This window comes from Zingiber officinale, chromosome 1A (genome assembly GCF_018446385.1).
Source record: "Zingiber officinale cultivar Zhangliang chromosome 1A, Zo_v1.1, whole genome shotgun sequence".
NCBI classification, from domain to species: Eukaryota; Viridiplantae; Streptophyta; class Magnoliopsida; order Zingiberales; family Zingiberaceae; genus Zingiber; species Zingiber officinale.
Window position 1 is genome coordinate 130,701,433 of NC_055987.1, and position 72,089 is coordinate 130,773,521.

Here is a 72,089-nt window from a genome sequence, read left to right on the forward strand (position 1 = left end):
GTGGCCAGACATTTCAATGGATACCACCGAAGGCATATTAATATAGGAAGTAGCATTATATTAGTGGCAGAACAACTTACAGATTATGCTCACTTTCCCATTATCCACCACATATGAATTTAATTGAATTTGGTATAAGTATCCTACACGAGCATGGATCTAGGTGTCCAATATGATTGTTCAATGGGAGCATTGTTCAACTCAATGTCCAAAGTGGAGCATGGGAACAAAGGAGTAGACAACAAATCCAAACCCGAACAAAGCATTAGAACATGTTATAAGAAGGAATTAAAACACAACCCTACATGCTTAATCTAATTACTTCCTTCCTTTGTAACTCACGGCAGCAAACCCTTATCCATCAGAATCCACAGAAATGCAGAAATCCTTAGGCATGTTACAACCGAAATGCAAAAGAAATTCGTTCACAGCAGAATCCTTTATCAATGATTTACACGGCAACTAAGCAAAAAGGAACCCAAATAGCAACTACATGGCACAAAAACAACCTCACGGCAGCAAACATGAATTCCCAATCTTCACAGAAAATTCAAAAACAAGAAGGAATACGAATCCGGAGCTATCCTACTGCAGGTGAGTAGCAACTTACCTTAGGCTTTTCTTGGACTTACAGCCGAGGAAGACCTTTAGGGTTTCGGAGAAACCGCAAGACTCCGTAATTTCTTCTCGTCACCGTGCTCTCCTTGACGGGGTGCTCGCGACGGTGGAAAAACCCCTTGGAAAGACCCCTTGGTCGGCCGCCGGAGAGAAGACCTAGCCTCGGCTTCGTCTTCGCCCGAGAAGGAATCGCCGTCGCTCGCGATCGGGAGAGGAAAGGAGAGGGGAAAGGGTTTTCGGTTTGGGAATTTACCACCTCAACTTATCCCTCTTTATAATCTCCATATTCTGTTAATTGGTTAAATAATTTTCCTACCTTTTCTAAACAGAATCGATCACCTGGTTAGTCGGGTTTTGACCAATTATAAGGTCACGACTTCGATTCCTCAGCTGCGCACTTTTTGTTTCGATTTATTTTCTGTTACCAACTATTCTTTAAATACTATTTGTTCCATATATATTTAAAAAAACTTGCTTAGCTCAGTTGGTTGGCTGACTTTGGTTAGGGTTTAGTTCGGTCCAAGATCTTGGGTTCAAAACCCGATCTTAACACTTTTTTTTTATTATTATTTTTTTAAACTTCTTCCTCTTGGTAAAAATACCAAACGAACTCCAAAAATTACGTAAAAATACTCTAAAAATTCCTAAAAATCTCTAGAATATTTTAAAGGTATTTCTAAATATTTTTAAGAACTTTTAGAACTCCTAATGAGGAAAATTGGGTCATTACACAAAAGTGGAAAATAGATTTTCTAATGAACTAACTTCGAGGTCTTTAAATATATAAAATGAGTCGACTATAGATGTCCACTCGGATGTTTTAGGAAATGCATTTAAAGTGTACCTTAATGAATCTTGGTTCATTACCTTTGCTCCGAGATTCGTGAGCCCGGTGATGAATTCTTTGATCCTCGAGTGCAGATGTGCAACTATTTTGCCTTCTTTCATCCGGAGGTTCGTTAGTTCGTTCCAAAGCAGATCCCGTCTTGCGAGCTTTGCTTCGAACGTTCCTTCGTGTAGGTCCAGGAACTTCTCCCAAAGTTCCTTTGTTGATTCATAATCTCCGATCTGATTGACTTCCTTGGGTGGAAGTATGCTTAGCAGGTGGAACTCGACTCGTCCATTTGCTACGAAGTCGGCTTGATCCTTTTTGGTCCACTGGTACTCTTCTTTTTCGACTCCTTGTTGGTCTTTAGGGGTTACAAAATCATATTTAATAATTAAAAGTAATTCAAAGTTTGTTTTGAAAAATACCTTCATGTATTTTTTCCATGTAGCGAAATCCCCCTCGAACTTCAGCGGGTAGATTGTCGATCCGGCCATCATCTAGGTGCTTCAATCAGTGGTTAGTCCTTCTGAGGTATTTTGACTTTGATATAACTTTTTAGAGTAGTGAGGCCGGTAAGAGGGGGTGAATTGCCTATAAGAAAAAATAACTCCTTCTCGTTCTTTTAATTTGATTAGTGGCATAATAAAAATAACAATAATAAAAGAAATAACAACTTAAAGAGAGTAGGTAAAAGGCCAGAGTTTTACTTGGTTATAACCTAGGTGGTTGTTAATCCAAGGCGTTTGAAAAACACTAGTTGATCTCCTTCGTTGAAGGCGGAGAAGCCTTTTACACACACTGATAGCTTAAAAATGGCTTGAAAAGTTAATACAGAAGTTATTGAATATTTCCTAGATCCAGGGGTCTTTTTATAACCCTTAGAAAATTCTATCCGAGGCTGTAAGGCGCATCTAAGATGGTCCAAGGTGCCTTCCATCAGATAAGTTTTATCCGTGTGAAGATAAAACTTTATTTTCACTAGCGGTTCCTGTTCTCCCAATTTAAGGCACCTCTAATGGGTTGAAGGTGCCTTCCTCTAAAGAGGCACAAGGGTGCCTCCAACCCTATTAGAGGCGCCTCCCACATAAAGGCGCGGGAGTGTCTCCAACTGTTGGATCGTAGAGCTCGCTAGAGGGGTGGGGTGAATAGCGATCGAAAATTCGTAGTGAATTAGAGTAAGCAACGGAAAAATAAGAACAAAACAATGCTAACACGAACTGATTTTACTTGGTTTGGAGCCTTCGTCGACTCCTACTCCAAGGCCCGCAGTCGTCGAGTGCTTTCGTTGGACAATCACTAATAGTTCGCAAAATTAGATTACAAGTACAAGAACTTTAGAGAGAAAATACTGACAAAAATATAAAAAACTTGAACCGCAGGTTGTCGGAGAAGCTTTGTAGAGTCGTAGCGTCGCAGAAGCACAACACAATAGAGCAGTCGTTGGAAGTGTTAGAGTGTATACTGAAAGCCTAAGCTTTTGTAAACATTTATTTTGAATAAAGAATCACATTTGGTCAAATCGTTTACATTTGTTGTAGTTATTCAATTAATTTATATTGTAGATAACATAGTATGTGGTGTCACATACGGAAGATGATGTTATCAGTACCTTATAAATTATAAACAGTAGCTGACGATCAAAATGGAAAGGAACAAACCATTGGAAGGTCGTAGTGTAATTAGGAATTAGTTTATCTTAACTATATAATTACACTAGTACACTTAGAGTGTATTGAGTAGGACCATTTGAGGTTGTTTCTTTTATACTGACTTTATAAAGAAACAAATACCTCAGTTATTATGGAAGTGTGTGCTCTTAATCCTAATATAATAACAAGCACATATATTTGATATTTATTTCTTTAATTTATCAATGGGTGAGATTTAGTTCGATGAATCAATAAGCCCGATAAGTTGGGAAATGATATCATTTATAGTGTGTGTTGTTGATTATAGAAGGAAACTGTGTCCTAGTAATCTAGGTTGATAATGCCCCCAAGATGAGCTCATAAAGATTGTCATGTTAAACCCTGCAGGTGGACTTAGTCCGACATGACGATAAGGTTGAGTGGTACTATTCTTGGATTAAGATATTAATTAAATGAGTTGTCAGTAACTCACTTAATTAGTGGACATTCGATATCTTAAACATAGGGAGACTAACACACTCATAATAAGAAGGAGCCCAAAAATGTAATTTGGGATTGGTGCGGTAGTTCAATAATAGTTCTCTAGTGGAATGAATTATTATTGATAAAATTAAGTTGTGTGTTCGGGGCGAACACGGGATGCTTAATTTTATCGGGAGGTCAAAACCAATTCCTCCTCTCGGTCCCTATCGTAGCCTCTTATTTATAGAGTACTATATCCACCTATACCCACCTTCATACCCATGATAAGGGGGTCGGCCAAGCTAGCTTGTGGTTCAAGCTAGGGTCGGCCAAGCCTTGGTTCATGGGTGGCCGGCCCTAGCTTGAACCCAAGCTTAGGTGGTCGGCCCCCATTAAATTTAAAAGAATTTTAATTTTAAATTTTTCTTATGTGGAAGATATAATTTATTGAAGAGAATTAAAATTAAAATATCTCTTTTACAAAAGATTAAGAAAAGAGATTAGATCTCTTTCCTTATTTGTAGATAGGAAAGATATTTTATTTTTTCCCTTTGAAAATTATTCACATGTTGAAAAATTAAAATTATAGAAATTTATTTTATCAACCATGAAGGGATTTTAAAGGGAAATTTTATTTTTTTAAATTTCTAAGACAAATAAGGAATTTTAATTGTTGATTGAAATTGTCTTGTTTGATCTTGTTGATGTGGCCGACCATGATAAATTGATTAGGAAATTTTATTTAATTTTTCTTAATTAATTATTGTCAAGGAAAATTAAGGAAATTTTATTGTAATTAAATTTCCTTATTTACCAAAGCTAAGGAATATAAAAGAGGGGGTTGGGGTGCCTTCATGAGATACAACCTCTATTATTCTCTCCCTCTTTTCTTTGGTGTTGTGGCCGGCCATCCTCTCTCCATCTCTTCCTCTTTGTAGTGGCCGAAACCCTCTCTTGCTTGGAGCTCTTGTGGTGGCCGGATACTACTTGGAGAAGAAGAAGAAGAAGGAGAGAAAGCTTTCATCCCTTGGAGTGTGGTTGGTGTTTTTCTTCATCCTTGGTGAAGCTTTTGATTTGGCCGAACCTAGCAAGGAGGAGAAGAAGGTGTTTTGGTGGTCCTCATCTTGGAAGATCGTTGCCCACACAACGTCCGAGGTTAGAAGAGGAATACGGTAGAAGATCAAGAGGTCTTTCTAGAAGGTATAACTAGTATTTTTTCCTTTCCGCATCATACTAGTTATTTTTGGAAATAATACCAAATACAAGAAGCATACGATTTTAGTGTTTCGAATTTGTTTTCGATGTAATGTTCTTTTGTTTTTCTTTTCCTTGTGATTTGATTGTTCTTTTCGGTTGACCTAAAGTTATTTTAGGAAATTAAATATTAGTTTTCCTTAAAAGGTTTTGTCTAGTCGGTGGTGGTTGCTCCCAAATCCAAGAAGGTCATGTGCCTCGCCACGTCAGTACTGGAAACCAATTTTGGAAATTAATATTTAATGGAATTAATAACCTAGATGATTTGGATCGAACGTGTTAAGTTCCGTAGGAGATCCAAGTCAAAACCTAAAAGAACAAATAGATTAAATTTAGATCAAACGTGTTAAGTTCCACAGGCGATCCAAGTTTAATTTAAAAGAACACATGGTAGCTAGGAAAAAGGTTCAGACCTTTATAAGAAATTTTTTTACAGTGAAACCATTAGGTTTTCCGAGTAGCAACCAACAGGAAGACGTTGTTGTTCTTTGTTCCAGGGTGAGACCTCCTTATATAGGACGCTCTGGGCACCCGGATCCCTTCCGAAGGCCTGGACCGTGACGTAGGTCCGGCCAATCAGCGCTCTCCTCGTTGTGACAAAATAGAGTTTTTGCCTTCCGGCCACCCGGACCACCATCTTACAGAAAGTCCTTTCCCTGCAAGAAAATATTCGTCCGATGCAAAATAAAAGTTGTACTACCCTGCAAAACAAAAGTTAGCACAAATATAATAAAAGAGTAGTAATTAGATTCCGTCTCACCGAGACCGGAATCTAGTCACGATCTCAACTTAAATTTCAGAAATGGTTCTAAGTTGAATCGACGCCTACTGTTCCCTCAAACGAGGAACACGTCCTCACCAAGTCACTCCCCTCCAGTGACTTACCTTAACTTACCTGTCAGACGTCCGGTCAGCCCGTCTATCCGTCTAGATTTCGTGCCAGCTATCAGGTCAGCTCGTCGACCAGCTGGACTTCGTGTCAGACATTAGGTCAGCTCGTCGACCAGTCTGGACTTTGTGCCAGACATCAGGTCAGCCCGTCGACCAGTTTGGACTTCGTGCCAGCTATCAGGTCGGTCCGTCGACCTAGCTGAGCTTCGTGCCAGCTATCAGATCAACCCGTCGACCTAGCTGGACTTCTCCTACACACTTATTCAAAGTATTAGATCACACCTAGACTAACTTAACCTACTTTATCATTTATCAAATCCTGAGTTAGACCGTTAGTGCTCACCGCACCAACAATCTTCCCCCTTTTTGATGCAATGACAACCTGGGCTAAGTTAGTGAAAATTATGCAAAACATAAGTAAGTATAAGACATGGTTTTTAAGTTAGCCTTGTTTTATGTTTGGTATTTTGTTGCTAACTTAAACCACCTAACCCTCCCCTTTTGACATTCATCAAAAAACATGACAAGCATAGATAATTTTCAGGTTGACAACAGAAAATAAGTTAACTTTGAAAATAAAATTTAACAACAGAGAACTCTGATAAAATTTTCAGGTTGACCTTGGGGAGTTAACATAGAAAAATAAGTTAAAAGGAAATTGTGAAAAAGTTGTTTAAAAAATATGATCTTTGATATCAAAAATGATTTTCAACATCCTTTAACTTTTTCAAAATAGCTAAGGATGCGTTTGGTACGCGCGTTTTTTCATTTTCATTTTCATTTTCTGAAAAACGCGCGTTTTCTAGAAAACAGAAAATGACTTTTTGTCATTCTCTATTTTTCTAGAAAACTCTGTCTACTTTTTTAGAAAATAGGTACGAAAAACGCAAATCAAACACCATTTTTCAGAAAACGTGCGTTTTTCAAAAAATGAAAATGAAAAACGCGCGTACCAAACGTACCCTAAGTTTTTTAAAAATAGCTAACTTTTTATCAGAGATATTAAAGTAAAAAAATTTTATACCAATTTTCAAACATAAGTTTATAAAAGGTAATTTTCAAAAATAAGTTTACAAAAGGCATTTTAAAAAAAAAATAGTTTTTGAAATCCATTTTAAAAATAAGTTTTTGAAGGTTATTTTTTTTAAAAAATAAGTTTTTTAACGTTATAAAATAAAATTTTAAAAGCCATTTTTCAAAAATTAAATTTGTAAAATTAAAGCAATTTTCAAAATAATTTTGCTAAAGTATTTTTAAGGAAATGAAAAATACTTTTCAAAAGTAATTTTGCAAAAATATTTTTAAAGAAGAAAAAATAATACGTATGAAAATTAATCCTCCCCCTGAACCTGACATTAACAAAACTTCAACTGTCTAACCATAAGTTACTTACTGACTATCAAAAGATAGCAACATTCACTTGGTTAGTCAGGTTAAGTTGATTGTATTCAGTTAGTGTTTGAGTAAGCTGAAATACTTAACCTAATTAATATTTGTTTGATTTTTAATGCTCAGACTTATGATGATGTATTGATATAAGTATATTTTAAGTCCAGGCAATCTGCCTATACATCTCACCCCTTTCTAAGTTCAGAAATGCACAAACAAGTTAGTCCTAGTGTGTTGGTGAGATGCTCAAACCTTAGATCTATAGGAGCATGCTTTCTAAGGGATTGATTTATTCTAAGGCTAAAGCTGATTTTTAAAAATTCTAAAAATGGGGAATTTTGAGAAATTTAAAAAAAATTTACCCTAGAATTTTAAAGATAATTTTTGAAAATAATTTTGCAAATTAAAAATCCTAGTCTATTCATGACATGACAATATATAAAGTTAAAGTCAAAAACTCAAAATGTACTATAGTCAATATACTAAAGTCATGGCGAAAAGACAATAACGCCTAGTCTACTGGGATGAAGAAGGAGGTGGTCCGGAGCCCAAGGAGCATAACAACGCCATCAACTCAGAGTGACGTGTCCGGTTATCCTCTTGAGAGCTGGATAGGTCACGTCGAAGGTCGGAGATCTCATGCCGCACATCCTGTCGTAAGTCGGAGACCTCCTGTTGCATATCCCGTCGTAAGTCGGAGACTTCCTGCCGCATACCTCGGTGAAAATCGAAGACCTCCTGACGGAGACTCGTCATAGATAACTCGAGTCTGGCAACTCGATCGCCTAGAGTGTGAGGAGTGGGACGTGGTGCTCGGGCTAGAGGTGATGTTGGAGCAGGAGCGGCCTCGCCGAATAGTGTGATCATAAACTCATCCTGCTCTGCCTCCTCCTCCTGGGCATCTGGCTCTACATCTGGGTCAGGCTGGTGTCGTGCCCCCTCCGCCAGGACAAGACACCCTCATTATCGGTATGGATACCACCTAAAGATAAATTCCTAGATCCTATAACGTCGAACTCAGTCAGAACTCGGGCATCACCTCTGGTGACGTCAATATGTAAGGAAGCAATATATGCCGTCAAAATGTGACAGTACAACATATGAACCCGCCCGCTGGTGGTGACTCCGGCTGAGTAGATAATGGTATGAAAGATATGTAGGCTAATATCTATGTCTAATCTATGGAAAAAGGTATAAAGGAGAAAAGAGTGAAATGGACGCATCATTGCGACGTGAACGGCAAAATACAGGAGACTAAAACCCCATAGAGGACATAGTCTTAGACTCGAAGGGAAACTGACCTAAACATGGTAACAGTGGATACTCGCTCCCCCCAAAAAAAAAAAAAATGAATAAATCGTATCAAGAGTAATGTGCGAGTAAGGATCACCAAATGGTAGATCCCTAGGTGGATATCACTGAAAGTGCATGTAGATGGTTGTAGACCTAAAAAGGTCTGGATGATGGTAGGGGATAGCATGATATCAGTACCAGCTACCCTAGTAGTATATGTAAGGTTATCTACCTTTACTAAGTTGTTGTACAGTTCAACACATAAACATATGTTTACTGAACTGATACAGTAAACAAGGCTCCGCAAGCTGTAGTAGTCAATGACCTATACAGTTGGGGTGCAAGAGTGCAAGAAAAACTGTCTATCTAAACACCTAGTCCAGATAGGCATATAAACGGTTGAGTCAAACCTAATCCTAAGTTCTTTAATTGAGAACCTAGGGTCAGTACTAGCAGTAGAGGGTCCAACACCAGTATTAAGACTAAGAAATAAATGTTATGTTTCTCTTGATATTGAGTATGCCTTTGAGATCTTGGGTAGACTAAGAAATATGAATCAAGGGTATGACAAGTAAGTGTTTATCACTGGGAACATCAGAAATTCATTTGGATGACGACTTGACTAGGACTAGGGATTGAAATTTGAAAAACTTAAGTCACTTATTGCACTGTGCACAATAACGTATGATTAGGTCATTCTTAGGTTACTCTACAATTTTTGCTCATCAGTGAAACTGGTAAACAGAGTTGGACTGATTCACTAAAGATTATCACGTATTATGTGAGCACATGGATCTAGATTGCGACAATTTCCTTGAGGATAAGTAAATGTTTAAGTCTGGGGATATGATATGCGTATAATATATCTATTTTTATGCATGTTTTAACTCACATTCACTTACCTTTTTTGCTTATGTTCGATGCATTTTCACCCTTATTTATTGTATTTTCAGCATAATTACACTCTTTGTTAGAGATCTTCTTTTGTTTGATTTTTTGTTAATAAATGTTAATTTTTGGAGCGAAAACAGTGTGAAACGTGCTTCAGAGAGACGAATAAAAAGAGCAGAGTTTCAACCGTGAGGTTTCAAATGGTCGTGTCCCTTCTTCCGTGAGCAAGTAGCACACGACCGTGTCAAAAGGAATGACCGTACCATTAATCTAGAGAAGAGGAAGACACAAGTCGTGTGATTTCACACGGTCGTACCATTTTCCAGAGCTCGGTTAAGCATTAGCCATGACAAAAGGCAGTCGTGCCCAACAAACCAGAGCCGAGTGAAGTCATGGTCGTGCCAAAAGGCACGGTCATGTCACCCAAGCCAAGTGGATTCAAGCTCTGGTCGTGCCAAAGAGGCACAGCCATGACACGGGTCGTGCTCATGCCCTACTCTATTTAAGGGGAGTTCTTCCCCTTCCTCAAGGGAGGAAGGCTCTTCCTGTTGGAATGTATACTAAAAGCCTAACTTTTTGTAAACATTTACTTAGAAATAAGAATCACATTGGTTAAAAGTCTACATTTATTTGCTAAGTGTAGTTGTTCAATTAATTTATATTGTAGATAACATGGTGTGTGGTGTCACACACAGAAGATCATGTTATCAGTTCTTTATAAATTATAAACAGTTGCTCACGACTAAGATGGAAAGGAACAAACCGTTGGAATAGTCGTAGTATAATTAGGTATTAGTTTATCTTGACTAATAAATTACACTAGTACACTATGAGTGTATTGAGTAGGACCTTTTAAGGTAAGTTCTTTTTATACTGACTTAATAAAAGAACAAGTCCTTAGTTATTATGGAAGTGTGTCCTCTTAATCCTAATATAATAACAAACACATATATTTAGTATTTATTTCTTTGACTTATCAAAGGGTGAGATTTAGCTCGATAAATCAATAAGCCCGATAAGTTGAGAAATGATAATACTTATAGTGTGTGTTGTTGATTATAGAAGGAAACTGTGTCCTAGTAATTTAGGTTGAGAATGCCCCCAAGAGGAGCTCATAAGGATTGTCATGTTAAACCCTACAGGTGGACTTAGTCCGACATGACGATAAGGTTGAGTGGTACTACTCTTGGACTAAGATATTAATTAAGTGAGTTGTCAGTAACTCATTTAATTAGTGGACATTCGACATCTTAAACACAGGGAGACTAACACACTCATAATAAGAAGGAGCCCAAAATGTAATTTAGGATTGGTGCGGTAGTTCAATAATAATTCTTTAGTGGTATGAATTATTATTGATAAAATTAAGTTGAGTGTTCGGGGCGAACACGGGAAGCTTATTTCATCGGGAGACCAAAATCAATTCTTCCTCTCGGTCCCTATCGTAGCCTCTTGTATATAGAGAATTATACCCACCTATACCCACCTTTCTACCCACTCTTTGGTGGCCAGCCAAGCTAGGTTGGAGCTCAAGCTAGGGCCGGCCAAGACCAAAAGGTTGAGCCTTGGAAGGGATCGGACAATGCTTAGAGTCAAAGCATGGTGTGGTCGGCCCTAAGTAAATTAAAAAGATTTTATTTTTAAAATTTTCTTATGTGGATTCCATGGTTTTAAAAGAGAGTTAAAAATTTAAATCTTTCTTTTTATAACTTTCTACAAAAGATTAAGAAAAGAATTGATATTTTTCCTTATTTGTAGATTGAAAGGAAGATTTTAATTTTGATAAAACTTTCCTTTTTTTGTAACCATGTTCATGATTTAAAAAGAGAGTTTTAAAATTAAATATTTTCTTTTATAAATTTCTACAAAAGATTAAGAAAAGATTTGATATCTTTCCTTATTTGTAGATTGAAAGGAGATTTTAATTTCAGAGAAAATTTTCCATTTTGGAAATTATCCATATGTTTAAAAGAAAGATTTTAATTTATAAAAATTTCCTTTTATAACCCACCATGAAGGGAAAAATTATTGGAGAAATTTTTTTATAAATTTTCGGAAACAAATTAGAAAGTTTTAATTCTTGTGTTATTAAAACTTTTCTTGTTTGGAGCTTGTAGGTAGCCGGCCATGTTAATAAAGAAAAGGAAATTGATTTTTAATTAATTAAATATTCCTTTTTCATGGCAAAGAAAATAAGGAAGCTTTTATTTAAATTTTCCTTATTTGCCAAGACCAAGATTATAAAAGAGAGGGTATGGGTGCCTTCATGGGTAATACTCTATTCTATTTCCTCCCTCTCTTCCTTGGTTGTGGTCGGCCTTAGAGCTTCTTCTTCTCCTCTTCTCTTCTTCTTTAGTGGCCGGTTTTATCTCTCTCTTGGAGCTCTTGTTGGTGGCCGATTCTAGCTAGGAGAAGAAGTAGAGAAAGGAGGTTTTGTTTCTTGCATCCCTTGGAGCTTGGTGGTGATGGCCGAATCTCTACATCCTTAGAGGAGTCTTGGTTTGGCCGAAACTTGCAAGGAGGAAGAAGAAGGGCTTGGGTGGTTCTCATCTCGGTAAATCGTTGCCCACACAACGTCCGGGATAAGAAGAGGAATACGGTAGAAGATCAAGAGGTCATTGTATACAAAGAAGAGGTATAACTAGTAATTATTTTCCGCATCATGCTAGTTCTTCTTTGTATGAATTCCAAACACAAGAGGCATATGATTCTAGAGTTTCGGATTTGTTTCGAAGTTGTGTTTCTTTTGTTTTGTTTTTCGGATTTGTGATTCGATTGTTCTTTTCGGTTAAACTTAATGTTATTTTAGGAAATTAAATATTGAATTTCTATTAAAGGATTTGTCGAGGCAGTGGTGGATGATCTCATACCCAAGAAGGCCTAGTGCCTCACCATGTTTGACCTGGGAGCCGATTTTAGAAATAAATATTTAATCAACTTTATAACATAGGTGGATTTGGATCAATAGTGTTAAGTTCCGCTTGCGATCAAAATCTAAACCATTAAGAACAGATAAGTTAAATTTGGAATCAATAATGTTAAGTTCTGTTTGCGATTCCTAATTTAATTTCTAAAGAACACAATAGGTTGTTTAGGAAAAGTTCGACACTTGTACAAAAATTTTGTACAGTGAAATCGGTACGATCTTCCTAGGATCAACCAACAATTGGTATCAGAGCTAGGGTTTTCCTCTGTGTGTTTGGTTTTCAGATAGAATTATACACATGTCATACATAATTTAGGTAGGATAATAGTAGGTTGTGCTAACTTTGTGGTTGCAGGCTCCAACTATTATGGTATATAGATATTGTGTGTGATTGGACCCTTGGACATGTCAAGGGAATTTTATTGTGTGTGCATGATTGTAATATTAAATACAGCAGAAGCTATATTAGTTATTAGGATTTCACAATTTTGTTTTGATCTAGATTACATGTACATTCCTTTATGGAATATAGGATCGATATATGTAAAATTCTATTTTTTCTATCGCGGATCGTATCCTTACGAGGCGTGGTGCTATTGAAGGACCAGAGGCGCAGCGGAAAAGGAAGCTCGATGGACCCGACAGCATGAATCCTAGGGTTGGCAGCACGCGAAGGACAGTGATGGAAAAAGCCATAATAGTTGGAAAATTAATTTCCATATTTATTGCTTTTATTTACTGTGATGTGGGTGTGCATATGATGTGTGCTTGCATAGTTAAAATTCCTCACCTTAAATAACTAAGTGGGAGAGGAATTTTTAAATAAATTCCACGGTCTCCATTACTAGTTTGTAAGTGATGCAACAAGCTTGGTTATTGGCTCTGAGTGTCTCCCTCCACAACGGATGAGTTTGTTGCGGATCACTAGATCAAACTTCTTTTATGAATGGTTATTGGAAATTATTTAAGAGCGTGTGATCTTCTCCAACTGAAGGGGCATAATCCTATTTAATGGACTAAGTATCAAGTAATGATATACACTTAGACGCATTCAATAGTATCCTCCCCAACAGAGTCACTGCCATTGTTTTGCGTAACCAAAGGAATATCAACTATTAATTTGTCATAAAGCTAGGTAAAACCCCCCTCTTACAAATGTTTGAATTTGTATACGTCCACACTAACGTGTCATACAAAATTCACGGTGTTTGAGGTAATTTTATTTGTCATAAAGTTAGGTTGACAAAATAAAAAGGTAATACCTGCTCTTACAAACAAATGAATTTGTATACGTCCACACTAAAGTGACATACAAAATTCAAGGTGTTTGAGGTAACTTAAGGTTGACAAGATAATTAATGGGTAAGACCCTCCTCTTACAAATGTTTGAATTCCACACTAACGTCGCATGCATAATTCCCGGTGTTTGAGGTGTTGGTGAATTTAAATAATATTGTTTGAGGAATCAGTGTTATTTTAAATTCAAAGTTTTGACCAAAGACAGACCAACTATTAATTTTATTCGTCATAAATTAAGGTTGACGAGATAATAAAATTAATGGATAAAATCTCCTCTTTGATTTTGTATACGCCCACACTATCGTGGCATACAAAATTCACGGGGATTTTAAGGTGTTGGTCTTGACCAAATATTTTTGTGATTCTTAGGATTTCATATGTTTGTCAATCCCCTAACTGTTATACTATAGAATAGACTTAGTAGTCCCAATTAAGATTGGAAACAAAACTTAGACTCGAAGATGAACTGTCCTCTCAGAACCAAGAACAATATAGGTGTAATTTTATTCATTAGTTGTTGAAACATGTTTAGTGGTGTTATCTACCGGTACCTGTTGTGTAGATATGAGAGCCACTGATCATGTCTGCAATTCATTACAGGGGTTCCAGGAAATCCGACAATTATATGAAGAGAAAATGACCATGGGCACTGCTGCGAAAGTAGCAGCTGTTGCAGTGGGAGATGTTTATCCTCCGATAGGAATAAAATATGGATTTTGAGAAATTATCTTTACGTACCAAGTTTAGAAAGAACTAGTTTTCAGTTTCTAAACTATTTAAAGAACTTGATATTCTGTCACTTTTGATAACAAAGTTGTTATTAAGAAAAAGAGGGAAGATATCTATTCTAGTATGTTGGTTGGCAATTTATAAATCCAATAACTCCCACAATACAACAAATGGAAATTAATAACATATCTTCTAACTCTAATAAGAGAAAGCAACCTTCGGAAATGAACCAATCATATCTTTGGCATCTGAGGCTAGGTTATATTAACTTGAGTAGGATTCAAAGGATAATAGCCGATGAACTTTTGGGTTCATTAGTAGTGGAAATCTTTCTAACCTGCGAGTCTTACTTGGAAGGAAAAATAACCAAGAAGCTTTTTAAGTAAGGGGTAAAGAGCCAAAAATGTGTTGGAATTGATTCATTTTGATTTGTGTGGATCTATGGCTATCCAGACAAGAGGTGGTTTTGAATATTTCGTCTCTTTTATAGACGACTATTCGAGATACGGATATATTTACTTGATGCGCCGCAAGTCTAAGTGCTTTGATAAGTTCAAAGAGTACAAGACTGATGCGGAGAAACGTCAAAGTAAAAGTATCAAGACACTACGGTGAAATCGTAGTGGCGAGTACCTCTTAGGAGAGTTTAGGAGTTATTTATCAAAAGAAGGGATTCAATCCCAACTAACTGCACCTGGTACACCCCAACAGAATGGTGTAGTAGAAAAAAGGTATAAGACTCTTATGGAAATGATTAGATCGATGATGAGTTACCAAAATTGTTTTGAGGATATACTCTGGAAACAGAAGTGAACATAGTACCTTCTAAGTCAGAACTCTCTACTTACATAGAATTGCAGAATAGGCGTAAGCCTAATTTAGAGCATATTCGGATTCTGGGTAGTCCAGCACATGTGCTGAAGGGAGACACTGATAAGATGGACAGGAGTTCACTTGTTTGTGGGTTATCCTAGAGAAACGAAAGAAGGTTTATAGTCTTAAAAATCAGAAGGTCATGGTTAGCACCAATGCTCGATTTTTAAAAGAGGACTATGTAATGAACCACAAGCCCATAAGTAAATTTGTTCTTAAGGAAATAATAAAGAAAACGTCTAATCTAGTACCAACTGTACAAGATGAGATATCACAAGAAATTGCAACACGTACCACATATGATACACAATTACATACAGTACCTTATCATAGTGGGAGGGTTGTTAGGCAACCGGAAAGATTCATGTTTTAGAAGAGTCTTTGGACTTAATCCCTGGTAAACATGAACCTGATACCTGAACATATGATGAAGCACTCCAAAATAAAGATGCAACATCTTGGCAAAGAGCAATGAATATAGAATTAAAATATATGTATTCTGGTAAAGTCTGGGAGCTTATTGAATCACCAAATGGTGTAAAAGCCATTAGGTCTACAATAGAAAAAGAGGGACAGACGGGAAGGTGGAAACCTTCAAAGCAAGGCTTGTTAAAAAAAGGGAAACCTTTTCACCGGTAGCCATGCTTAAAGTCTATCCGGATTCTTTTATCTATTGCTACTCATATGGATTATGAGATTTGGCAAATGGATGCCAAGACAGTTTTTCTTAATGGAAGTCTTGAAGAAAACATCCATATAACGCAACCAGAGGAGTTTATTGCAAAGGGCTAAGAGCATCTAGTATGTAAGCTCAATCGACCTATGGACTGAAGAAAAAGCTTTAAGATCTTGGAACATCCGGTTTAATGAAGTAATCCAGATCTATGGATTTATTCAGTGTTCGGATGGGGTTTTGTGTATACAAGAAGTGTGATGGAAACGTGATGGTATTTCTTGTACTATACGTAGATGACATTTTTGATAGTTGGAAGCAATATCAAAGTGTTGTCGGAAGTAAGGGTATAGTTGTCCAAGCAATTCGATATGAAGAACTTGAGAGTATGCGCACATATTCTAGGGATCAAGGGATCACAAAAAAAGAATGTTGTGTTTATCCCAAGCTTCATACAATCCTAGCTCGTTTTAGCATGCAAGACTCCAAGAAAGGTTTTCTACCTTTTAAACATGGAGTAACTTTATCTAAAAGAGATGTCTCCAAAGACATCAAAGTAGATAGAGGACATTAAGGTAGTTCCTTATGCTATCGGAAGCCTAATGTATGCTATGGACAAGACCAAATATCTGCTTTGCCGTGGGCATGGCTAGCAAATATCAAAAGTAACCCTGCACTGGGACACTGGACTGCTGTAAAGCATATATTAAAGTACCTGAGAAGGACTAGAAATTATATACTTGTTTATCAAGCAAATGGTTTGATCCCTGTGGATTACACGGATTCTGACTTCTAATCAGATAGGGATAATAGTAAGTCAACCTCAGGGTTTTATGTTTACTTTAGGAAGTAAAACCATAACTATAGAGGAGTGTTAAGCATAGGTGCTTTGTCAGACTCCACTATAGAAGCTGAGTATGTGGCAGCCTTTGAGGTAGCCATAGAAGTTATATGACTTAGAAACTTCATGATGGACTTAGACATGATTTCTGGTTTGCCCAAAAATTTATTACAATTCAATGTAATAATAGTGGTGCAGTAGCAAACTCGAAGAAACCATAAGACCATAAGGCAAGTAAACACAATAGAGCGTAAGTACCACCCAATACGAGACATCGTATAACGAGGAGAAGTTGTTGCCGCCTAGATTATATCAGGTGATAACCTAGGAGATCCTTTCACTAAGGCCCTTAAGGCAAGAGCTTTTGATGAGCATGTAGAAGGGTTTGGAATCAGATGTTTGGCAGAGTATATGGCAGCATAGTTTTTTAGTATAAGTGGGAGATTGTTGGAATGTATACTAAAAGCCTAGCTTTTTGTAAACATTTACTTAGAAATAAGAATCACATTGGTCAAAAGTCTACATTTATTTGCTAAGTGTAGTTATTCAATTAATTTATATTGTAGATAACATGGTGTGTGGTGTCACACACAGAAGATCATGTTATCAGTTCTTTATAAATTATAAACAGTTGCTCACGACTAAGATGGAAAGGAACAAACCGTTGGAATAGTCGTAATGTAATTAGGTATTAGTTTATCTTGACTAATAAATTACACTAGTACATTATGAGTGTATTGAGTAGGATCATTTAAGGTAAGTTCTTTTTATACTGACTTAATAAAAAACAAGCCCTTAGTTATTATGGAAGTGTGTGCTCTTAATCCTAATATAATAACAAACACATATATTTAGTATTTATTTCTTTGACTTATCAAAGGGTGAGATTTAGCTTGATAAATCAATAAGCCTGATAAGTTGGGAAATGATATTACTTATAGTGTGTGTTGTTGATTATAGAAGGAAACTATGTCCTAGTAATCTAGGTTGAGAATGTCCCCAAGAGGAGCTCATAAGGATTGTCATGTTAAACCCTACAGGTGGACTTAGTCCGACATGACGATAAGGTTGAGTGGTACTACTCTTGGACTAAGATATTAATTAAGTGAGTTGTCAGTAACTCATTTAATTAGTGGGCATTCGACATCTTAAACACAGGGAGACTAACACACTCATAATAAGAAGGAGCCCAAAATGTAATTTAGGATTAGTGCGGTAGTTCAATAATAATTCTTTAGTGGTATGAATTATTATTGATGAAATTAAGTTGAGTGTTCGGGGCGAACACGGGAAGCTTATTTCATCGGGAGACCAAAATCAATTCCTCCTCTCGGTCCCTATCGTAGCCTCTTGTATATAGAGAATTATACCCACCTATACCCACCTTTCTACCCACTCTTTGGTGGCCGGCCAAGCTAGCTTGGAGCTCAAGCTAGGGCCGACCAAGACCAAAAGGTTGAGCCTTGGAAGGGATCGGCCAATGCTTAGAGTCCAAGCATGGTGTGGTCAGCCCTAAGTAAATTAAAAGGATTTTTATTTTTAAATTTTTCTTATGTGGATTCTATGGTTTTAAAAGAGAGTTAAAAATTTAAATCTTTCCTTTTATAACTTTCTACAAAAGATTAAGAAAAGACTTATATTTTTCCTTATTTGTAGATTGAAAGGAAGATTTTAATTTTGATAAAATTTTCCTTTTTTGTAACCATGTTCATGATTTAAAAAGAGAATTTTAAAATTAAATATTTCCTTTTATAAATTTCTACAAAAGATTAAGAAAAGATTTGATATCTTTCCTTATTTGTAGATTGAAAGGAGATTTTAATTTTAGAGAAAACTTTCCTCTTTGGAAATCATCCACATGTTTAAAAGAAAGATTTTAATTTATAAAAATTTCCTTTTATAACCCACCATGAAGGGAAAAATTATTGGAGAATTTTTTTTATAAATTTTCGGAAACAAATTAGGAAGTTTTAATTCTTGTGTTATTAAAACTTTCCTTGTTTGGAGCTTGTAGGTGGCCGACCATGTTAATAAAGAAAAGGAAATTGATTTTTAATTAATTAAATTTTCCTTTTTCATGGCAAAGAAAATAAGGAAGCTTTTATTTAAATTTTCCTTATTTGCCAAGACCAAGGATTATAAAAGAGAGAGTAGGGGTGCCTTCATGGGTAATACTCTATTCTATTTCCTCCCTCTCTTCCTTGGTTGTGGCCGGCCCTAGAGCTTCTTCTTCTCTTCTTCTTTAGTGGCCGGTTTCATCCCTCTCTTGGAGCTCTTGTTGGTGGCCGGTTCTAGCTAGGAGAAGAAGGATAGAAAGGAGGTTTTGTTTAATGCATCCCTTGGAGCTTAGTGGTGGTGGCCGAATCTCTACATCCTTGGAGGAGTCTTGGTTTGGCCGAAACTTGCAAGGAGGAAGAAGAAGGGCTTGGGTGGTTCTCATCTCGGTAGATCGTTACCCACACAACGTCCGGGATAAGAAGAGGAATACAGTAGAAGATCAAGAGGTTGTTGCATACAAAGAAAGATATAACTAGTAATTATTTTCCGCATCATGCTAGTTTTTCTTTGTATGAATTCCAAACACAAAAGGCATATGATTCTAGAGTTTCGGATTTGTTTCGAAGTTGTGTTTCTTTTGTTTTGTTTTTCAGATTTGTGATTCGATTGTTCTTTTCAGTTAAACCTAATGTTATTTTAGGAAATTAAATATTGAATTTCTATTAAAGGCTTTGTCGAGGCAGTGGTAGATGATCCCATACCCAAGAAGGCCTAGTGCCTCGCCATGTTTAACCTGAGAGCCGATTTTAGAAATAAATATTTAATCAACTTTATTACATAGGTGGATTTGGATCAATAGTGTTAAGTTTCGCTTGCGATCAAAATCTAAACCATTAAGAACAGATAAATTATATTTGGAATCAATAATGTTAAATTCCGTTTGCGATTCCTAATTTAATTTCTAAAGAACACAATAGGTTGTTTAGGAAAGGTTCGACACTTGTACAAAATTTTTATACAGTGGAACCGGTACGATCTTCCTAGGACCAACCAATACTTCCCTTTGGGAGATCCAACTTGGTCTAAATCTACTCCCTCTCCACACTCTGTTTGACGATCCATAGCCATTTTTATCATCTTCCTCAACTCCAGAAGTAAAGGATTGGATCCAAAGATTACTCGACGCATCAGATAAGCTTCTTATCCCTTCTTCTCTTAGATTGAGTTTTGATGCTTATAATTTAATTGTCTTTGAAATCTTTCCTCCTTATTATGGAGTAGATCTTATTGTTCTAGGATTAAGAGAGTAATTGTAATGTGAGATTGATGTATACTCTTGGATTTCCTAATTTCCTTTCCATATGACATTGCTTATGCCTTGTAATCATTCAATCTAATGTGTGTGCGATGTGTTTATGCTTAATTCTCATATTTGATTGAATGATTGTATGTATTCATTCACCCCGTAGAGGGGATACACTAGATCATATGACTACGGTGTAGGACCGTTGGGCCGGCTAGAAGGGTTGGTAAATAACCTGTTAATTAAAAGCAAACAACCCTTCCTCGAACGATTAAGCTAACACTTGTAAAATGAATTAAACAGATAAATAAAAACATAAAAGAAAAGACGAGGCACCAGATGTTTACTTGGTTACAACCGATGTGGTTGTTAATCCAAGGAAGATTAAGCTCAAAAACTCCTTCAGGCGGAGAAGCCTCTTACAGAAAACAGAAGCTTAACTACAACTAAAGCATACAAGTGTTTGGAAATAGAATGATCGTGATTGTTGAAAAGCTTCTGGACCAAGGCTATATTTATAGCCTTGGTCGAGGTGCCTGGAAGGGTTCCGGGTGCCCTGGGGGGATAAAATTTATCCCCCAACGGTTGGATTGAGTCAAAGCTCGATCCTGTGAAAAAGTCACTTCCGGGTGCCCCGGACAGCTCCGGGCGCCCCGGACAGCTCCGGGCGCCCCGGACAGCTCCGGGCGCCCCGGATAGTTCCGGGCGCCCTGGAGCCAAAAGTCAACCCAGTTGACTTTTGGTCCGTGCTCTCTTCTCCGGTTCAGCTCGCCTCTGGTCCGGGTCTTTCTGCTCGGGCTCCGCTTTCTTGGGTGATCTCTGACATCCGGAATAGGGCTCACCCGAACCCATCTTTCGGTCTTCTCGAGCGTGCTTCCCTCTGGCTTCTCGTCCCTCGGAATTGCCGCGTGTCCCTTCTCGTCCACCAGCGTACTCATCCGCAGACTTCGTCCCTCGGTCGCACCCCGTGCCGACCTTCGCGCTAGTTGCGTCTCTTGCTCCCCGAGCAATCTTCCGCTCCGGCTTTCGTACCTCGGAACCACCGCGCGCACTTCCTTCTCGTCCGCCGGTGTACTCTTCCGCAGCACCTCGTCCCTTGGACGCACTGCGTGTCATCCTTCTCGCTAGCTGCGTCTTCCGCTCGAGTACCTGTGCTCCTAAGCTCCTGCACACTTAAACACAAGGTTAAAACAACGCATGACCTAACTTGAGTTGTTGATCACACCAAAATAACCTTGGGGTTCCAACAATCTCCCCCTTTTTGGTGTGATCAACCCAAGTTAAGCTAGGGTCAACAATAGATATGAAATTAAACAGTTTATTGCAATAACATGCAACATGATAGAAAAAATTAAATTTCAAACATTCCAAATTTTAATTTTCAATTTTCTACCTCCCCCTAGACTTATACTTTCCTTCTCCCCTTTTGATCACAATAAAAATGGGGAACAACCAAAATCTAAGGGTTGCCATTAAAAAAATTTGAAATATATTTCAATAATTTTCAGGGAAATATTTCTAAGTCAACTTTTTTTTTTTAAAAAAAAAAATTCAAGTATTCGTCATCAATAATTAAAAACTTTCTAAGCCGAAAAATTTATGCAAGAAAATTTTAAGAGAATTGATAATATTAAAAGAAATTTTCTATGCATTTATTTATTTATATATTTTAATGCTTTTATCAGAAAATTTTAAATTTCTATTTTAATTTATCATAATTTCTTAAATCAATCTTTTTTAGATTTAACGCCACAAAGATTATACATGTAGAAATTTGTATCATGTTAATTTCTATTATTTTTTGAATTTCAATTTCACAGAAATATTCAGATGACATAGATTTTAACTTGATAAAATTTTTCGACAATATAAAAAATTCTTTCGGCAATGTGCAAAATTCGTTTGAAGGAATATTTTGTAATTTGCAAGAATTTTTTAACAATAAGAGTTTGCAGGAATCTATTAATAATAGATTTCTTAATCTGAAAATTTTGTTTGATGAATCAATTTCTAATTCACAAAACTTTTTCAGTAAAGTAATTTGTAATTCGAAATTTTTAGATACGGAAAAAGTTTTCGATAATATTTCTAAGTTACATAATTCTTTCAAAAAAATATTTTGTAATTTGCAACAATTATTCGACCGAAGATTTTCTAATCCGAAAAGTTCTTTCGATAATTCAAATTTTGGTTTGCAAAAATCTTCAGGTAATTTGATTAATTGAACTAGTTGTTCAGAGGGTAGAGGCCATACCTTACTTACCTCGTCAGTCGTTGGTTCTCCCCCTGTTGAATTAATTTCTTCCGAAGATTCTCCCCCTTCATCGATCTTGGGATGTATTTCGACTGTTGGGGCTGTCTTGGTAATTTCTTCCGTCTCGGATTCTTCTGATGACGGCTCGATGTCTATTGAGGAGATGACTTCAACCGGTTCTTCATAGAGCATTAAGAACTTTTCCCAAAGTTCTTTCGCGCTTTTGTACTCTCCGACTCTGTCGAAATCTTTAGTTGGTATTGCGCTTAGAATGTGAAACTCTGCCCGAGCATTCGCCATGGACTCTTCACGTTGCTTCTCGTTCCAGAGGCGTATGCCGATTTTCTCTCCGTTCGTGTCTTTCGGTGCTTCATAACCTGTTTTCATTATTAGAGAAATACCAATATCAGAGTTAAGAAATACCTTCATTTGTTGCTTCCATGAAGAAAGCTCCCCCTCGAATGTTGGTGGGTAGTCGTTAGATCCGGCCATTGTTGCTTCAGACGGCGGTTAGTCCTTCTGAGGCGTCTCTGCTCTGATACCACTTGTAGGACCGTTGGGCCGGCTAGAAGGGTTGGTAAATAACCTGTCAATTAAAAACAAACAACCCTTCCTCGAACGATTAAGCTAACACTTGTAAAATGAATTAAACAGATAAATAAAAGCATAAAAGAAAAGACGAGGCACCAGATGTTTACTTGGTTACAACCGATGTGGTTGTTAATCCAAGGAAGATTAAGCTCAAAAACTCCTTCAGGCGGAGAAGCCTCTTACAGCGTTTAGGCACAGAAAACAGAAGCTTAACTACAACTAAAGCATACAAGTGTTTGGAAATAGAATGATCGTGATTGTTGAAAAGCTTCTGGACCAAGGCTATATTTATAGCCTTGGTCGAGGTGCCTGGAAGGGTTCCGGGCGCCCTGGGGGGATAAAATTTATCCCCCAACGGTTGGATTGAGTCAAAGCTCGATCCTGTGAAAAAGTCACTTCCGGGCGCCCCGGACAGTTCCGGGCGCCCCGGACAGCTCCGGGCGCCCCGGATAGTTCCGGGCGCCCTGGAGCTAAAAGTCAACCCAGTTGACTTTTTGGTCCGTGCTCTCTTCTCCGGTTCAGCTCGCCTCTGGTTCGGGTCTTTCTGCTCGGGCTCCGCTTGCTTGGGTGATCTCTGACATCAGGAATAGAGCTCACCCGAACCCATCTTCCGGTCTTCTCGAGCGTGCTTCCCTCCGGCTTCTCGTCCCTCGGAATTGCCGCGTGTCCCTTCTCGTCCACCAGCGTACTCATCCGCAGACTTCGTCCCTCGGTCGCACCTCGTGCCGACCTTCGCGCTAGCTGCATCTCTTGCTCCCCGAGCAATCTTCCGCTCCGGCTTTCGTACCTCGGAACCACCGCGCACACTTCCTTCTCGTCCGCCGGTGTACTCTTCCGCAGCACCTCGTCCCTCGGACGCACTGCGTGCCATCCTTCTCGCTAGCTGCGTCTTCCGCTCGAGTACCTGTGCTCCTAAGCTCCTGCACACTTAGACACAAGGTTAAAACAACGCAGGACCTAACTTGACTTGTTGATCACACCAAAATAACCTTGGGGTTCCAACATAAGGGTCCCTAGTGATAAGGGTAACCATTTAACTGACATCTAGAGCATCACCTTGAAATTAAAGAGGGAGGAATTCTCTATAAGGAAGTGTAGAATTAGGCTTATAGGGTTATTTCTATATTCATGTTAACTTTTGATTTGTGTATTCTTGTGGATGTATAATCGGAGGTCCCTAGTGACAAGGGTAACCCTTGAATTGGACTTCATAGGAATCACTTCCATTATGTAGCATTGAATGTTAATAGAGATGACACTCGACATGACCACCATGGAAGAGTGTCAGGTATGAATCAACCTTCCTATATGTGCATAGGGATAGAGAATAGGTAATTGGTGATCCTTAGTTCATTTATTAGCATCACAATGAAACCAAACCCCAAGAACATTCCCCCAAACCAAGTTCCTCAACCAACACTCAACTCTCTCTCTCTTTCTCTTAATCTTACTTCTCTCCACTTAAGTGTGTGATTCTCAACCATCAATCATTTAGATAATTCACTATGACTAATCTCTAGTGCTTATATCCAGTCCTCATGGGATCGATATCTTTTATTGATGTGCATAGATTATATAGATTTTTTGGCATACTTTAACGTACATTTACTTGTATTTCATGAGTATAATCTATGTTTATTGCACTATATTTTATTATAATATTATATTTTCACTCTTTTTGTTTGGAGATCTACTTTTACTTATTTTCATAGATAGGATACATTTCAGAGCAAAAATAGCGTAAAAATCCTTGAAAGGTGAAGTAGGAGGGAGGCGCATGCTCACTTAAAAAATATATAAAGAAAAAGGTTTTCAAAAAACTTTCAAATTAGAGATTTAATCAAGGAATACAGTTTAGCCATGTTCCTTGATACGTACATCATCCTACGGAAGAAATTTAATGGAAAATGGAGCTTAAATGGAGTTTAGAGCCTCCAAAAGGTTCGAGTCATGCCTATGAGACACGATCATGTGACAATCAAGTTTTTCCCAAGTTCTGGTCGTGCCTCTTAGATACGACCGTGTCTGAAAAAATGCACGGACATGTGGAAATTTTTACATTATAAACTAAAATTAAAATAGCTATAACTTTTTACTTGATTGTAGTTACGAGCTATTCCAGATATCAAAATATAGATAATTTCAAGATCTACAATTTTTAATGAAGACTTAAACCTAAGAAAACCACGTCTAGATGGTCTAAAGGACGTTTCCATGAGACACGACCATGCTAGAGCCATGCCAGAGCCATGTTAGAGCATACTAAAGCCATGCTAGAGCCATGCTAGAGTCATGCCAGAGCCATGCTAGAGCATGCCAAAGCCATGCTAGAGTCATGTCATGGCTAAGTTTTTTCCTAGGGCCATGAGACATGGTGTTGGCCATTAGCATGCCAGGTGACACTTCAAATTATTAATTGTTGAAAACCCGTATTAATTCAAGAGAAAAGATGTAGTATAGATCCCAAGTCATATTTTTCTAAGGATAGCTAATAAATGTGTGCTTGATTTAGATCTAAAATTCTTTTTGGATTTTCTATTTAAAAATATAAGTTTGGTTTTTAGTTTTCTTGCTAAATGAATAATGAAATACAATCGAGGTAAGTAAATGCCATTGACCAAATCTAACCTTAAACAAAAATCAAATCCTAGCTATAAACTAAACTACTTAACCAGAAGGAAATTTATCTTTAGCAAATAAAAGAATAACTAGACTTGAAAAACAACTTAACTAAACTCAATTACTCAACTAAGAAGAAGTTCAACTCCTTAAATCAAACTGAAAACAGTAAATTTAGAGATTGCAATGTGAAATCTAAATCTACCATTAATGAAGTAAATGCAGGAATTAACCTAAGCACATTAATAGACTACTTAACAATTAACACTAACTCAAGCTACTCTTATCCACATGGAGCTAATTGACTCTTTAAGGAACAAACAAACATAATTGTTGAAATATAATTGCTGAACACGACTTAGGAATTAAAGTTGCAGAAATAGAATTTGTTCAAATAAGTTGGATAGCTAAATTGCAAAAGCTAAGCTAACAAAAGCAAGATCAAGAGCCTAATTGCATAATTGAAATGTGTAACAATTATATTGCAAAATCTGAAATGTAGATCCAAAATAGAGTTCCTAAGTGCAACTACTTGAAAGTGCAGAATGCAAATAAGATCATGATTGCAAGGATAAGAAAAAATAAAGCTAAGCATTCAATCTAGCAAATAAGTCCCAAATCTAAGTGAAGAAACATTCCACAAACTCAGATCACTGGTCTAATCCCTTCTCTCTGCCATCACACAAAGATGCTCTTGGAAAATGCCCTTCAAGTAATCGACAAAGAAGAACTGAACTCCCAGCTAGTACAGATGATACTCACAGCTCCTGGAAATACCCTTCAAGCTCGCAATCAAATGAAACTCTTGACGCACGAAGAACAGAGGTTCGAAATCCAGATTTGCTAGTTCTGATCAATTGATTTGATTGATTCAGAAGTCGTGGATGAATTTGGAGATGAAATGGAATCAGAAATGTCGAAAAAATGCCGCCGGCACCCCTGTTGGATGATGAAAGCTCAGATTGGGGAAATGCCTCTGATCTATCCTCGGCTAGGGAATGCGGAAGTCAAGATTGCGGACAGGAGAAACACCGCCTGTCCACTCTGATCCTCGGATGTTGATCGCCAGTTGCTCAGGTCTCACCATCGATGAAGGAAACTGGAGCTCAGATATGAGATATGGAAAGGATCTTGCGACCACGCCTGGAAACGAAGATGGTTGGTGAATAGTAGCGCAAGCCGCTGTTCACCGTGACAGGCAGTAGCTTAAATACCCCTGGTTCAAAATGGTTCACCGTAACTTGATTCAACTGGTTAAACAGTAACTTGGTTCACACAACTGCTTGAACTTAAGAATGAACCCAAATGGAGCCTGAGCCACCTTCTTGGTTACATGAACCCAATCCTCCCTCAAATTAACTAGAATCCTTGTAATCAATGTACCCATTTGGTTACCTACAAAGCCAAGTTATGTTTATGAGGCACAAATCATGAATTTAAAAGGCATAAATGTATCTAATCCAAAACATTCCTCATCATGAAAAAAATCATCTAACAAAATGATTAATCTAGACAATAGGCTCGAAAAAATCATCCAATTGACAACCAAAATGATATACCCAATAAACTAATTATCAAATCCCCACACTTATCCTTGTATGTCTCATGCAAGTCAAGAAAACTAGATAATCTACTTTAATGGTACCCCCTAAACAAACTCCCAAACATGATTAGAAAATAGAGAAGGAAAACCATCTAAGATTGTCAAATTCCTAGAACTCAAACATTCATGGACATCAACTTTTACTCTTGGATAACAACATAATAACTTCCATTCTTCATGAATCAACTGAAAACAATATCATGCTAACCCTCACAAGATAAAATTTTGTGGTTCTCATCCTAATTCAAAATGTGGTCAATAGTAGAGGTCACTCAAGCTACTCATGCTTCTTGCACTACCATATGCTTGCTCATCTTCTCCTCTCCACCATGATCATGAATAATAAATTACATTATGAAGGTGGATCATGAAGAAAAAGAAGACATGAATCTAGTGCAATTTACAGTTTAAGTTAAAAGAAAGCAAAGAGAAGGAAGATTTAGTTCAAATGCTAGTGGAAGACTTAGGTACAAGAGTATGCTATATGATAGGATTCCAGCCACACTCCCCTACCTTTCTTCTTCTCAATTGACTTTCAAATGCATCACATTGTTTAACAAATTCAATTTCAAATTCATTTTATTTTAGTAATTAATCTCAAAAGCTCAAATAGAATTGAAACTGATTTCACAATTTCAATGGTCTCTGATTTTCCTTCTTCTTTCCATGCTTGGTGATCCTAGTTTGCATATCTAAGATATAAACCCAGGGAACATTTCATTAACCTTCAATTGAAGTATACTTCACTCATTTCATTTTAACTCTAAATCTTTCCAAAAGTTGGTACAAACCTTTGTACAGAAACAGATTTCCCAAACACTACACTTCTTTTCTTAATTCCAGTTCCAAATCTTTTCTTCAAAGTCTTTTTTTTCAATTGTTTCCTTCATTCACAAACTCATGAACATATAATTCCTTCCAGTCTTCAATTATCTTTTTTTTCTCTTCAAATTACACTATTGACTCTCAATTTCATTTCTGGTTCTTGTAAATCAGCTTCCAAGTGCAGATTCTGTAATTCTGCAATTTCTGCATTCTAGCTAACTACTGATCTCCCTTCAAAATCAAGCTACATCATTTCAATTCTTCAATGATTTTGCTCATAAATTTCCTCAACTTGAGCTTGAACAAAATTGATTCAAATTTGGAAAACCAATTAAACCAGAACCTACAGAAATTCCAATACAATATAATTCTAGTTTCCAGTTCTACATTCTGTTTATTCACTGTTTCTCTTCAGAATTTTTTAAGTTACTTTTCCCTTTAATCTATAAGAAGATACATTCTCAATACATTCCATAACAAAAACCTTAACAGATCCAAGTCTGTACACTTATATTAGCTTCATAAACTAGCTTGAAACATTACTGCTTCTTCACTTGTTCTTTAATACTAACTCTCCCACCTCCATTTATCCAGTACTCAATTTGCTCCATGCTTCATTAATAGAATACAATTCTGATCCTAATATACTTTTTCAGCAATTTCATCAACTCCAGAATTCACTGTACTTCACAGATCCATTTTAGCATCCTTCAAAAATAGATTTATTGTACCAAATAGCACTTCAAGAAGTAAGGTAAATTGCTACACATTTGTTTCAAACAATACAAGATCCTCAAATAATCCCTTACGGAATTACAAAACTCACAATGCCAAATTGATACAAAATTGATGCTAATTTGAATCTGTATTCAGCATAAATTCTATTGCTTCACTATATTTCTGCACTTGATTTCCAAATCTATCTACTCTGTAAACTCCTCCAATAATTAAATGCTCCCCAACTCCCTTTCAAAACAATTCTAAAAATCATGGAAAATTTATGCATCATTAGTTACTATGAATTCAGAAGCTCCACTTTTTACTGCTTGAGAAACACAAATGCTAATTGCACACTTATTCCACTTCGAAAATTAGCCTCTTACTTCAAGTATGAAAGAAATTCATTTAGACCTTGGTTTTTAATGATCAGATTCATGTGTTCATTTTGCAAACTAGTAGAGCTACACATGCCTAACACTGCATACCACTGTTTCCTTCTACAGATTCTACAAAAATAATGTTTCAACTTGCAATACTTCCTAAATACAATTATACTTGCCACTTAAGCTTAAGTTTCTGATCACAAAAAAAATCAAAGCTTAATTCTCATCTTTAACTCACAATTTTCAAACCCACAATTCAAATTTACCACTCTTCTAGCACATCCTACATCCTCCCCCACACTTAAGCCTTTGTCCGTCCCGGACTCCCGGCCAAAGAATCCATCACATAACACCCAATGTATCCATATCCAAGAATTTAACAATGAAAGATAACAAAAGATATGATGATAGACAAGAATAATGGCAAGACATAGTGTGGAAAAAATACAAAAGATTCACCTTCATAAATGTAATTCAATCCATTAAATTGTGGTTTTGAAAGAATTAAAGCAAGTTCTAGAGTTACAATAACACAAGTGCATCTCACAATCAAGGCTCAAAACTCACTAGGCAAAAAAAATATCATCTCAATTAATCATTCCAGTGTTCATCATTATGAAATAACCTTAAGAAAATAAAGAGTCAAATCATGACATTAAGTTTAAAAATTAACACTTAAATAGGCTAACATTCTTTATTTCTAGCAAATCATAGGAAAATGCTAAGGGGTACCATTTTCTTATTCCGACAATCAAAATTAAATGTAATAAGAAAACTACATACAGTATAGAATTTATTCCTCAGAACCAAAATCAACATTTGTAAATAAAGAATTTATTAAAACAACTAAACAAAAACATGGATATATATATATATATATATATATAAGTTGAAACAAACTCCCCTTTAAATTGAGTAGATAGCAGCAATATTGCTCATTCTTTGCATCACCACTCCATTGCTACTTTCATGGAATATTTTGAGCCGATGGCCATTAACTTTGAAAATCCTGCCGGTGGACTCCTCGTTAACCTCAACCACTCCATAAAAGAAAATGTTAGTCACAACAAATGGTCCATCCCAATGAGATCTCAACGTACCTTTTATCAATTTGAGTCGTGACCTATATAAAAGCACTTTGTCACTAATATGAAATTCCTTACCCACAATGTGCTTATCAGAAAATTTTTTGGTCTTTTCTTTATAGATCCGTGAGTTCTCAAATGCTTCTAACATAATCTCCTCAAGCTCTTGAGGTTGCAACTTCCTCTCCTCTCCAGCCGTACTAGCATCAAAATTGCAAGCCTTGACTACCCAATAAGACCTATGTTCAATCTCCACTAGAAGATGACAAGCTTTTCCATCCACCATCCTATATGGAGACATCTCTATAGGGGCCTTGAAAGCAGTCCTGTACGCCCACAATGCATCATCTAAACTCTTGCTCTAGTCATTTCTGTCAAGTCTCACAGTCTTTTCAAGAATTGCCTTTACTTCTCTATTGGACACCTCAGCTTGCCCATTTGTTTGGGGATGATAAGGAGTGGAAACTCTATGTTTAACCCCGTACTTGCTTAGCAAAGCTTCCATGTGTTTGTTACAAGAATGAGACCCTTGATCACTGATGGTCGCCCTGGGTACTCCAAACCGGTAGAAAATGTGTGTCCTGACAAAACTAAGAACAAATAAAGAATCATCGGTCCTGGTGGGAATGACCTCCACCCATTTGGAAACATAATCAACTACCAATAAAATATAAGTAAATCCAAAAGAGACAGGAAATGGGTCCATAAAGTCAATACCCCAAACATCAAAAATCTCACAAAATAATATATATGAATTGTTAAGGCATTTCATTTCTAGGTCCTATGTTCCTAGTTCGTTGACACCTATCACATGATCTATAAAAAATATAAGCATCACAAAAAAAGGTAGGCCAATACAAACCACACTCTAAAACTTTCCTAGCAGTCTCTTGTGGTCCAAAATATCCCCCACACTCAGATAAATGATAAAAAGTAAGTACAGACTGGAATTCATAATCAGGTATGCATCTTCTAATGATTTGATCACTATAAAATTTCCACAAGAATAATCCCACACATAAAATTTTACATCACTTTTTAATTTGTTCTTTTGAGTTTTTGAAAATTGTGCAGCAAAAACATGAGCTACTAAAAAGTTTACCAGATCTGTATACTGAGGTGACTCACCATGCATCTGAAAAAGCTGCTCATCCCGAAAATCATCATCTATAGTTGTGTGATCCACATCTCCCTCAATCCTGCTCAAGTGATCGACAACTAAGTGTTGGGCCTTTGACGTCTGCTAGAGGGGGGATCAGGGATGACAATTTCACCCGAACCCGATGGAGGATCCGACATCCGACCCGAATGGAGGAGGGTATGGAAGGACTATCAATACCCGATACCCGACCCGAATACCCGATTAAATAATATATATATATATATATACATATATTAAAGAAAATTTTCTTTTTCTAAAATCAACTTACTATTTTTGTTGATATTAGGAGGAGACTATATAGATGTTTTATCTATTTTTTTAATTATATATATATTTTTTAATAGGTTGTTAGTTTTAATATATTTTTTAATAGGTTGTTAATTTTAATATAATATATTTTTGTTGAATGATAATAGTTGGATAGAAAGAAGAAAAATTATAACTATAGAAGATATCTGATCATTTAATGGGTATGGGTATACCCATCGGAGATCCTATGCCCGATGGGTATGGGGACGGAGGATATAGAATCCGACCCGAACCCAACCCATTGCCATCCCTAGGGGGGATGAATAGCGTCTCACCCAAATCGATCTCTTCTTCCTACACATGTTAGTTATGCAGCGGAAATACAAACAAACAAGTAGAAAGCTAATCTAAATACAAGATAAGAAATACAAACCAAGCCACACGATCATTTAACGTGGTTTGGAGATTAGGGATCCTACTCCATGGTTGTCCGTAAGGTGGACGATCCTGATCCGTCGGTGGATGACTCCCTGGCAAACTCCGGCTAGCTCACGTAGCTCCTTGTGGGTGGAGAAATCTCACCACAACTCTCACAAGAATACTTGAGACGCTAGGGTACAGGTAGACTACTAATAAGGGTTAACCACCTCTATTTCGTCAACTTCAACCAAGCTTCCAATGCTTGGTTATATAGGCCACGAGTTGGAAAACCCCGCCTACCGGTCGACTGCCAAAACCATCAGTCGACTGCCCTATGTGGAGATTTGACCATTACAACCTAACGGCTATATACCAGTCGACTGATACTTCCATAAGTCGATTGCTCCACACTAACCGAATGAACAGAAGCATTTTATTCGCGCCCAGTCGACTGCTACAGTAACACTACAGTACTACTACAGTACCCCTGAACCTAAGATTTAACCCCCGAGTACATTCACTCAGCACTCGTCCTCGCCCGACCAACCTAGACCTAGCCTTCTAGCCTCCTCCATTAGCTTTGCGTCCCTCGGATGCCTCCCATCCTTCACGTCTTGCTTTCTGGAGCTTCCATCAACCTTATCATTATTGTCGAGTCTTCCTTTGCCAAGAGATCGTGCCTCCGGGACTTCATCCATTGCCAAGTCACACTTGGACTTACGTTTCTAAGTCTACATGCTTGGACTTACACCGCCAAGACTCATCCTTGGACTTTCCTCTGCCAAGATCACCCTTGAACTTTCTTTGTCGTACCTGTATCCTGCACACTCACAATGCATATCAAATACAACAATAAATCTAACTTAAACCTTTGCCCAAACATCAAAACCTAGGGTACCCAGATTGCTCCAACACTAAGTTCTCTTTTCCGCTCCTATCACGTATCTCCAAATCAAATTCTTAAATAAGAAGCATCCATCTAATTAATTTAGGCTTAACATCCGACTTCTTAAGGAGAAACTTCAAAGTTGCATGATCAGAAAATACAACCACGTGAGAATAAAGCAAATAAGATCTAAACTTATCTAAAGTAAAAATAATAGTAAGAAGCTCTTTTTCTGTCGTAGTGTAATTTGCTTGAACTAAATCCAAGGTCTTTGAAGCATAATAGATCACATGTGGTGCTTCATCTACTCTCTGTGCAAGCATTACTCCTATAGCAAAATTTGAAGTATCACACATCAGTTTAAAAGGAAGGGTCCAATATGGAGGCATGATGACAGGTGTTGAAATCAAAGCTTCCTTCAATCTCTCGAAGGCTTCCTTGCAACTCTTATCAAAATGAAAATCCACATCTTTCTGAAGCAATTTAGACAATAGAAGAGCTATCTTACTAAAGTCTCTAATAAATCTCTTGTAGAAAACTACATATCCAAAAAAAACTCGAACATCCCGCACACATGCGGGGTAAGATAAAGAAGATATAACACTAACTTTAGCAGGATCTACTTCAATACCTCTCCTAGAGATTACATGACCTAAAATAATACCATACTCCCCCATGAAATGATATTTTTCAAAGTTCAGAACCAAGTTAGTCTCAATGCATCTATGTAAAATTCTAGATAAGCATCAAATGATGAATCATATAGAGAAAAATCATCCATAAATACTGTTAGTACAGCGGAGGCCGGCAAGAGGGGGGTAAATTGCCTGCAAATAAAAGTTACCCTCCTCAAAGCTTTTCAACTCAAAAATAAAGCAACACTTAATAAAAGAAAGAGAAGTGAAGACAGAATTTTTAACCTGGTTACAACCAAGAGGGTTGTTAATCCAAGGCGATGGAAAGCGCAGTAAGAAACTCCTTCTTTGAAGGCGGAGAAGCCTTGTACACTTTGAGAGCACAGAAGTTGCTTAAACAGTAATTACATATTTGAATTTCGTATCTAATCGTTGTTTTTTATAGCTACCCGAGACCCCCTTTATATAGGGGGTTCTAGAGTTTATCAGTCAACCTGAGCCTTCGGGATCAGGTTTGACTCGAGAGGGATCGGTCGACCGATCCCCAGGTTCGGTCGACCGAACCTGCTGTACCTGCCCAGTCTTTCGTCCAGGTGCAGTCTTTGAGGATGAGCATTTGTTCGGTCGACCAATCGGCCAACGGTCTTCCAGCTCAGTTGGCCCGATCAAACTGCTCGACTTGGTCTCTGGATAAACTTGGGTTCGGTCGACCGATCAGGAGGTTCGGTCGACCGATCAACTTCACCAATGGTCAGCTTCTGACGTGGCATTCGACGTGTCTGCTGCGGTTGGCTTCGGTTAATGAAGGGTTCGGTCAACCGATCAATAGGTTCGGTCGACCGAACCGTTGACAAGTCAACTCCAGTTGACTTGCTCCGGTTCGGCTCCTTGGGTGATTGCGGCCATCCGGAATAGGGCTCACTCGAACCCAGTTCCCGGCCTTCTCCTCGAGCAGGCTTCCGTCCGGCTTCTCGTCCCTCGAACACCGCACACGTTCTTCTCGCTCCACCAGAGTACTCTTCCGCAGCTCTCTCGTCCTTCGGACGCACCGAGCCCGTCGGCTCCCTTCCTGTGCCGTCCTTCTCGCTAGTTGCATCTTCCGCTCGACTTCCTGCGCTCCTAAGTTCCTGCACACTCCGACACAGGGTTCAGACAAAACGCAGGACCTAACTAACTTGGTTGATCACATCAAAACTGTTAGGATCGACGGTCGCGGCTAGAGAGGGGGGGTGTGAATAGCCGCCCCAAATTCTTCGCGTTTCTTCCTACGATTAGGGTTAGCGCAGCGGAAATGAAACCGTAGAAACGAAAAGGAAGAAGACAAACCTCAAACTCGATGGATGTAACGAGGTTCGGAGGTGATACTCCTACTCCTCGGCGTGTCCGTAAGGTGGACGAGCCCTATCAATCCGTCGGTGGATGAGTCCCCGGAGAACCGACTAATAAATACTCCTTGTGGGTGGAGAAACCTCGCCACAATAGCTTGCAACAGCAATATGGAAATACAAAGAAGAGCAAGAACAAAATACACAATGAATGTACAAATACTCGCTTGCCTTCTCGTCGACTGAAGTCCCGGATGAAGTACCAACTTCACGGACGAATGCCAACAAGCAACTCAGTCGAAGAAGCTCACACGAAGCTTCGGAGCTCAGCAAAGCTCAAGAGCACAGCTTTCAGAAGAACAGCAGCTCAGTTCAGAGGAGGAAGAAGCAGCAAGAAGCAGTCCCTCTGTAGAAGCCCTCAGCCTCTTTTATACCTGCATCCACCTGCGAAGAAGAGGCCAGAAGACAGCAGAAGACAGAAGACCGTTGACCCCTTGACCTGCTAAGACTCCCCACCAAGTGTCCGGTCAATCCCTTTGACCCACTTGGACTTTTCTCTTCGTGTCAAGTATCCGGTCACTCCCTTGACCTTCTTGACCTTCTCAACACCAGATGTCCGATCACCCTTGATCCATCTGGATTTTCCCTTACCCGGCTTCACTCACCAGGACTTTCACCTAGCTTCACTCACTAGGATTTTCACCTGGCTTCACTCACCAGGACTTTCCCACTGTCTGGCTTCACTCACCAGGACTTTCCCACTGCCTGGCTTCACTCACCAGGACTTATCCGTCTGCCTAGCTTCACTCACCAGGACTTTCCACATCCGGTCCAGAGAACGAGCTACCGAGCCCTCTCTGACCACAGTTCGGGGAACGAGCTACCGAGCCCTCTCCGACTTCCATCCGGTCCAGAGAACGAGCTCCCGAGCCATCTCTGACCACAGTCCGGAGAACGAGCTACCAAGCCCTCTCCGACTTCCCATGTGCCAAGCTTCCATACTTGGACTTCTCCGTGCCAAGTCTCCATACTTGGACTTTTCCCGTGCCAAGCTCCCTGCTTGGACTTTTCACCATGCCAAACTCCCTGCTTGGACTTTTCATCATGCCAAACTCCCTGCATGGACTTTTCCCATGCCAAGCTCCCTGCTTGGACTTTTCCCGTGCCAAGCTCCCTGCTTGGATTTTTCCGAGTCAGGTCAACTCACCTCGGGTCAACCAGGTCAACCTTGACCACGGGTTGCACCCACAATCTCCCAAGCTTGTATCCTTGTAAAACATCAAGATACAACTTTTCTGTTCACGTCAAACATTGTCAAACATAACTCGTCAAACATCAAAACACAACTCGAGTCAAGTCAACTCGAGTCTGGTCAACCAGGTCAACCTTGACCTAAGGTTGCACCAACAAAAACTACCACGGGGTCCAACAATCTCCCCCTTTTTGATGTGCATCAACCCAAGTTCAAGTTAGGGTAAAACATATACAAAAAGTAATTTTAAAGAAAAATTACTAAACTAGCATATTAAGCATAAGTTTTGCAATAAATAAAATTGCAACACTATCTAGAAAAATATTAAAAATTTAAACTTTTAATTTTCCTAACTCCCTCTAAACTTGTACTTTTCTCTCCCCCTTTGATCACAACAAAAACGGGGAAGCAAGTTCTTACGATAGGGAAAAAAAAGAAAATTCTAAGCATTTTAATTTTACTTTTAATGCTTTTTCAGAAAGTTAATTAAACATTTTTGTTTCAATATTTCAGCTTCCAGGTCGTGGCGAGACACTAGACCTTCTTGATTATTGGAGCAACAACCACTTCCTTAGACAAAGCCTTCATAAAGAAAATGTTTAATTTTCTCTCTATAAAGCTTTTAATTTTAAGAGATTAGTTTAGCACAGATTTTGGAACCCAATAGAGGTTCCTTCCTACTGAATTAATCAGGAATTTAGGTGGTACATAGTTTCTTGGTATTTTCCTAATTTGACCCTGATGATATTTAACATACCAGTTTAATTTTCCATATAACATTATTTTTGATTTTGGAAAAATATTTACTTTTAAACATGCATCAGATTTCAGCTCTTGAATTTTATTTTTTAACTTTGCATTTTCTAATTTCAATTTTTCATTTTCCTTTTCAAATTTATCTAACTCTTTAGAAAGTGCTTTAATAAAACGAAAGGACTGAGTAGAGGTAAGATTGCGTACCTGACTTACCTGATTTGGAGAGGCTTCCCCTTCACTGCAACTTTCCTCTTCTGATGTTCCTCCCCCTTCATCGATGCTCATCTCTGAGCTTGACTCTTCTTCTGGCTGATGGTTAGCTAGTAGAGCTAATCCTGCGAATTCTTCGACTTCTGACTCGGAGGATGAAGAGTCGTCCCATGTTGCCTTCAGATTTCTGTGCTTGGGTCGAGTTGGCTTCTTGCTTCTTTCCTTATCTTTCTGTTTGCTCTTCAATTTTGGGCAATCATCCTTGATGTGCCCTTCTTCGTTGCAATTGTAGCACCGGACTGTCCTTCCTTTTTGATGACGTTTACTTGACTGCGATCTAAACTTGTTAGATTTAAAAAACTTATTAAAACGTCTTACCATTAACACAGCTTCGTTTTCGTCGATTGACGCTTCGGAGTCGGGATCGTCCTTTTCAGCTTGTAGGGCAATGTTGAGGTTCGACTTCTCTACTGGTTTTTCTGCAAGTCAAGACTCGTGAAGTTCGAAAGTTGAAAACAAGTTTTCTAAACTACTTACCTCAAAGTCCTTAGAGATGTAGTAAGCATCTACTAAGGACGCCCATTCTGAACTCCTCGGGAAGGCATTGAGCGTGTATCGGATGGAATCCCGGTTGGTTACTTCTTCTCCAAGGTTCGTTAGTTGCGTTATCAGCTCCTTGATTCTTGCTTGGAGTTGCACTACCTTCTCACCGTTGTTTATCCGGAGGTTTGTTAGTTGTGTCCGGAGGATGTCGCACCACGCCAGCTTCCCTTCAGAGGTACCTTCGTGAAGCTCCAGAAATTTCTCCCAGAGATCTTTCGCTGAATTGTAGCTTTCGATCCGGCTTACCTCCTGAGGTGGCTGAACGCTGAGGAGGTGGAATTCAACTTTTTTGTTGGCGACGAAATCGGCTTGCTCCTTCTTGCTCCACGTGTTTTCTTCTTTGTCTTTAGGAGCTGCAAAACCATATTTCATAGTAATTAAAATATCAAAATCTATTTTAAAGAATACCTCCATTTTTCGCTTCCATGTAGCGAAATCTCCGTCGAACTTTGGGGGATGAATGTTCGCGCCGGCCATTGTCTTGATCGTAGTGCTTCAGTTGGCAGTTAGTCCTTCTGAGGCGATCAGGCTCTGATACCACTTGTTGGTGCAGCGGAGGCCAGCAAGAGGGGGGTGAATTGCCTGCAAATAAAAGTTACCCTCCTCAAAGATTTTGAACTCAAAAAGAAAGCAACACTTAATAAAAGAAAGAGAAGTGAAGACAGAATTTTTAACCTGCTTACAACCAAGAGGGTTGTTAATCCAGGGCGATGGAAAGCGCAGTAAGAAACTCCTTCTTTGAAGGCGGAGAAGCCTTGTACACTTTGAGAGCACAGAAGTTTCTTAAATAGTAATTACAGAGTTGAATTTCGTATCTAATCGTTGTTTTGAATAACTACCCGAGACTCCCCTTTATATAGGGGTTCTAGAGCTTATCAGTCAACCTGAGCCTTCAGGATCAGGTTTGACTCAAGAGGGATCGGTCGACCGATCCCCAGGTTCGGTCGACTGAACATGCTGTACCTACCCAGTCTTTCATCCAGGTGCAGTCTCTGAGGATGAGCTTTTATTCGGTCGACCGATCCTTATGTTCGGTCGACCGATCGGCCAACGGTCTTCCAGCTCAGTTGGCCCGATCAAATTGCTCGACTTGGTCTCTGGATAAACTTGGGTTCGGTCAACCGATCAGGAGGTTCGTTCGACCGATCAGCTTCACCAACGGTCAGCTTCTGACGTGGCATTCGACGTGTCTGCTGCGGTTGGCTTCGGTTAATGAAGGGTTCGGTCGACCGAACTGTTGACAAGTCAACTCCAGTTGACTTGCTCCGGTTCGGCTCCTTGGGTGATTGCGGCCATCCGGAATAGGGCTCACCCGAACCCAGTTCCCGACCTTCTCCTAGAGCAGGCTTCCGTCCGGCTTCTCGTCCCTCGAACGCCGCGCACGTTCTTCTCGCTCCACCGGAGTATTCTTCCGCAGCTCTCTCGTCCTTCGGACGCACCGAGCCCGTCGGCTCCCTTCCAGTGTCGTCCTTCTCGCTAGCTGCATCTTTCGCTCGACTTCCTGCACTCCTAAGTTCCTGCACACTTAGACACAGGGTTCAGACAAAACGCAAGACCTAACTAACTTGGTTGATCACATCAAAATTACCACGGGGTCCAACAAATACTTCCATGCAAATGCTCTAATAAATCACCAAAAATACTTACCATGCATCACTAAAAAGTCCTTGGAGCATTGCAAAGTCCAAATGGTATGTGTCTGTAAGCAAATGTACCGAAAGGACAAGTGAATGTAGTCTTCTCCTGATCCTCTGGGTCGATGTAAATATGAAAATAACCTGTATAGCCATCTAGGAAGCAATAATGTGACTTACCTATAAGCCATTCTAACATCTGATCAATAAAAGACAAGGGGTAATGGTCCTTCCTGCTTGCTTGGTTCAGCTTCACGTAGTCCACACAAACTTAATATCCAAGAATTCTTCACTCTAGTGGGAACAAACTCATCCTCTTCATTAGCTAGCATTGTCACTCCTAATTTCTTGGGAACCACATGGTTGGGACTTATCCATTTGCTATCATAAATAGGGTAAATGATTTCTACCTGCAGCAGTCTAATCACCTCTTTCTTTACTACATCAAGGATTAGTGGGTTAAGTCTCCTCTGTGGCTGTCTCACTGGTTTCACATCCTTCTCCAAATAAATCCTATGCATGCAAATGGAAGGACTAATCCCAGGAATGTCAGCAAGTATCCATCCAATGGCTCTTCTGTGCTACCTCAGAATCTCTAATAATCTCCTCTCCTGCTCTGGCTCCAAATCCTGGGCTATAATGATAGGTAGCTGTTGATCTTCTCCCAAATAAGCATATTTCAAATGTTTAGGCAATGGTTTCAACTCAAGCTGTGACTATTCAATAGATAGAGATCCTAGGAGTAGTGCTTCTCCTAAGTAATCCCCTACACATAAATCTTTCCCTCTTGGCGATCCTAGGGGTAGTGCTTCTCCTAAGCAATCCCCTACACATAAATCTTCTCTCTTATCTGAAAATAAACTATAAGAAATGTCCATGACATCTGCTTCCATAACCATAGCATCCTCTATATCTGCAAAATACTCCTCACACTTACCAACATCAAACATATTAAGAAATGAATCAATATTAGAAAAGAAATCCATGCTAACCAACTCCTCTGAGATATCCATAGTAAGAATAGAATGATCTTCTCTTGGGTGTTTCATGGCATAAAAAATACTGAATTGGACCACTGTGTCTCTTATCTCCATAGAAAGTGTGCCCGCATGAACATCAATTTTTGTCCTTGCAGTCTTCAAAATGGTCTTCCAAGAATAAGCGGAGATATATTGGCCAAAAAGTCTTCCTCCATATCTAGAATATAAAAATATGTAGGAAAAATGAGTTCTCTCACCTTTACTAATACATCTTCAATAACTCTAGCTGGATGAACTTGACTGAGGTCGGCTAACTGAATTACTACTCTTGTAGGCTATAATGGTCCAATTTCTAGAGTCTAAAAAATTGATCTTGGCATGACATTAAATGAAGCTCCCAAATCTAACATGGCATCCTCAAACAAATTGCTCCCAATCCCACAAGGTACAGTGAAAACCCTAGGATCTTCACATTTCTAAGGAACTAGTTGAATGAGTGCTGATACATTCTTGCCCATGTTAATCAACTCATTCTCCTTTAACTTCTTCTTGTGCATACAAAGATCCTTCAGAAATTTTGCATACTTGGGAATCTATTTAATCATTGTCAATAAAAGAACATTGACTTCCACTTTTCTAAATAGATCCATGAGCTCTTGAAACTCTCTAGCCTTTTCCTCCTCTATATTATTTCTTGGTTGTACTTTACGTTGAGGAAAAGGTAAAGAAATGGAAGGCTCGGCTACTTGATGTTTTGAACTTCTAAGTTGGCTGGAATTTGAATTTGCTGTCGATATTGGTTCAGCTGGCATAACGCTACTAGAACTTCCTGGATTCAAGCAATTATTCTCTTGTTCACGTACTAAATTCATGGGATTAATGTAAATTGAATTTGAGTTTGAATTTGGAAAATTTTTGGGTTGCTAGAAATTCCAGATCAGGGTTGGTTGAAGCTGTTTGAGAGTTGCTAGAATCTAAAAGTTTAGCTGCTAGAAATTTCCCAGCAGAATATGCTCCTCTTGAATTCACATATGAAATTATCTTCCCACTTCTTAGAATTAATGCACTCATATTCCCTTTAGGATTAGGAGTTGTTTGTGAAGGTAATTGACTTGATCTTTGAGCCTACATCTGGTTAATGCTGGAAGCTAATTGCCCAATCTACCTTTTAATGTTTTGTAGAGCAGAATCAATTCTTTACTGATTTTATTGCTGCCACAACATATGCTGCATCAACTCCTCCAACTTAGCTTGTTGTGCATATGGAGTTGAGGTATTATTGGAGCTTCCTTGAGTCAAACTTAGTCTCGAAAGTGCTGGAAGTACATGTTGTTGGTTCTGCTAATAATACTATTGATAAGGCTGAAATGATTGTTGAAATTGACTTATAGGTTGATAATGATGCTGAAAAGGTTGTGATTACTGTTGGAATCCTTGTTGAGGTGGCTGGAAACTCTGATTTTGCTAGAAATTCTAATTTAAAGGTGGTTGTTGATAAAATAAGTTGTCATACTTCAAATTTGGATGATCTCTCCAACCAACGTTGTATGATATTTTTGTTGGGATTAAGCTCTTGAAAATGCTGCTAATGATTCATCTTGATGAAGATTTGGACACAATTCTGAAGTGTGATCTTGACTTGAACAAATACTACAAACTACCCTTGATTGACATGGAAATTGGGCATTCAAAAAAGTACAAGTTTGATTAGAATTATTCAATGCAATTGCTTCACCAAAAATGTTAATTCTAATAATGAACTCCTTATCTCCTTTTGCTCATTAGAAACCATTTGAACCTCTCCAACTCCTCTTGTAGTAAGTGATCTATCATACTTCTGTTCATAGGTAATAAACCTTCATAGAAGTACTAGACAAGTAACTGCTCACTGATTTGGTGTTGAGGATAACTTGAACACAACTTTTTGAATCTCTCCTAATAGTCATAAAGTGTCTCGCCCACCACTTGTTGAATTCTATAGATACTCTTCCTGATAATTGCAATTCTTGAAGCTGGAAAGAATTTCTCCAAGAAAGCCTTCTTCATATCAATCCAAGATGTAATGTATCCAGGAGGTAAATAATATAACCAATCCTTTGCTATTCCTATTAAAGAAAATGGAAAAGCCCTTAACTTGATATCCTCTTCTGAAATACCCTGTGGTTTATGGTAGAACAAACCACATGAAACTCATGTAAATGTCTATTAGGATCTTCTCCAGATAATCCTTGAAATTTAGAAAGCAAATGAATCAGTCCAGGTCTCAACTCAAAATCTCCTGCCAATTTTGGATAAGTAATACATAAATACTTGAATGCCTTATCTGGAGTTGTAAGCTCCTTCATAGTCCTATTGTGCTCTGCCATAAGAGTGTCAATGTGTGAAGAACTACCTTAAGAAACTTATGATGATCTTTCCTAAATTCTCAAAGCCCTGAAAGTTATTTCAATTTATAGATCAAAATCAAGTAATTTGTCTCTTGAAGTCCTGGTCATGAAAACAAATCAAAGTGGGAATATAAGTAGATAGACAATAAAATCAAGTAAAATACAAAACAAAGTAAATAAAACTATGCACAATCTAAAAACAAATACACACTACTAGTGTCTCCCCGACAACGGTGCCAAAATGTGGATTTGGCCATTAGCATATCACGTGACACTTCAAATTATTAATTATTGAAAACCCATATTAATTCAAGAGAAAAGATGTAGTATAGGTTTCAAGTCGTATTTTTTCAAGGATAGCTAATAAATGTATGCTTCATTTAGATCTAAAATTCTTTTTAAGTTTTCTATTTAGAAATTTGGGTTTGGTTTTTAGTTTTCTTGCTAAATGAATAATGAAATACAATCGAGGTAAGTAAATGCCATTGACCAAATCTAACCTTAAACAGAAATCAAATCCTAGATGTAAACTAAACTATTTAACGAGAGCGAAATTTATCTTTAGCAAATAAAAGAATGACTAGACTTGAAAAACAACTTAACTAAACTCAATTACTCAACTAAGAAGAAGTTCAACTCCTTAAACTGAAAATAGTGAATTTAGAGATTGCAATGTGAAATCTATCTACCATTAATGAAGTAAATGTAGGAATTAACCTAAGCACATTAATAAACTACTTAACAATTAACACTAACTCAAGCTACTCTTATCCACATGGAGCTAATTGACTCTTTAAGGAACAAACAAACAGAATTGTTGAAATATAATTGCTGAACACGACTTAAGAATTAAAGTTGTAGAAATAGAATTTGTTCAAATAAGTTGGACAGCTAAATTGCAAAAGCTAAGCTAATGAAAGCAATATCACGAGCCTAATTGCATAATTGAAACGTGTAACAATTAAATTGCAAAATCTGAAATGTAGATATAAAATAGAGTTCCTAAGTGCAACTACTTGAAAGTGCATAATGCAAATAAGATCAAGATTGCAAGGATAAGAAAAATAAAGCTAAGCATTCAATCTAGCAAATAAGTCCCAAATCTAAGTGAAGAAACATTCCACAAACTCAGATCACTGGTCTAATCCCTTCTTTATGCTGTCACACAAAGAAGAACTAAACTCCCAGGTAGTACAGATGATGCTCATAGTGTAGGATAGAAAAGGATGTTAGGGGGGGGGGGGTGAATAGCGATCATTGAAAATTGAGAGTGAATTACATTGAAGTACGTAGCAGAAGAAAATAAAATAATTCTAACAAACTAAGTTTTACTTGGTTCGGAGCCTTTGACGACTCCTACTCCAAGGCTCGCACTTGTCGAGTGCTTTCATTGGGCAATCTACTAATAGTTCGTAAAAAGTGTTATAAGAGTTAAGTACAAGAACTGGAAATAAAAGTTTTCGACAATAAAATATAGGAAAGTCTTGGTCAATGGTTGTCGGAGGAGCTTCACAATGTCGTAGGAGCTGTTTTAGAGCACCGAGCAAGAAAGAAACTTGTAGTAGCTCATGTTTTCTAGCTCCTGGTCGAAGGCCTTTATAAAAGTCCATTCCGGGCACTTGGAACCCCTCTAGGCACCTGAAGCACGTTGCTCGACCAATCGACACACTCCACATAAGCTTTTAGATGAATCTTTAGGTCTGGGTACCTGAACCAACTTCAGGCGCCCGGACCGTTCGAGTGCCCGCAACACCCGCCTTGGTATGACTGCTCCAAGCGCTCGAAATCGGGCGCCCAGATCCCTTCCTAGCGCCAGGACTCCTTTTCTTCAGCAGTTTCCTCCTTGCAAGAAAAGGTTAGTTCAAGCAATAGAAAAAATATTTACCATACAAACAGAGTTAGTACAACATAATAAAATATGAGTAGTAATTAGATTCTGTCTCCCCAAGACTAGGATCTAATCAAGGTCTCAGCTTAGGTTTTCCAAATATACCTAAACTGGACCGACGCCTACATTTCCCTCAACAGGGAACACGTTCTCACTTGATCTCTCCTCCAATTTCTTACCTTCACTTATCAACTGCAGTAGCTTGACTTGCCCTTGACCCGCCAGGTCTTTCCGCCAATTGTCAGGTCTGCAGACTCAACTGGACTTCGGCAAGTTGTTAGGTCCCGTGGACCCAACCCGACTTCTTTCCAGATATCGAGTCTCGCGGACCTATCTGGACTTCACACCAGCTATCAAGTCTCATGGACCTAGCTGGATTTCAGTCTGGTGTCAGGGCCTTTAAACCATTCAACTCCTGCCCACTTGGTAGAAAGGTTAGACAAACATTACATCTAACTTTAACCTATTTGTTATACATCAAAACCAGATTATTAGTGCAATATGTACCAACAATCTCCCCCTTTTTGATGTAATGACAACCTGGGTTAAAGTTAAAAAAAATATATATAATTAAGCAAGCAAAAAAATTGAGTAACGTGAGTTAACATTATTGGATTTTTCTAATTTAACCCATTATCCTCCTCCTTTGGTATACATCAAAAAATAATGCAAGAAGCAGAAATAATTTAAGTAAAGGTTACACACAAAATTTTTTGCAAGTTTTCAAATAAATATGCCAAGTACTTCAAAGAAGTTTGATAAAGGTAAAAGCTCAGGTTCATTTGAGGGAGGAAATTTAGGTTTCAAAAAATTTAGAGTAATTTGAAAGTAATCTTCTTAAAATTTACAAAAGATTTTCAAATAAGTTTTCAAAAAATATTAAAAACATGTTTGAATGCATAATTTAATAAGAGGTTTTCAAATGATAAGTTAAAGCAGTTTTTAAAAACACTTTCTAAGTCATCTATTTTCAAAGTAATTTTGTAATTTTTAAAAGTGTAGTCTCTTTAGATTTTCAAACATTTAATTTTTAAAGGAAATTTTGAAACTTTACAATAATTTTAAAAAATATTTTCAAAGAGTTTAAGCAAATTAGTTTTGAAACATTACATCTTTTTCAAACAAGATTCAACAAATCAATGTTTCAAAGAAATTTAGCAAATTAATTTTTAAAAAAATTGTCAAAATGTATTTCATAATAAAGTGAAAATATTTTTCAAAATAATTTTAAAAATATTTTTTTTAAAAAAATGCTTTAAAAAAAATTAACTAAGAAATAATTTTCCAAGTTAAAAATGATTTGATTTTTCAAAGACTTTCTCAAAGCAAATATTTTTTCATAAGTTGTAAATTTTAAAATAATAGGTTTTTCAAATCAATGTTTCAAAATAGTTGAACCCTTTCTCCCCCTTAAGTTAACACTATAACAACCTGACCCTTTGGCCTCTTGGGCGGCTCTTGTGGCGGCCCAACTGGCGGCCCTTATGTCGTCGGCCCATTTGACGACCTCTCATGTCGTCGACCGACGACCCTTTGGCCGTGCCGTTACTCACTAGGACTTTCCACCCTTGGCAGTGGATTTTTGCCTCCCCCAGGATTCGAACTCTAAACCTCCAGGCTTAAGTATTAGAGTTTATGAATCCTGGTAACCAAGTGAGATCATCTTTCTTACTAATCAACTTGGTTACCAGGATTCATAAACTCTAATACTTGAAGTGAACCCTACTTCAAAATAATAATCAACTTTCTTCTTGGGCCCGACAACTGTACTTGCTATGCGCGCATCCCTAACTAGACCTGAGATAACTGGTCCCGAATCTAGTAGGGTTTACTAGATTATCTAAACCTAGGGACGACTATGGGAGCCCAGCCCAAGAATAACTGAGAGTCCTACATACTAGGTTATCTAAACCTAGGGACGACTATGGGAGCCCAACCCAAGGACAACTGAGAGTCCAGTACAGTGCCACTGATAAAAGTAAAATACTTATTATCTTTTAATACTTCTAATATATAATGCCTCGGCATTTTAATAAGCACCTTGTGTGCCAAAATCCCTAAAGTCTTGACTTTGGGGATCTACTAAAGGCCTTGGTCTTTTTCTTTCTTTTCTTTATCTTTCTTTACTTGTTAATACCTCTAAAACAATGTCTCATACAAATTCTAACTTTGAAATGCTTAGATATACTGAAATTTACACTTGAACATACTAAGAGTGAATACTTAAACAAATAATTTTGCAGACTATAACTAACAAAAATCTGCATGCTACATAACAAAAATCTGCTCTATTACTCATTGAAAAATCTGCTCTATTGCTACAAAAACCTCCCGCCAAATGGGTCGACGACATAAGGGCCGCCAGTTTGGCCGCCACAAGGGCCGCCCAAGAGGCCAAAGGGCCGGGTGGTTACCACCCCTGGCAGTTGGGTCGGGTCGTTACAAACACTCCCCCTGTAACGACCACCCTTCTTACTACTACTACTCTCTACGAGTGACCGTTACTTAACTACTAACTCTACTTAACCGGTATGATTAAAAATCACATGGAAACCCTACCGAAAAATTTTGGCAGAATCTCCCCTGTATCGGTGACCTTAAACTGATATACAAACACAATATACCTCAGTCACAGGCGGCTGGAACATCTATCAAGCAACACATGCAGTAAATAATCCAAAACAAAAGAAAACTATACCAGAAATCATCACACAAGATTACAATTCATCTACTATGTCCTAATAACATCAAAATAACATATACCATCCCAAATACTAAAATGCGGAAACTTAATAATGAATTACAACTTCTTACTTCCAAATTTTCTTATCATCCTAAATAAAGAATTAATCTAAACAAATTCTTAACTAAGTCTCAGGGCTTCCATAGTCCTGGCATCACACATCCTTCGAGCACCTCCTTGTCGTCTTCCTTCCTATATCTTTTCCTTTTCTGTATCTACAGTAAGAGGAAATGTAATCTATAAGCAAAATGCTTAGTAAGCGCTATCTAACTCACAAAATCTCGATATGCATGTGAATATAGTGAAAACTAAAACTGAATGCTCAAAAGGAAATCTACTCATGCTCATCTACTAGTAAAAGAAACAAACATACTGAAATGCTAAACATATAAAGCTACTCATGCTCTTCTAATAGCAAAGAATAGTAAGCTAATCTAAATAACATGTCAACATAAAAGAAAACTAAACTTGCTGATTTTAAAACAAAGTGAAACTTAATTCATTTGTCCTAAACTTATTCTTTTATCTCACTTGTTTAAAACTTATCCTTTAATACTTTTACACTTATGTGAAACTTATTTTACTTGTTCAAAAACTTATACTTATAATACTTCAAAATAATAATCAACTTTCTTCTTGGGCCCGATAACTGTACTTGCTATGCGCGCATCCCTAACTAGACCCGAGATAGCTGGTCTCGAATCTAGTAGGGTTTACTAGGTTATCTAAACCTAGGGACGACTATGGGAGCTCAGCCCAAGGACAACTGAGAGTCCTACATACTAGGTTATCTAAACCTAGGGATGACTATGGGAGCCCAACCCAAGGACAACTGAGAGTCCAGTACAGTGCCACTAATAAAAGTAAAATACTTGTTATCTTTTAATACTTCTAATATATAATGCCTCGGGATTTTAATAAGCACCTTGTGTGTCAAAATCCCTAAAGTCTTGACTTTGGGGATCTACTAAAGGCCTTGGCCTTTTTCTTTCTTTTCTTTATCTTTCTTTACTTGTTAATACCTCTAAAACAATGTCTCATACAAATTCTAACTTTGAAATGCTTAGATAAACTGAAATTTACACTTGAACATACTAAGAGTGAATACTTAAACAAATAATTTTGCAGACTATAACTAACAAAAATCTGCATGCTACATAACAAAAATCTGCTCTATTACTCATTGAAAAATCTGCTCTATTGCCACAAAAACCTCCCGCCAAATGGGTCGACGACATAAGGGCCGCCAGTTTGGCCGCCACAAGGGCCGCCCAAGAGGCCAAAGGGCCGGGTGGTTACCACCCCTGGCAGTTGGGTCGGGTCGTTACAAACACTCCCCCTGTAACGACCACACTTCTTACTACTACTACTCTCTACAAGTGACCGTTACTTAACTACTAACTCTACTTAATCGGTATGATTAAAAATCACATGGAAACCCTACCGAAAAATTTTGGCAGAATCTCCCCTGTACCGGTGACCTTAAACTGATATACAAACACAATATACCTCAGTCACAGGCGGCTGGAACATCTATCAAGCAACACATGCAGTAAATAATCCAAAACAAAAGAAAACTATACCAGAAATCATCACACAAGATTACAATTCATCTACTATGTCCTAATAACATCAAAATAACATATACCATCCCAAATACTAAAATGCGGAAACTTAATAATGAATTACAACTTCTTACTTCCAAATTTTCTTATCATCCTAAATAAAGAATTAATCTAAACAAATTCTTAACTAAGTCCCAGGGCTTCCATAGTCCTGGCATCACACATCCTTCGAGCACCTCCTTGTCGTCTTCCTTCCTATATCTTTTCCTTTTCTGTATCTACAGTAAGAGGAAATGTAATCTATAAGCAAAATGCTTAGTAAGCGCTATCTAACTCACAAAATCTCGATATGCATGTGAATATAGTGAAAACTAAAACTGAATGCTCAAAAGGAAATCTACTCATGCTCATCTACTAGTAAAAGAAACAAACATACTGAAATGCTAAACATATAAAGCTACTCATGCTCTTCTAATAGCAAAGAATAGTAAGCTAATCTAAATAACATGTCAACATAAAAGAAAACTAAACTTGCTGATTTTAAAACAAAGTGAAACTTAATTCATTTGTCCTAAACTTATTCTTTTATCTCACTTGTTTAAAACTTATCCTTTAATACTTTTACACTTATGTGAAACTTATTTTACTTGTTCAAAAACTTATACTTATAATACTTCAAAATAATAATCAACTTTCTTCTTGGACCCGACAACTGTACTTGCTATGCGCGCATCCCTAACTAGACCCGAGATAGCTGGTCCCAAATCTAGTAGGGTTTACTAGGTTATCTAAACCTAGGGACGACTATGGGAGCCCAGCCCAAGGACAACTGAGAGTCCTACATACTAGGTTATCTAAACCTAGGGATGACTATGGGAGCCTAACCCAAGGACAACTAAGAGTCCAGTACAGTGCCACTAATAAAAGTAAAATACTTGTTATCTTTTAATACTTCTAATATATAATGCCTCGGCATTTTAATAAGCACCTTGTGTGTCAAAATCCCTAAAGTCTTGACTTTGGGGATCTACTAAAGGCCTTGGCCTTTTTCTTTCTTTTCTTTATCTTTCTTTACTTGTTAATACCTCTAAAACAATGTCTCATACAAATTCTAACTTTGAAATGCTTAGATAAACTGAAATTTACACTTGAACATACTAAGAGTGAATACTTAAACAAATAATTTTGCAGACTATAACTAACAAAAATCTGCATGCTACATAACAAAAATCTGCTCTATTACTCATTGAAAAATCTGCACTATTACAAACTAATTTCTGCTATCTAAAGTTTATACATGAATAAAATGATATGCTAGAACTTACAAGGAACCAAAGAATAATGTATGCAGAAGAATTTCTTAAACTACTCATTAATTCCAGGCCATCCTAATGCTGTACAGGAAGGAAATCCGGAAGTAAAACAACAAGGAACACTTGCTACTCTTACATCTCAAACCATCCTAATGCTGTACAAAAACCGAAGCAAGGAAAACAAAGGCAATAAAATCCAGATTTCAAGGCCCTTGCTCCCCCGTAATATAGCACCTTCTGGTTATCTTTGTTAGCAACAAGAATTCTATTTTAGTGCCTAAGGAATTTAGTATTCGTAACACTAATGTTCATCAAATATATTATTTACACCTTATTACGATTGTTCACTTAAGTTTGATTAATCATTACTAAAAAAATAACCTTAGATTTAGGTGTACTAAGTTAAAATTACGTTTCAGATTAAATGAAATAATTTGCTACTAACTCAATAATGACTAATCATTATCAATGATTTATTGATGAATTTTTGCTTGACTCAATTCAATAATTTAATATTTATTTAATTAAAACAACTTACATTTCATATTCATTAATTGAGTTAATTGACTAATGAAAGTATTAGCTTTTATAATGACCTAAATTTCCTCATTTTGAGCCCCAAAAATAATTCAAAAATAATTTTAAATGCTATATAAAAATTCTAGAGTTTTTTATAAATTTTTAGAGTATTTTTATGTAATTTTTGGAGTTCGTTTGATATTTTTACTAAGAGGAAGAAGTTTTTAAAAAAAAAGTGTTGAAGCTGGGTTTTGAACCCAAGACCTCGGGCTTGGCCTGAGTCTTAACCGAATCCAACCAGCCAACTGGTTTGCAACCTGTTTGTGAACATATATGGGATGAAATGTATATAAGCAGTATTTAGGAACGTTTAAATAAATTGGAAATAAAAAGTGCGCGACTGAGGAATCGAAGTTGCGACTTGGGATTTAGTTAAAGCCAGGCTAACCAAGTGTGCTAGCGATCGTTTGTTATTAAGGAAGGAGAAAAATTCTTTTAAGCAATAGTTAGGAAACAGAGAATAAATAGGAAATAAAATGGTTGCAGCCGAGACTAGGGGTGATCACGGATCGGGTTGGTTCGGTTATTGGGGTAAAAAACTATCCGGCCCTACTAGATCAGATAATGCAAAATCGGGACCTACATCCGGCCCTACATCCAGCGGTTTTTATGTTTCAGATATCCGACGGGTTGTCAGTTATTTGGATATCCGACCCTATATCCAATGAAATATAAAATATAAATATAAATATAACAAAAAAAATAAAATTTTTTAAAATGACAATAGACATTACTCATTACACATTATAGCAGCTAATCGGAAATAACTATTATAACATGTAGCAGCTTATCGACAATAGTTCCTACAACATGTAACAGCTTATCAACATTAGTTGCTACAAGTAGGGGTGATCGGATCGGATTGGTTCGGTTATTGAGATAAAAAACTATCCGGCCCTATTAGATCAGATAATGCAATATTAGAACCCTACATCCGACCCTATATCCGGTGGATCATTTTTTTTCGGTTCGGTTTGGGTCGGTATAAGCGGGTTGGGCGGTTTGACGGATTGACTGCTCACCCCTAGCTGAGACTCGAACCCACGAACCGAGTTTTAAGCGGAACGCAGCCAACCAAGTGTTCCACGGGAGTTTTATTAATCAATTATGGAATAAATGTATATAAGTGTAACACCCCAAATTTCATGATTTAGAGTTCTAAAAGTCCATAAAAATATTTGGAAATACTTTTAAAATATTTTAGAGATTTTTAAAAATTTTTAGAGTATTTTTATGCAATTTTTGGAGTTCGTTTGATATTTTTACCAAGAGGAAGAAGTTTAGAAAAAAAAAAGAGAAAAAGAATATGTTGAAGCCATGATTTGAACCTGCAATCTATGACTTCGAGCAAAACCAACCAAACCAGCTGAGCTACACGATTTTTGTTAACCTTATATGGAGCGAAATATATATATGCAGTAGATGGAACGTTTAAAATAAATTTGAGAAAAAGGGGGGCGCGGCCAAGAATCGAAGCCCAAACCTATGGCTTCGAGCAAAGCCCAACGAACCAACTGGGCTAGCGATCGTTGCTAATTAAATAGGCAGCGACAAATATATAAGCTATAGTTGATAATAAAAAAAACCCTAGTTATAAAGAGAGGATTTAGGTTTCCCGAAACCTAATTTCTTTCTCACCTCTTCTCCTCACGCGGCGTCGGCGATTCCTCTCGGGCAGAAACGAAGTCGCGGCTAGGGCTTCGTCTCCGGCGGCCGGCGAGCACTTTTCTCCAAGAGCTCTTCACACCGTTGAGATCCTCTCATCGAGGAGAGGTTGTGGGCACGAGGAGGAGCCGAAGGTTGAGCTACCCGAAACCCTAGAGCCTTCCCTTTCGGTTGTAAGTCCAAGAACAGCGAGGTGAGTCGCTACTCACCTGCAGTAGGATAGTTCCGGGTTCTTTTCCTTTTGTTTCGAATTTTTTGTGATGATTGTCAGTTTAGGGTTTTTGCCGTGAGTTGCTTGTTTCATATTTGATCAGGATGTATAGTTAGGCATGTGGTTTATTTTCCGAAGCATGAAGTAGGGAGCAAGGAATTTATATTGCTGCCGTGAGTTGCTGTGCAGTTCAGAATTTGCTGTTCTAAGCAATGAGCATGAAGAACAATTAGGGTTTTAGGTTTCCAGTAGCAAATTCTATACTATTTGTAATTGCACACATTGCTATGTGTTCATTGGGTTCTTCAGGATTTGGATTTCGGGTCTTTTCTTCTGTACAGCAGTGGGTGGCTGCATTTTATCTGATTGGGAGTGTAGCAGTTTGCAAGAGATGAGTTTAAGAATGCAAATCATTAGATAAGCAATGTTTAGAGTATTAGTGGTTATAACTTAACTTTATTAGTTTGCTGCTGATCCTGTCTGAGAAGCTGACCGTGAAGGAGATCCGGAAGAAGGAAACCCACCACACTGATGAAGAATAATATCGGTAGAACCTCGACCCAAGAAACCCAAAGCGGATCGGAAGAAAACCAGAGTCACCGAAGGAAATCTGATAAGTAGGAAGAAATCCCCGTCCAGATAGGAGAAAGTCGAACTCCCAAGCTCCCGAGGCTCCCTGCGCACAAGAGACCAACCAACGCTATCGTCAGTGACCTAAGACCGGGGTGGGAATCCCTGGCTAGGCCCTCCGACGCTCAAGTTAGCGATCTCTCTTGATGTCAAGGAAGGAAGAAGAAAGAAGATGAACAGTAGCCAGCAAATTAGGGTTGTGAAAGTACACGATGATGTGAACTTACCTAGCCAACGGAGAGGATTCCCCCTTTTATACCACTTCATGTAACCTCTGTAGTCATGAAGTGGACCCCGGTTTGTTAGAGTTCGTTATGAGATGACGTCAACTGCGCCCTTGCGGAAGATAATTTTTAAGGAATCTTTTTTGTACCCCAGATGTACCTTCTTTGTCATTTAGCGCCTGCAAGACAAGCTGAAAGCATATTTCCCGCCAAAAAATATATATTCTCTATCATGAATTATCCTATTCAATATATTCATGTATTGGTTCTTCTTTGTGTGATTTCTATTTGTATCTTTGTTGTGTTAAAAAATAATATTTTATTCAACATGTTTCTAAGGTATTCATTGAAGGAACTATGTGGGTTCTTTGCTTGAAAGAACCCTCTTGACCGATGTTGGTATATCTTTGTTCTGGAGTATGTATCGGTCGTTATTGGCTTACCTTCACACGGTAAGCATGTATCGACCGATATTGGCCCACCTTCGTTTGGCAGGCATGTATCGACCGATATTGGCCTACCTTCGTTCGGCAGGCATGTATCGACCGATATTTGTCTATCTTTGCTTTGGAGTATGTATCGGTCGTTATTGGCTTACCTTCATACGACAAGCATGTATCGACCGATATTAGCCTACCTTCGTTCGGCAGGCATGTATCGACCGATATTGGCCTACCTTCGTTCAGTAGGCATGTATCGACCGATATTGGTCTATCTTTGCTTTGGAGTATGTATCGATCGATATTGGCCTACCTTCGTTCGGCAAGCATGTATCGACCGATATTGGCCTACCTTCGTTCGGCAGGCATGTATCGACCGATATTGGTCTATCTTTGCTTTGGAGTATGTATCGGTCGTTATTGGCTTACCTTCATACGACAGGCATGTATCGACCGATATTAGCCTACCTTTGTTCTGAAAGTATGTTTCGGCCGTTATTGGCCTACCCCCTTTGACTCTTTCTTCCTTTTCTTTCCTCATCTGAAGACCCTTAAAACCTAACCCATATCACTAGCCTTCCCCTTAAGTCTAGTCGAAGGAGGTGTAGACGACTGACTAGACATAAGTATGGTCTTGTCTTTTCCTACCCGTGACTCTGCTCCAGATTTTGAAATGACCTCACAGATACAGAAGAAGTGGACTTACAGGCAACCTATGGTTTTCCCTCTTACATTGTCCGTCCTGCTCCTCATGAAGGTCCTCACCTTCCTCCCTTAAGATGTATCTCCGTCTTCAGGGACCAAGTCTTGCAGGGTTTCAGATTCCCCCTTCACCCTTTCTTTTGTGAGGTTAGCCGGTATTTTGCTATCCCGCTCAACCAGTTCATCCCTCAATCCTTTTCCATTCTAGTGGGCTTTATTGGAGTATCCAAACTGTTAGATTTCCCCCTGTCTCCTCGTCTTTTCCATCACTTCTTCATCCCTCGTCGGGTAGATGTTGGAGTTTTTAAGTTTCAGTCTCATCCCAAGGCCATTCTGTTTAATCGCATTCCCCCACAAGGTGAATGGTATAAAAAAATTTTTTATATGCGTCTTCCCTCTCCTCCTCCATTTCCTATTCAATGGATACATGATCTTCCCCCGCTTCCTGATACTCAAGGTCTCCTCAATGATCTCTCTGTTGCCTCTGCTCTACCTAAACTGCGGGGGGCAAAGTTCAGTTTGCCGCATCTGATTGAAGAGGGTTTGATGTTTCCTTTCGGGATAGGCCACATTGACACTCCCTTGGACAGTTCCTTTGGTAGGTATAATTATTTTGTCTTGCCCATACTAATTAGCATATCCTTTTTTGATGATGGTGTTTGCTACCTATATTGCAGCTGATGCTCTTCTTCCGGCCTTCATGTACAGAAATTCTGCTATGACTAAGTCTTTTATCAATGGCCTTGGGGAAGAATGGTTACATATTCGCCGATCCGATCCTAATCCTTCTACTCTGGGATTGCTTTCAAAGGAAGAACGACGGGCAGAGGTTGCCTCACTCGCCGAAGAGGAGGAAGAAGAGCCTTTTGTTACCTTAGTTCAGAAGCCAAACCTCACTAAGACGTCCCCTTTTAGTGATTTCTTTGGTACTTTTGTGCAGGCTCCCCTTGTCCCAGCACCCATCTCTCTTGAGAGAGGTAAGGCCCCAACAGCTCCCACTCATCTTATCTCTAATCCTGCTCTTAGGATGATGAGACCTGACCTGCTTATCCCTTCTTCTCCTATTGTTTCAGCTCCTCCGATTTCTGCTTCTGAGAAGGATGATATTCCTCCTGCGCTTTCTGCTCCCTTGGCATTGGCCTTGCCCCCCTTGGCTTCCAGGTCTCGAGCCAAACAGACGCCTTGTCGAAGATCTTCTCCAAATATTAGTCCTTCAGTTATTGAATCCCCCTCCCCTGTCTTACCCTCGATTCCATCTACTTGTTTCCCTGCTCCTCTTGTTTCTTCTTTTCCTTCTATCGCGTCTTCTTCTACTTCTTTACCTCCTGTGTCTTCCATTCCCCGACCTCTGTTCAGACAGGCTTTGGGTCTTCCTTCTCAATTGGGACGACCCTCTGAACCATCCAGCTATGGTTCGTTACAATTACAGGGCTTATTAGCCGAATCTTGGTCACAAGGCCAAGAGCAGCTAAGGGGCCTCAGTCTTCCTCATCGAGCTGATCGTCATAGTCGCCAGGCAGTAGCGGTAAGCATTTCTGGTCATATGCTATCGATTTTGTCCACTGATTCCTAATTATCTTACCTTTTTGTTTAGTTACTTGCCTCAAGTTTACAAATTGATCAGCTACTCGTAGCTAAAGATCAGGAGAACCAGAAGTTGAAAACTCAATTGGAAACATTGAGGGCCGCGTCTCCTTCTTCTACTGGTGAACTGACTCAATTGCAAGAGAAGGCGGCTTTACAGGATCAACAGCTGGGGATCCTAAAACAAGAGTTGGAAGAGTGCCAGCAACTACTAAAAGATAAAGAGCTGGCTAGAAAAACCTTAGAATTACAGGTGGACCGACTGCATTCCGGTCTTCGATTGGAGATCGCTTTAAAAGAGAAAGCTCTCTTAGATGCTTCTCAGAAAAGTCTCATTTTAGAGAAAGTAGAGAAGCTTCATAATGCCTGTCTTTCTGACCAAGCTCAGGACCTGGCTTCTCATGATTTCACTATTCTACAGGAACAAGAGCTGAGGAAAGCTCAAGATAACGAATTATCACTGCTTCAGAAGGAATTGGAACAGCTAAGATCGGAGAAGGATGTTTTAAAAGAACAAAACGCAAAACTACAAGCTGATTTCCAGAGTTATAAGGAGCAGGAAAAGAGTCGATGGGAAGAATGGCGGCAAGCTTACTTGAAATCCCCAGCATTTGCTCAAGAATTTGTTCGCAGGATAGTGGGGGCGCTAAATCATTCCGTATCGGGGGTTATTCGATAGCTAAAAGAGGGTGGATATCTACCCAGGGAACCTCCCCTTTCTTTCATAAATCGCCGCAGGCTCAATGAAGAACTACCCTCAGATTTGAAAGGCCCTTTTTCGAATGTTTAAGGAAATTATTCATAAACACTTGTAAAGTAAGAACTGACAGTGGGAAAAAGTGCAGTTGATACTGAGTAATTAAGTACTTGCAAGGTGTAAGAAAACTTTTAACACTTACTTGCTTCTCCTTTATGTTAGTTTAAGAATACCCCTTCCTGACATGCTCTTGATTGCTAAATATAAACTTTATTAGAAAAATCCCTTGTTCATCTTTCAGAGTTAAGCCTTGTCTCGATGGATTCTTCCTCAAGTAACATCCGGTATGCTTTGTATCTTCCCGAGGATGAATGATCTTAGTTGAGACTGTATACGGAATTTGTATAAAATTATTGATCTTCAGGCTAAGTATAATATCCCCGTTGGATTTTGAATAAAGACTTTCATATATCTGGGCTCTCGTATAGAATCCCTCCTCAATTCCTGCTTAATTAGGTTTCGAAGCCCGGAGATTCCCTGATTAATTATACCTTGCGTTAGTTTGAAATCTCTGATTTCTTCTGTGAAATCTTACCTGATGTATTTCATAGAATTTCCCGATCGACTTTTTCTCTGGAATAGTTTAGAGTCTCCGGTTCTTCCTATGGAGGCCCGTCCGGGTTACTTCATAGAATTTCCCGATCGACTTTTTCTCTGGAATAGTTTAGAGTCTCCGGTTCTTCCTATGGAGGCCCGTCCGGGTTACTTCATAGAATTTCCCGATCGACTTTTTCTCTGGAATAGTTTAGAGTCTCCGGTTCTTCCTATGGAGGCCCGTCCGGGTTACTTCATAGAATTTCCCGATCGACTTTTTCTCTGGAATAGTTTAGAGTCTCCGGTTCTTCCTATGGAGGCCCGTCCGGGTTACTTCATAGAATTTCCCGATCGACTTTTTCTCTGGAATAGTTTAGAGTCTCCGGTTCTTCCTATGGAGGCCCGTCCGGGTTACTTCATAGAATTTCCCGATCGACTTTTTCTCTGGAATAGTTTAGAGTCTCCGGTTCTTCCTATGGAGGCCCGTCCGGGTTACTTCATAGAATTTTCCGATCGACTTTTTCTCTGGAATAGTTTAGAGTCTCCGGTTCTTCCTATGGAGGCCCGTCCGGGTTACTTCATAGAATTTCCTGATCGACTTTTTCTCTGGAATAGTTTAGAGTCTCCGGTTCTTCCTATGGAGGCCCGTCCGGGTTACTTCATAGAATTTCCCGATCGACTTTTTCTCTGGAATAGTTTAGAGTCTCCGGTTCTTTCTATAGAGGCCCGTCTGGGTTACTTCATAGAATTTCCCGATCAACTTTTATCTGTCTTGGTTTATAGTCTCCGGTTTTTCTCCTATGAAGGCCCGTCCAGGTTATTTCATAGGATTTTCCCGATCGACTCTGATCTGTCTTGGTTTATAGTCTCCGGTTTTTCCTATGAAGGCCCGTCCGGGTTACTTCATAGGATTTTCCCGATCGACTTTGATCTGTCTTGGTTTATAGTCTCCGGTTTTTCCCCTATGAAGGTCCGTCCGGGTTACTTCATAGGATTTTCCCGATCGACTTTGATCTGTCTTGGTTTATAGTCTCCGGTTTTTCTCCTATGAAGGTCCGTCCGGGTTACTTCATAGGATTTTCCCGATCGACTTTTTCTCTGGAATAGTTTAGAGTCTCCAGTTCTTTCTATGGAGGCCCGTCCGGGTTACTTCATAGAATTTCCCGATCGACTTTTATCTGTCTTGGTTTATAGTCTCCGGCTTTTCTCCTATGAAGGCCCGTCCGGGTTACTTCATAGGTTTTTCCCGATCGACTTTGTTTCATACGAAAGTATAATATAATATTTGGGCTAACCTCATGTTGGCTTGTAATTCCTTGAGGGGAGCTGAATAGGCATTTAGGATTTCCCCTTATCTTACTACTTGAAAAATAGAAAGGAGGCTTCTCCTGATACTTATCAATTTGTATGAACCATATCTATTTCTTGTGTCAATATTTATCTTGCTTGACTTTCATCAAAGAAACAAAGTACATAAACTGCAATCATCTCAATTTGCTTGGGAATTCCAATGACTGTGAACATATTTAAAGTAATATGATCAAATCAGGCTCGATAGGGCTGCAAATGATTAGCGCTCCAAGGGCGTTCCAACATTCTTCCTTCGGCATCCTGGAGATAGTATGAGCCTGACGCGAGCTTTTCTATCACTTTATAAGGCCCTCCCCATTGTGGTGCCAACTTGCTGACATCTCCCACAGACTTACCTCGTTTCCATATCAAATCCCCTACTTGGAAGAATCTGGGGATGACTCTTTTGTTATAATTCTGTTTCATCCTCTGTCGATATGATATAAGACGAGTGGCAGCTTTATCCCTTATTTCCTCGATTAGGTCTAGCTCCATAAGTCGTCGGTCTCTATTATCCTCATCATACAATTGTCTTCTGTCAGACTCTACTCCTACCTCAATGGGGATTACTGCTTCTCCTCCATAGACTAACTGGAAAGGAGTGATTCCTGTAGCTTCACGAGGCGTAGTACGATATGCCCAGAGAACACTGGGTAACTCGTCTACCCAGCTACCTCCGACATGATCTAGCTTAGTTTTCAGTCCTCTAATAATCTCCCTATTAGTTACTTCTGCTTGACCATTGCTTTGCGGGTAAGCTACAGAGGTGAAGGCCTGGGTAATCCCATAACTCTGACACTAGTCTAGGATTCTATCGCCTTGAAACTGCCTTCCATTATCAGAGACTAATTTATGAGGAATGCCGAATCTGCAGATTATATTTTTCCATAAGAATTTAATAACCGTGTCTTCTATAATCCTAGCAAGTGGTTCTGCTTCCACCCATTTAGAAAAATAATCCACGGCCACCAACAGGAACCTCCTCTGTGCAGCAGCCATAGGAAATGGACCCACTATGTCCATACCCCATTGATCAAAGGGACACGAGACTATAGAGGTTCTTAATAACTGGATAGGGTGATGTAATATATTCTGATGCTTTTGACAAGAAATACAAGTTCTTACCAGTTTAGCGGCATCCTCATGTAGAGTGGGCCAGAAATATCCCACTAAGAGGATTTTACGAGCCAAAGATCTTCCTCCTATATGACTGGCACAAGAACCCTGATGCACCTCCTGTAAAATAAATTGTGTGTCTTCTGTGCCTACACACTTGAGCAAAGGTCTAGAAAAATCCCTTTTATATAATTGCTCCCCCACCATAGTATATTGAGCAGCTCGTTTCTTAAATACCCTGGCTTGTTCTATATCTCTCGGAAGAAGACCTTGCTGTAAATATAATATAATTTGGGCTCGCCAATCACCATGAATTTCTACATCAGTCTGTCTTTCAATACAGGAAATTAATAGGGTCTGTTCCACTGGTCGATCAAGACTCCATGGCACTACAACAGAGGCTAATTTAGCTAATTCATCTGCCACCTGATTCTCCGATCGAGGAATTTTTTGTATGCTCATATCTTGAAATTGAGACTTCAACTTATCGAATGCCTCAACATATAACTTAAGCCTGTCATTATTGATTTCAAAATTACCTGATAATTGTTGAGTTGCTAGCTGAGAATCAGAATATATAAGGACTCGAGCTGCCCCTACATGCCGAGCAGCCTATAAGCCAGCTATTAGAGCTTCATATTCAACCTCATTGTTGGTAGCTCTGTAATTCAATCTAATGGAGAGTTGAAGTATGTCTTCTCTAGGGGATATAAGAAGAATACCAATTCCACTGCCTTGTCTAGTTGCTGAGCCATCCACATAAACCTTCCAGGTATCTTCTTCTTCTGGACCTTGAACCTCTATGATGAAATCTGCTAGAGCTTGTGCCTTGATGGCCGAGCGGGGTTGATATTGGATGTCATATTCCCCAAGCTCGGTTGTCCATTTGATTAACTGTCCCGATGCCTCTGGGTTGAGCAATACCCGTCCAAGAGTGCTATTAGTTAAGACAACAATCTCATGTGCTAAGAAATATGGGCGCAACCTCCGAGCAGTCAATATTAGAGCATAAGCCAATTTTTCTAGTGTAGTGTATCTACACTCAGCTCCTTTTAATAAATGACTAGAAAAATATACAGGTTGTTGCTCTTTTCCTTCCTGTCTGACTAATACAGAGCCTACGGCGTTTTCATTAGCCGACAAATACACCCACAGAGTCTCTCATGCTATAGGTTTAGCCAACACAGGGAGGGTAGCTAAATAATCTTTCAACTCCTGAAAAGCTTTATCACATTCTTCATTCCATTGAAACTTATTAGCCTTTCTGAGTATTTTAAAGAAATGAAAGCTACGATCGGCTGATCTAGAAATAAATCTAGACAAGGCTGTGATTCGGCCTGTCAATCTCTGAGCTTCTCTCAGGTTGCGGGGTGGCTCCATGCTCTGTAGTGCCTTGACCTTGCTCAGGTTGGCCTCTATCCCCCGTTCGGACACCATATATCCCAGGAATTTTCCTCCCTTCGCGCCGAACAAGCATTTGCTTGGGTTCAACTTGAGCCCATACTGTCTTAATGTCTTGCAAGTCTCCTCTATATCCCTGCACAGATCAACAGCTTGAAGAGACTTAATTAAGATGTCATCGACATATACTTCCATATTCCTACCAATCTGCTTCTGAAAAACCTTATTCATAAGCCTTTGATAGGTTGCTCCTGCATTCTTTAGTCCAAAGGGCATAACATTATAACAATAAGTGCCTTCAGATGTTATAAAACTAACCTTTTCTTGATCCTCTTTGGCCAAGGGGACTTGATGATAACCTTGATACGCATCCAGCATGGAAATATATTCGCATCCGGCGGTAGAATCAACCAGTTGATCAATCCTGGGTAAGGGATAGTAATCCTTCGGGCAAGCTTTGTTGAGATCTCGAAAGTCAATGCACACTCGCCATTTATTCCCAGGTTTAGAGACTAACACCACATTAGCCAACCAGCTTGGGAATTGCACTTCCCTAATGTATCCGACCTCCATAAGCTTGGTTATTTCTTCCTTGATAATCTGGTTTTGCTCCATACTGAAACTCCTCTTCCCTTGCATGACCGGGTGGGCATCCGGAAAGACATGCAAGGAATGCTCCATGACAGCAGGAGAAATGCCTGAAACTTCTTTGGGAGTCCAGGCAAATACATCATTATTCTTCTTCAAACATTGCACCAACTCAGCTTTAAGATCAGGATCAAGATCGCCTGCAACGTAGGTAGTAGCTTCTGGCCGCCCAGTCTGGATTTGAACTTCTTCCTTTTCTTCATAAACTAGGACGGGCTGCTTTTCGCGAATGGCATTAACTTCCATTCTTTGAATCTTCCGGACGGTGTTGGCCTCAGTTTGAATGATTTCTACGTAACACTTTCGGACTGTCTTTTGATCGCCTCGTACTTCTCCAACCTGATCTTCCACAGGAAACTTAACCTTTTGACAGAAAGTAGAAACGACCGCCCTGAACTCGTTCAAGGCAGGCCGACCCAATATCACATTATAAGAAGATGGAGCATCTACTACCATAAAATAGGATCTCCTAGTTCTCATAAGGGGTTCCTCTCCTAGAGAAATGACCAATTTTATTTGACCCAAAGGTTGCACTTCATTGCCTGTGAATCCATACAGAGGAGTTGCAATCGGTTGAAGTTCACAGGGGTCAATTTGTAGCTGATCAAAAGCCTTCTTGAATATAATATTGACTGAGCTGCCAGTGTCTATGAAGGTACGAGCGATGGCGTAGTTGGCTATCACAGCTTTGATGATTAATGCGTCGTCATGAGGTATTTCTACCCCCTTAAGATCTTTGGTCCCAAAGCTTATTTCAGGACCGGCTGCTCGTTCCATGCTGCATCCTACTGCATGAATCTCCAATCTTCGGGCATGTGCTTTTCTGGCTCTGTTAGAATCCCCATCAGTGGGTCCGCCCGTAATCATGTTAATATTACCCCGAGCAGCATTGTTTCTATTCTCTTCCTGACGAGTCATTGTGGTTTCGGAAGGTGCTTTATCTAATACTTGGCTGGTACCAGCTGGTACCGGTATTGCTTCTTGCCGGCTTCCATCCGGGTGATATTCCGGTTTGAGCGGACTTTGCTGCCTGGGGTACTGCTGCCGGTAATGACTCGCCTATTTCTCAAAACAAAACAGTCGTCAGTGTGATGACTGCTAGTTTTATGATAAGTACACCATCTTCTTGGTGCCTCCGGCTGCATCTCTACATGCTGTACAGCCTGTGGATGATAATCTGGTTGTCGATGAGGTGGATGAGTGGTTCTAGGTCCTCTTGGTGGGGGTACCGGGGTCGGAGCCTTCTCCTTCGTGTGAGTGGGAGAAGAGGGAACACCTTCTTTCCTACGAGCAACTTGGGCTTCTTCTACGTTAATGAACTCAGTGGCACGTTCAATCAGGGAATCAAAGTTAATAGGAGGATTTCTTACCAAATCTTTAAAGAAATCATTATCATTTAGACCCTGAGAGAAAGCACTTACTAATATTTCAGTAGTAGCATTAGGTACATCTATAGCTACTTGATTGAACCTTTTAATATATGCCCGGATGGATTCTTTAGACGTCTGCTTAATTGAAAATAGGCTCCACGGGGTCTTATGATACCTTTTGTTGCTGGAGAAATGATGTAGAAAGACTTTCTTAAAATCTTTAAATTTTCCAATAGACTTTTCAGGTAATCTTTTGAACCAGCGCTGTGCTGCTCCCCCAAGAGTAGTGAGAAACATCCAACACTTCACCCCATCGGAGAATTGTTGCAACAAGGCTACATTCTCAAATTTCAACAAGTGATCTTCCAGATCTGTGGTTCCGGTATATTCTCCAATTTGAAGATTCTGATATCGCTTAAGAAGTGGGTCATCTAATACACTTTGTGAAAATGGGGAGATGACCTTTTCTGGTGAACTATCACTAGTTATCACTTTGACTTTACGCTTCTCTTTATCCGGTACCTCGCCAGAGGACTCTTGGAATACCGGCTTCTTACCCCCTAGATCTAAGGGAGTGCGAAGGAAGGCTCGTGGACGCCTGGTTGGAGAAACAGTAGCTGGAGGAAAATATAAATGTTCTTCTTCTTCCGTCTCCTTTCTTTTCCGAGGTTCAGTAGTTGATATCGCCGGATGATGAGCCATCGGCAGAGTGGCCCCGGTATGAGCTTGTAGTTGTTGTTGCTGTTGTTGTAGGGCTTTCTGAACATGAGAATTAATGAGGAGATCCAAATCCTCATGACTGATAGTAAGTAGGTTCGACTTCCCAGTTTCTTCCATCACGTAGTCTCAGATTCAGGTGAATTTCCCACAGACGGCGCCAAATTTGATCCTGTCTGAGAAGCTGACCGTGAAGGAGATTCGGAAGAAGGAAACCCACCGCACTGATGAAGAATAATGCCGGTAGAACCTCGACCCGAGAAACCCAAAGCGGATCGGAAGAAAACCAGAGTCACCGAAGGAAATCTGATAAGTAGGAAGAAATCCCCGCCCAGATAGGAGAAAGTCGAACTCCCAAGCTCCCGAGGCTCCCTGCGCACAAGAGACCAACCAACGCTATCGTCAGTGACTTAAGACCGGGGTGGGAATCCTTGGCTAGGCCCTCCGACGCTCAAGTTAGCGATCTCTCTTGATGTCAAGGAAGGAAGAAGAAAGAAGATGAACAGTAGCGAGCAAATTAGGGTTGTGAAAGTACACGATGATGTGAACTTACCTAGCCAACGGAGAGGATTCCCCCTTTTATACCACTTCATGTAACCTCCGTAGTCATGAAGTGGACCCCGGTTTGTTAGAGTTCGTTATGAGATGACGTCAACTGTGCCCTTGCGAAAGATAATTTTTAAGGAATCTTTTTTGTACCCTAGATGTACCTTCTTTGTCATTTAGCGCCTGCAAGACAAGCTGAAAGCATATTTCCCGCCAAAAAATATATATTCTCTATCATGAATTATCCTATTCAATATATTCATGTATTGGTTCTTCTTCGTGTGATTTCTATTTGTATCTTTGTTGTGTTAAAAAATAATATTTTATTCAACATGTTTCTAAGGTATTCATTGAAGGAACTATGTGGGTTCTTTGCTTGAAAGAACCCTCTTGACCGATGTTGGTCTATCTTTGCTCTGAAGTATGTATCGGTCGTTATTGGCTTACCTTCACACGGTAAGCATGTATCGACCGATATTGGCCCACCTTCGTTTGGCAGGCATGTATCGACCGATATTGGCCTACCTTTGTTCGGCAGGCATGTATCGACCGTTATTTGTCTATCTTTGCTTTGGAGTATGTATCGGTCGTTATTGGCTTACCTTCATACGACAAGCATGTATCGACCGATATTGGCCTACCTTCGTTCGGCAGGCATGTATCGACCGATATTGGTCTATCTTTGCTTTGGAGTATGTATCGATCGATATTGGCCTACATTCGTTCGGCAAGCATGTATCGACCGATATTGGGCTACCTTCGTTCGGCAGGCATGTATCGACCGATATTGGTCTATCTTTGCTTTGGAGGATGTATCGGTCGTTATTGGCTTACCTTCATACGGCAGGCATGTATCGACCAATATTAGCCTACCTTTGTTCTGAAAGTATGTTTCGGTCGTTATTGGCCTACCCCCTTTGACTCTTTCTTCCTTTTCTTTCCTCATCTGAAGACCCTTAAAACCTAACCCATATCAGCTGCCATGGAGACTTACCAATTGGTACCACCCGAACCAAGTCTCTGATAGCTTAAAATTGATAAGAACAATTTTATTAGATGTTGTTTTTGTTTAGAGCCTTAGTTACTGCTGTGAACTTATATTAACCCTTACGGATTCTGTTGGTTATTCCAGTAAGCACAAAGTTTCATTTTTCCCTTAGCTGCAGTTTGGTGTCATTCCTGTTTTCGAGTGTACAGATTTGAAGTTACCATTCCCTTGATGAGCAAGAATAGCCCTTGTTTAAAATATGTAGTATTAGTTTCCTTGCGTATCATAGTATGAACAACCTTAAGTTCCAGCATGTAAATATTAGCATTTCTGTCACTTTCATTTGGTTTCGGTTTTGGTAATGTATGTGGTTTCCTGGACAGATTCGTAGTAGATAAAGATGGATTTTCATTGGGTTTTTATTCTAGTTTTCTACCATATATGCTAGTTCCTAGATTAGTTCTTGCAAGCATTAGTATACAATCCAAGTTCTGCATTTTATTATAGTAGTTTTTCCTTTGGACCTTTGTCTCTTAATGTTGCATAGGAACTTATATGAAGCATGTTGTTTTCAGCTTTGAGACAGTTAGATGGAGAAAGATTTTAGCAGTTATGTTTTAATTGAGTAGTGTTAAGTGGTATTCTAAAGGTGAAGTGCTTTTGGATGCTTTAATTTAGACTAAGCATTTGAGATTAAACACCTTGAAGTATATCATTTTAAGCATTTAGTTTAGTTTTGTTAGAGTATATATGAGAACTCATCCCCTCTAAATAAGATTTTTGATAAGTATTGTATGTGCAGATTTCTTTTGTATTCTATGCATGATTATGTGTTACATAGTTAGTTTCATTCATAGATGCATAAGAAAGATAAAGAAAAGTATAAGAAAGATAAAGAAAAGAAAGAAAAGGTCGAGGCCTTAAGTAGATCCCAAAGTCAAGACTTTAGGGATTTTTGGCACACAAGGTGTCTATTAAAATGCCAAGGTATTTAATGAAGAAGTAATTAAGATTATAAGTATTTTACTTTTAAGAAGAGGCTAGTACCCGACTTCCGAGGTTGTCGTTAAACAAATCCATGTGTCCAATTCCGAGGTCTTGGCCCTGGTAGACCGAGATATGCTCTTTTAGGATTGGTGGCTCGCTACCCCAACCTATTAGGGAACGCGCATAAGATGGTACTATGTCTGGGCCCAAGAGAAGTTGATTACTATTTTTAAGTATTAAAAGTATAAGTTTTTGAACCAGTAAAATAAGTTTCACATCAGTACAAAAGTATTTAAAAATAAGTTTCACATAAGTATTAAAGAATAAGTCTTTAAGCGAGTGAAATAAGATACAGAATGTGTTTAGAATTCAGTAAGTTAAGTTCTTTATGCAAGCATGATAGTATAGACTTGCTTTACATGTTTAGCCTTTCAGTATGTTTCTTTACTAATAGAAGAGCATGAGTTAGTTTACTGTTATTTGCTATTTATGAGCATGATTAGCTATACATGTTTAGTATTTCAGTTAGTATGCTTCCTTTGCTATTTATGAGCATGAGTAGCTTTATATGTTAGTATTCAATTTTAGCATATTTTTATTTATATTCATGCATATCGAGTTTTTGTTAATTAGATAGCGCTCATTAAGCTTTATGCTTATAGACTGCACTTCCTCCTACTGCAGATAAAAGATAAAGGAAAAGGATAAGAAGGAAGGCGACAACGAGATGCTGTGACGATGTGTGATGTCAGGACTATGGAGAGATCTTGGGACTTAGCTTAGAAAAATTTATTAAGATTGCTTCCGTCGAATTGTTAAAAGAATTTAGAACTTGTATATGCTATTTTCATTGGAGTGTTTTTATCATGCATTGATAGAGTTATTTCTTTCAGTATTTTGATTCTTTTTCATATATATAAACTGCGTGGTTGTCTGATATATGTTCCAGCCGCCTGTGACTGATGTATACAGTGTTTGTATATCAGTTTAAGGTTACCGGTACAAGGGAGATTCTGTCGAAATTTTTCAGTAGGATTTCCATGTGGTTTTTAATCATACCGGTTAAGTAGAGTTAGTAGTTGAGTAACGGTCATCCTTAGAGAGTAGTAGTAGTAAGAAGGGTGGTCGTTACAATAAGCTATAGTTGGAAACGAAAATAACCTTAAGTATAAGATTTAAATCCTTTTCCTAAAACCTAAAAATTTCTCTCAAAATTCCTCCTCTCGCATGCGGCAACGACATCAGCTCCTGCTTGGGCGAAATCGCAGCCGAAGCTAGGGCTTCGATTCGGCGCAACCGAAGCTAGGGCTTCGATTCGGCGGTCGGCCAAGGGGAACTTCCGTGAGTTCTTCAGAGATCCAAGCTCCTCTCGTCGAGGAGAACTCGAAGGCGCGAAGAAGACCGAGAGTTTGAGTTTCTCCGCAAACCCTAGAGGGTTCTTGTTCGGTTGTAAGTCCTAAAAGCAAGGGTAAGTTGCTACTCACCTGCGGTAAGAGTTGTTTCGATTTTAAATTGGTGTTTTTCTTATATTTTTGAGCATGACCGTGAAGATGAAGGGTTTTAAAGAAGGGTCTCTGCCGTGAGCTTCCTTGTTTTATAATGTTTGCTGTCGTGAACCCTAAGGAAAGAAAGGGAAGGGTTAGTTTAGTTCAAGCAGGTGGATTAGATTTCCTTCAAAGCCTTGTAATTAGTATTCCCAGGTTTTGACTCAAACCCTTGCTATTTGTTACCTTAGTAGGCATGATCGGTTCATGTAGGACTTTGTAGATTTCGGAATTTGTTGTAGTTGTAATGATCTCGAAGTTGTTCTGTTAAATTCTGCAAGGATTGAATGAAGCATGATTTTAGGCTATAAGGTTTTGATCTTTTAACTATGCCAGATCTTGTTCGATTCTGTTTATGTCTCATTGAATGGATTTGGAGTTGTGGATTACAATTAGCTTTACAGTTTTAGTTGTTGTTTGCTGCCGTGAGTTAAGGTTTCATATCTGGTTTTTTTCTTCTTTTTCTGGTATGCCGTGAGTTTCATAGAAAAGGTGGAAGGGATTTGATCGGATTGAGTTTCCAATTGATGATGCTAATACTTCTCTTTATCAGGTTTCTTTAGTAGTTACTCTTCCTTGATAACTCATGATGCCAATGATTTTTATGCACCGTTAGGGTTTTAAAGTAGATTCTCTTATGAAAATAGGTTAAGTGTTATGCATTTTCCAGAATTGGATAGTTTAGATTTAGCTTAAATTGATGTGGTTCATGTATATAATTAGACATGCAGTAATTAGTTTAGGTGTTAAGTGTTTGGGCTTTGAGATTTTGTTTCCATACTCAGAAAGTTGCTGGGTTGTTTAAGCATAGCATAAGGAGGTTAGGAAATAATGGAGAACAGTTTGGGTTTCTAAACCTTCAGGTTTGGGTGATGGTGTTGTAATCACACCAAGACTATTTAAGTGGTGCATAGATTTATTTTCCTTAAATAGTATCAGGTAGTTTTGCTTAAGTTTGTTTAACATGGATCATACCCTAAATTAGTATGTAGCAACCAATGATAAAGTGTTAAATACTAGAGAATTTATCTTCGCTGTCTAGTATAGCTATATTCTGTTTTGTTGTTGAATGAAAATTTAAAGATGTCAGTTCTATGGTCGGAATCAATGATATATTGTAATGCACAGATTTATGAGGTATTCGATTTAGATTGTTGTTAAGCTTACAGTACAGATCTTTGCATATTATAGCAGTACAAATTTAAGTTTCTTGGTTAGCACAGTATACAAATTTGAGGTTTAGATAATTTGCTTATGTTAAATCTGAGCATGAGGTTTAGATAATTTGCTTATGTTAAATCTGAGCATGAGGTTTAGATAATTTGTTTATGTTAAATCTGAGCTTGAGGTTTAGATATGCTACTTCCATTTAAGCATACAGATTTGAGTTTCCTTGTTACCTCAATATGCAGAACTCCAATCTTAGAGCAGATTTCTAGTTCCTTATGTTATTAGATGTGCATGAGTAGCCTTCCTTTTAAAACAATCAGTTTCTAGTTTCTTTAGAGTTTATAGTGCAGAATTGTGTAGCTTAATATGCAGAATTGTGTTTATTCTGTGAAACTCTAGAATTTTTATGCATATAGTGTTCTATTAAACTCTTTTAGGGGTTATGAGTGATTATAAGTAAGAAAAGACCAAGGTCTTAAATTGATCCTAAATTCCAGAAGTTTAGGATTAAAAGCACACTAAGTGTTTGAATAAATGCCAAGACATTTTGTTATAAGAGAATTAAAGAATAACAAGTATAAGGAAGTTATAGTTAAAAAGAAGATAAGTATTTTACTTTTTAATGGCATGTACCTGCACAAGGTCCATTGGGTGGGCTCCTAGATCGCCCCTAGGCACAAGATCACCTAGAAGTACCTTAGTAGTTTCGGGATTAGCTACCTCGACTCATATTAAGGATGCACGCAAATTGGTACAATGCCGGGCCCAAGAGAAGTTGATTATTATTTTGAAGTATATAAGTATAAGTTTTGAACAAATGAAATACGTTTCATATAGTTTTAAAATCAGCAAGTTTAGGTCTTTATTCTACCATGTTTATCGAGTAGATGAGTAGTTTTTCATGTTTACCTATTGGATGAGCAGCTTTCACATGTTTAGCTTTATTCCTAGCATGCAGTTTTATCCTGTATAGCATGATTAGCTATTAGAATTACATGAGTAAATTCCTTAGTTTTTCTTTGCTATTAGTTTGACATGAGCAGTTATGTTTATGCTTTATTTTCTTTTAGAGCATATAGTTTCTAGTTCTTTCTGTACACATGCATATTTGTGTTTTTGTGAGTTAGTTTCTAGTTCTTTTTGTACACATGCGTATACGTGTTTTTGTGAGTTAGATAGCGCTTACTAAGCAAATTTTGCTTATAGATTGCACTTCCTCTTACTGCAGATAAATGAAAGGAAAAGATTTAGCAAGGAAGACGACAAGGAGGTGTTCGAAGGATGTGTGATGCCAGGACTATGGAAGCCTTGGGACTTAGTTAAGAATTTGTTTAGATTAATTCTTTATTTAGGATGATAAGAAAATTTGGAAGTAAGAAGTTGTAATTCATTATTAAGTTTTCGCATTTTAGTATTTGGGATGGTATATGTTATTTTGATGTTATTAGGACATAGTAGATGAATTGTAATCTTGTGTGATGATTTTTGGTATAGTTTTCTTTTGTTTTGGATTATTTACTGCATGAGTTGCTTGATAGATGTTCCAGTCGCCTGTGGCTGAGGTATATTGTGTTTGTATATCAGTTTAAGGTCACCGGTACAGGGGAGATTTTGTCAAAATTTTTCGGTAGGGTTTCCATGTGGTTTTTAATAATACCGGTTAAGTAGAGTTAGTAGTTAAGTAACGGTCACTCTTAGAGAATAGTAGTAGTAAGAAGGGTGGTCGTTACAACTTTAATTTTATTTTAATTTCTTTAAATTGATTGAGTTAATTTTAAGTTTTGATTAGGTTTAACTTAAACAAATTATTGATTTAAAGATTGAGTTAGGATTAACTAAGTTTGAATTAATTCAGTTTTAAATTTATAAAAGTTAGTAAATAAAGTTAAGTTAAGATTCAATTTAAGTCAATCTATAATTAAGATAAATTATGATTTAATTAAAATAAAGTTAAAATTTTGATTAACATTTTAAGTTTTTAATTTAATTAAGTTTTAATTACTTACTTATTAATTATTTAATTCAGTTTAAAGTTTAATTTAATTAAATTTTAATTGATTTAATTATTTATTTAATTAAATTTTAAGTTAAGTGTCAAAGTTTTAAAAGGATTTAAAAAAATTAAAATAATTTTTAAAAGATTTCAAAATAATTCTTAAAACTTTTTTTAAAAATTATTTTTAAAATAATTTTTGAAAGGATTTTTAAAATAATTTTTAAAATATTTTTAAAATAAATTTAAAAAGGATTTTTAAAATAATTTTTAAAGATATTTTTAAAATAATTTTTAAAATTATTTTTTAAAAGATTTTTTATAATAATTTTTAACAAGATTTTTAAAATCTTTTTAACAAGATTTTTAAAATCTTTTTAAAAATATTTTTAAAATAAATTTTAAAATAAATTTTAAAATAATTTTTTAAAAGATTTTTTAAATAATTTTGAAAATATTTTTACAATAATTTTTAAAATAATTTTACAATATTTTTTAACAGAATTTTAAAAAAAATTAAAAGATTTTTATAAGAATTTAAAAAAAAAATCTAAAAGATTTTTAAAATAAGTTATATGTAATATGTTAATTAACATATATTTAATTCAATTTTGATTTTAGGGTTTACTTAAATTAATATTGGTATTTATTTTAATTTAATCTTAATTTTAGTGTTTATTTAAATTAATATTGGTATTTAATTTTATTTTATCTTGATTTTAGTGTTTAATTAAATTTATATTGGTTTTTAATTTAATTTAATTTTATCTTGATTTTAATTTAATCCTTATTCATCTTTCTCAGTCGATGTTTTAAGAGAAAGGGATCCTATAATTTTATAAGATAAGTTAAGTTAAATTTTAGGATTTGATTTAACTTGTGTTAAATTCAAGTTTAGCTTTAGGTTCAATAAGTAGACATTCTTTG